The sequence below is a fragment of the Varroa jacobsoni genome, unplaced genomic scaffold (genome assembly GCF_002532875.2).
Source record: "Varroa jacobsoni isolate VJ856 unplaced genomic scaffold, vjacob_1.0 scaffold_530, whole genome shotgun sequence".
In the NCBI taxonomy this organism is placed as follows: Eukaryota; Metazoa; Arthropoda; class Arachnida; order Mesostigmata; family Varroidae; genus Varroa; species Varroa jacobsoni.
In genome coordinates this window covers 1172-73260 of record NW_019213432.1, presented here as the reverse complement: position 1 = coordinate 73260, position 72089 = coordinate 1172, and the positions used below count along the sequence as shown (strand labels likewise).

General features: G+C 40.7%; 3 protein-coding genes and 2 long non-coding RNA genes across 12 annotated transcripts in view; 3 read left to right on the top strand and 2 right to left on the bottom strand.

Annotated features, from left to right (window-relative positions):
* Positions 1–10907, top strand: part of LOC111261186 (uncharacterized) — a 43723-nt gene extending 32816 nt beyond the window's left edge. For all 3 annotated transcript variants that reach the window (XM_022834484.2, XM_022834485.2, XM_086968598.1), the window contains 11 exons: positions 1–191; positions 1668–1835; positions 2796–3004; positions 3188–3731; positions 3999–4225; positions 6550–6825; positions 7502–7609; positions 7838–8053; positions 8468–8692; positions 8939–9530; positions 10171–10907. The exon at positions 1–191 is cut by the window's left edge and continues 61 nt beyond it. In XM_022834484.2, coding sequence (XP_022690219.1) covers positions 1–191; positions 1668–1835; positions 2796–3004; positions 3188–3731; positions 3999–4225; positions 6550–6825; positions 7502–7609; positions 7838–8053; positions 8468–8692; positions 8939–9530; positions 10171–10241 — 2827 coding nt within the window. In that variant the 3' untranslated portion in view covers positions 10242–10907. The remainder of the gene's footprint in view (positions 192–1667; positions 1836–2795; positions 3005–3187; positions 3732–3998; positions 4226–6549; positions 6826–7501; positions 7610–7837; positions 8054–8467; positions 8693–8938; positions 9531–10170) is intronic.
* A 4279-nt stretch (positions 10908–15186) lies between these two features.
* Positions 15187–18000, bottom strand: LOC147753377 (uncharacterized). Its single transcript, XR_015311391.1, has 2 exons — positions 17898–18000; positions 15187–17616 (listed from the first exon to the last, which is right to left on the bottom strand). It is a non-coding gene; the product is annotated as an uncharacterized LOC147753377 (long non-coding RNA).
* On the top strand, positions 17623–19803 carry LOC147753376 (uncharacterized). The gene is made up of 2 exons (XR_015311390.1): positions 17623–18557; positions 19193–19803. It is a non-coding gene; the product is annotated as an uncharacterized LOC147753376 (long non-coding RNA).
* Positions 19804–20781: 978 nt separating this feature from the next.
* Positions 20782–60054, bottom strand: LOC111261187 (uncharacterized). Of its 6 annotated transcripts, XR_015311388.1 has the most exons (37): positions 58242–60053; positions 49436–49719; positions 46905–46999; positions 46482–46621; positions 45891–46010; positions 45242–45367; positions 44644–45087; positions 44264–44503; positions 43782–43980; positions 43436–43575; positions 43049–43258; positions 42576–42788; positions 41814–42340; positions 41305–41490; positions 40661–40844; positions 38891–39037; positions 38637–38786; positions 38183–38274; positions 37284–37779; positions 36834–36968; positions 36535–36677; positions 35911–36106; positions 35573–35814; positions 35050–35229; positions 34640–34756; positions 34216–34453; positions 33751–33976; positions 33288–33537; positions 32949–33147; positions 32538–32652; positions 32224–32351; positions 31743–31930; positions 31256–31488; positions 25438–25530; positions 24422–24525; positions 22481–22568; positions 20782–21171 (listed from the first exon to the last, which is right to left on the bottom strand). XR_015311388.1 is itself a non-coding variant. In XM_086968599.1 (33 exons), exons 2-33 carry the CDS (start codon positions 49708–49710, stop codon positions 31389–31391), a joined length of 6372 nt encoding a protein of 2123 aa, XP_086824725.1. In that variant the 5' UTR covers positions 49711–49719; positions 58242–60054; the 3' UTR covers positions 27486–31388. The 6 variants fall into 6 exon arrangements, 3 of the variants coding, with proteins under 3 accessions (XP_086824725.1, XP_022690224.1, XP_022690225.1); XR_015311386.1 differs by having other exon boundaries at positions 20782–22568; XR_015311387.1 differs by lacking the exon at positions 25438–25530 and having other exon boundaries at positions 20782–22568.
* A 2028-nt stretch (positions 60055–62082) lies between these two features.
* mRpL50 (mitochondrial ribosomal protein L50) lies at positions 62083–64272 on the top strand. Its single transcript, XM_022834483.2, has 4 exons — positions 62083–62207; positions 62812–62933; positions 63409–63517; positions 63763–64272. The coding sequence occupies exons 1-4, from the start codon at positions 62109–62111 to the stop codon at positions 64159–64161; spliced, it is 729 nt and encodes a 242-aa protein (XP_022690218.1). The 5' UTR covers positions 62083–62108; the 3' UTR covers positions 64162–64272.
* The last annotated feature ends 7817 nt before the right edge of the window (positions 64273–72089 follow it).

The following is a 72089-nucleotide window of genomic DNA, read 5'->3' as shown; positions in this document are numbered from 1 at the left end:
TTATTTAGCACGCTATAGCTACGATCCATTGAAACAGTCACCAAATGAAAATCCGGAAGCAGAACTAGCGCTCTCTGCTGGCGAGTATGTGCTCATATTTGGCGAAATCGATGAGGATGGCTTCTATAACGGAGAGCTTCTCGATGGCCAGAGGGGCCTCGTGCCGTCTAATTTCATCGAAAAACTTACAGGTGAAGTAATGCTTTCTTCTTATTGTATAACAAAATTCAAGTAATTTGTCTCATTATCAGTGAATGCTGAAACGGTACAATTCCATCTCGACAACATGATTGTATAGAGCCAATCTGTGAGCTTATATCGTATAGTGGATGTTTCACTCGGTCCTCTTGTCTCAGTTTTGGTTAGCTTTGATGGTACACTTAGCAGATCTTCGCCGTGAGCCACACCCGCGTATTTCACCACCTATTTTCATGATAGCCATCTGATTATGGCAAGCGAGAGTAAGTAGATCAGTAAACTGGTGCTGAAGCCGTTTTCGGGGATACGATGTCGCCCCCCGATAATGTGACCCACGTCGCAAAGTTGGACTTGACAATGTTCACTGCTGAAGGAAGAACAAAATTACTTAAGATTAAGACGAATCGGCTGTTTTTAAGATTTCGACAATAAATTTAAAATATAGGGAACGTACACTGAACCCGAACACCTGTCAATAAGCTTAAGAATAGACCGCTTGTCGTTTGGGGGCAAAATAAAATGCGTCGATTCCAAAAATATGTTAGACAGAGCAACTATATGACGAAAATGGTTTGTACTGAATTACGTTATGTAAGGGAAGACTGTTTTGAGGGGAAGCTGCTCGACCCTAAAGCCTTTTCCGGAAAAATATAGGATATACCTACATCGTCAAGTATTTCAAGTGACCGCACATGTCTCAAAAAATGACATAGGCAAAAGGCAAATTTTGTATTTGACGCTGTGTTCTAGTACATTTGCTAAGGATATATGCAATCATAAGGATTTATAGGGACTCGAAAAGGTCCAGCGTTTACATACAATACATTATCTTGGGAAAAAAAATTGCCATAGCAACACCCCAAGCATTGGGGCCAAAGTGGAAAATATCACGCCATTTGTGAGCGTGATATTTTCGTGAATAGGCGTTAGTTGACAACAAAGCTCAATGACATTTTCTGGCATCTCGTTCTACACCGGTGGTAGTAAATGGAGTAGGTATAAAATGACGTTATCTAGATACAACAAACAAATAAGCTGGTCGATCTTTTCAATACGGTATTTTCGGCATATTCGGAGTAATCGAGTTCTAGACGCAGACATCAAGTAGGGCTAATGCGAGTAGGCTTTAGCCTAGAGCGAAATAAAGTATACATGTGGTACATAATGCACAAGTGACGAGCAAACAATTAGCAGCTCTATATATATATATATATATATATGTATATATATATATATATATATATATATATATATGACAGATATAGTGAACTATCAATTGAACGACAGAAAAAAAAACGGCAACTCGACCAGTGGCTGATATTATGGAACTAACATATTATGGAACTTCTTATTTAATTTGAATCCAATTCGAAGTGATGATGATGATGATGAATGATTTTTTTGTTCGATTGATAAAAATGGTAGCTTTTATAAATGCATTCATCTAATACAAGTCGTTTTTCTCATAGGGGAAGACCTGTTCCAGTTTCAGACTACAGTTTTGTATTGTTATCGCGACTCAGACGAAAGTAGCGTGGCCGGAACCACGTATATGACCCCAGATGAGGGACAATACGTTGTCGATCCTCCAGTTAGGATCGCACCAGAAGATTACCACCGAATGAATGGTTACATCGGTAATATAATAAATGTTCAATTCTCAAAAGTCATTATATAACAATAGAGTTATATTAATTAACTAAATATGTCTATTTTTACAACTTCAGTCCTCCTGAAAATTAATTATTTTCCTTTATTACGTTAGTTTCGGTATTCTATTGCAACTGTACGGTTAATTAAATTCGATTCACGTAAATCCGTCCGTCTACTCGGGGATTATTCGACCCTTTCGTTAAAATATTGTTTTAGTTTAGCGCAAGTTACCTTTTTGCAGTTAAAGTATTCCCCCCCGGTTATATATCGCCATAGTAAACCAATCATAGAAATCACTATTTACCTCTCGATTGCAAAAAATGTTAAGATTTTTATTTTGAAAACCTACAAACGTTTCAGATATTCTCAGCGGCTACTGAACAAATCGCTCGCAATGATGATAAATTAGCTCCTGAACAAAATTTTCAGTTAATCGCCTATTTTGAATGTGTAGAAGCCCTTCGAATAAAACTCTACGAGACCTGATTCAGGACAGAAGGACTGTGCCTACGTGTCATTAGATATTAAGTAGATAATGGCAGAGAATCGTAAACCGCACGCAAATATTGGTTCAACACGATTTCGATCCTCTTCTTATTACAACAAATTATTGTCATTAATATAGAATAGCTAAAACACGTAAAGCGTATTGTTGGAAGCCGAATTTCAGTGGCCAAAGTTAACAAAAATTAATCTTGCCGTCTAGATGCTCTGATGTGGCGTATATACAAACCTTTCTCCTACGCATCAGGACATCGAAATGGCAAGATGAATTTTGGTTAATTCTAACCACTGAAATTTGTCTTCAAGCAAACGCTTCACTGAAATACTTTTGCCTCGAAAGACCCTATATGAATATACATAAATTTTCATTATTTTCTCGGTGGTCGAAAATTGTCGCGTATTTCTTCGTTTTTACAGCCCAAATTTGTTGCTTTTTGTAGACATGGAGGAAGACGACGAGCCTGGCGGTGATGAGGAAAGTTTTACAGAAATGGACGGAGCGCTGCCACACTACCCGAGCGGTAGGCTCAAACCCCAATTTGTAGTGCCGGCGCCGCAGCGCCTCGTGTTGGAACGCCAGCTGAACAAGAGCATCCTGATTGGCTGGCTACCCCCGGACGTGGTGCTCGGCTCCTTAGAGAGCTATCAGGTAAGTAGAAAATTAGCTGATCTGAAGTGCCAGAACCTTCATCAAACGACTGTGTGTATTGCACTTAAGCGGAACGAGTTTTTAAAACATACCGTACTTCGTCGGTTAGTGTGCGTGCAGTTTTCATGTCGCGCATCTCAATCCGCTTTCTTTTTCATCCGTTCTATTCCAACTGTTCGATAGGTGTACGTAGATGGCGAGCTGCGCGCGGTCATCCGTGCTGGCGAACGCACTCGTGCCCTCGTAGAGAGCGTAGACTCCTCTATACCGCACCGTGTGTCGGTGCGATCCGTGCTGGTCAGTGGACATCACTCCAGGGACGCGGCATGCACAATTGTTATTGGCAAGAACATCCCGCTGGCGCCGAGCTTCGTCAAGGCCGCTAGCATAACCTCTACATCGGCCTTAATTCGCTGGATACCGTCGAACTCGAATTTCCAGCACGTCGTTGCCGTCAACAACGTCGACCTCAAACTGGTGAAACCGGGAGTGTACCGTTATTCAATTACAGGTTTATCGCCGAATACCGTCTATCGGGTATCGGTACGGGCGCGGCCGGGTAAACTGCTTGTGCAGAACACCAAGAAATCCTCGCTGGTTTGTTCGGTTGAATTTCGCACATTGGCCAAAGGCATACCCGACCCCCCAGTGGATATACGTGTCGAGCCCGGGCCGCAAGACGGTACGATCCTCGTAACCTGGTTACCGGTTCAGCAAACCAATAATCGTATGTATTATGATCATCATCCATATATATATACATATTGCATATTGTGTTATGCCTCAAGTGAGAAAGTCATATCAAATATGCTATATGTTTTTAGTTAGAGTTGCAATGATGATAACAATAATAATAATACTAAAATGATAACACACATTCGACCTTCGCTCTGTACTGCTATCTAGATGCTTTCTTTTGTATTTGTATTCCATGTATGGTATAAGAATCTTTTTGCTAATATATGTTTGTCGTTACACGATTCCCATCAACTAGCGGACCAACCTGGGTTGCCTGTAAGCGGCTATGCAGTTTTCGCATCTGGCCGTATGGTGACCCAGATTGACAGCCCTTCAGGTGATCACGCTTTATTATCCCTTACCCATCTGCTCAATTCGCGCACGATCACTGTGCGTACGAAGGCTGATACACTGTTGTCGGCTGACTCGCTTCCGTGTCATATACCTGAGCACGTCCTTAAGGGCAAGCGGCTCCCGCCTAGAGTAAGTACTATGCAATATTGCTTACAATGCTTGTATGTAGAACAGAGAAGGCTAGCTCGTCATATCGTCTACTTCAATAGAGACCTTTGTGCCTTGTATGCAGTAAGTAGCCTATTCTTGTTTTTGTCCTTAATGTTAGGTAGCAATAACGTTGTTATAAAAATAGTTGTTGTCCAACTCCGAGCAGTACATTGGACTATACTCAGATCCATGAATTTTCGAAATGTTTGCTATCTGGTGGTTCAGTACCTTTTTAGAAACTAGGGAAACAAAAAGTCATAGAAAATTCGATAGAGGGGTGTATTTTGTTCCCCAGACAATCCTATAAAAAGACCTTAAATTACGCCAACTGAAAAATGTTTTCTTTTTTTCTCTTTCATTTGTTGCTCGATCCTGACTTATGATTTATAGCAAAAATAGATCAAACTCGTAAAGGAAACGCAAAATATCGTCATAGAATTATATAGTTATTACTGCGTACCGTTAGTAGAGGAAGAGCATTTTCGCTTGAAAATTCTTCAGAGGACTACTCCTGGATAGCGGATCCAGTACTGCAATAAATCAATTGCATTTTAATACGCCCTAGCGCACATAGCGTCCTAAAGATAAATGCGGCAAACACATTGCTTTGACTATACGAAAAAAAGTGGCGCAAATCCAGTTGGGCTTCTTTGAAGTAGGCCCTAATCATCATTTTTGCTCGCAGTGATCCAAATTTTAGATAATGGCATCGGGTTGAAGAAATTCTGATTTGAAGTACGTTGTGCACTGCAATTTATAGCATATTACAAATGATCCTCATCAAGATCGACTTTTATTATTACTTAGCCATTATCAATTCTTTTTGGGAATTCTGCAAACTTCGAATCAATTCCTCCTGTGCAGTCTCTAGGATGTTGTCGAAAAGACCATTATCGGGCTCCAACAGCAGTGGCCACACCAACAGCATCCGGACGAGCTGTGCCCCTGCGGAGAGCCGACTGTAGAACTTCATTCGATCCATACCTCGACTCAGAGACAGAACTCGCAGCGCTGCTTTGTCAGGTGTCTTTGAAGGAACTGGGTCGAGTGATCGAAGTTTCTCAAAGAGCTCACAATACGGTTTGCCATTTAGCATCGGTGTTAGTAGCACTCCCTTTATGCTTGTTTGTCCTTACGTGCATAATGTATTCACATGGGTTAACATTTATTGAAACTTATCTAAGGTTAAAATTTATTGTAACACGAATTTGGCTGTTGGAATGTCGTAAGTAAGTCTGATAACCTTCCAAGGGGGAAACTCATAAAGGGCCCGCAAGTATCAAGGGTAGGTTCTAAACACGACATGCCAAGAACTAATGCGCACGACAAATTTCTTTATCAGTTATTTTTTGTTTGTGATGTTGGATTATACCGAGTTTATTCAAGAAGGTTTCAACCGTCATACGCTATAGAACTAAATGTAAGACCTATCAGGACGTTTATTAATCGAATCACTCACAAATCAATGTCGAGAATTTTTTGGGGAGAAGTTAGTCACTCGTGCTTCAAGAGTATAGCAAAGAAACTAACTTTAATTTCAAACTTAAGAAAAAGCGGACGTTCTGTGAATGGCTCTAGGTCCAGATATCTTGTCAGCCTTCACCGACGCTTGCGTCCGTCCATGGCTTTGTATTGACCTTGAGTGAATTTGTTTACGATGTTGAATCAAGCTTATGCACGTAAGCGTCACTTGTGGCGTCAAAAATATATCTATATCAATTGTAGTACGAAATGTGCTAGCGTGTTTGATGGCATAGAAGAGTCAAGTGACTATATATAGTAGACTTTGAATGAATTGTAATTTAGTTTTGGATGTATGTTATACTACTCACGCTTAAAATGTGTATATATATCGTTATATATGTCTTGTCCTGCAAGAAGATGTTCCGAAACGCCAAGCCCGTGCGAACACGAAAACCAATGCAAATGTATTACATACATGTTCCATATATTCACATACACAGCGATGATTGACTAGCTCACTCCTGCTGCCGACTGCCGAATTTTTTTTTTGCACTAAACAAAGCAGTACCCACTTTTGTGCGTTTTATGCACGGAAACAAAATAGCGAAGCAACGAGGTTGGACGTAGCATAAATGCTACTCACTTTTTGTAATGTTTTTTTTTCTATGGGCCCGATCATTAAAAGTGGAGTGTTTTAGCCTCAAAAGGAGATCCAGGTAGTTTTAGCGTTCGCCTGCGTGCCACAGTGGAGCTCACGAAACCATAGTATTATTCATACCTTAGACACGCACGCGTGTGAAATACTGTGCAAAGAAGAATCAATATTGACGTCCTTGCAGGAACAGCAGATGTTGCGCATGGACGAATCGTATTCAGAGTCGGACGTGGTGGATGAGTATGGACGCCGCATTAATGGAACAGGACCCGTCGGCGTCGGTGTACCTGGCCGAAGGTTAGTTGGGCCCCAGGGCCGGCTGCAGCAAACAACGGGCTATGGTGCCTCACCCCCGCAAGTGGCCGTGCGGTTAGGGCCGCACGGACCCAAACGGAACTCTGCGGGTCAACTTGTGCTCGAGCCGGAAGAGTGCCTCTCGGACAAAGAAATCTACCCCCAGGTAGAAAAAGATTTCCTTTTATATTTAAGAGCATGCCTATTTCTTATCGATAAGAGTAACCTACTAAACTTAACGTAAGGTTATGAATAACTTATGAACTAACAATCTTCCATATGGAAATGTCCATTTGTATATGGAAGCGCTATTTCCAACGTACATCAGTTTCCAATGTGGACTAAAACAACGTTGGGAAAATCGCAAAAAAACAACTTTAGAGAACGAGGGATTGGGGGGTCGAAGTCACTCGTATTTTTCAATTTCGTTGTCATGTCCTGACTGTCATGCGGAATTTCCAATTTGTTTCAATACCACAGGGGCATTATCAAATTTTTATTCAATTTTTTTTAAGCTTTTAAGCTCACCTTTTAGAGAAATGATGATCCTTAGAGGAAATGATAATAGGTATATTTTCTTTAGCTTTTATACGACTATTATAACTTCAATCCACGTAGATTTCTATTACGACTCAATGCTGTTAGCTAACTTGTTAAAAAAAATTGCCACTCCTTCTGCTCTACCCTCTAAACACCTACCCATATACCCTATAAATTCGGTAAATATGGTTACTTTGTTTGAAGATTCGTACTTTCTAATAAAAAAAAGAAAAGCTGCGATGAAGTTACGCATATACATAATACTCATCCTGCTTTTGTGACATATTGAATGAAATTTGTAGGTTTTGAATCCCGCATTATCGGCTTCTGCGTCTGGAGCGGTCCCGGCGATTGAAGTCACCAAAGATCGCTCCGTCGTAGACAGTTACTCGGAGGAGGAGTTCGACAAGGTACACAAATTTCGTAGTGTTTGCTTGCTCATTACGCAAATATCTGCTAGGCACATCTTTCAATACCGATGTTGTCTGCTGCAACGTATCACTTACGGCAACTACGTCTCCAGCATCATTCGAGATTTGCGAAGCACTTTATATACCGAAAAAAAGGCTAACATTAGTAATCAATTTTATTTCGAGAAAAAAGTCAAACTTTACCAAATCAAGGCTGTTGATTTTCAGCATAACGAGCTCCGGCGACCGATATCGCCGGGGCTCCGGAGGGGCATGGGTCCGCGAGGTCGAGGAGCGGGGATAATGATGGGCCATAGCGGCCCTACGGGTGGACAACGAAGTCGGTGGTTTATGGCGCTATTCGATTACAACCCCCTGACGATGTCGCCCAATCCAGATGCTGCACATGAGGAATTGCCCTTCAAGGAGGGTCAAGTAATTCGGGTAAGTTTTTCATTACATAAAGACGTTGCCGTTCGTATGAGCTTCTAGAAATCATTTCAAGATTTTGCTACAGTTATATTTTTATTTATATAGCCGTGTATCAGTAATATACGCTATGTTACATATATATATATATAAAGTTCTTAAAGGTAAGTGATTTAGGTTATTGCACGCTTAGAAACTGTTCTTATATTTTACACAGTACTACAGTTGAAATCATTCAAAACTCGATATGTGGCACATTACACATCTTCCGTTCGTAGCTAGATTTGTCGTGTATGTTTTGCCCCCAACGTAACTGTGTATTTCCAAGTGACAAAGCGTTCAAAATATCTAAGCTGGAAAATTATTTTATAGAGCTCACTGCACTTTCGATTATCTCAAAATGTCTATTTGTCGTTCACTGCCTCACAGGTTTACGGCGAGAAAGATAACGACGGCTTCTATCGCGGAGAATTAAATGGGCGAATGGGGTTAGTTCCCTGCAATATGGTGTCCGAGGTCCAGGGCCCGTACGCAGGCGGGCAATCAGGTCAAAGCCGGCCGCACTTCCAACAGCTCAGTCAAGCGCACAATCGACCACCTGGAGGCCAAGGACCACGCCGGAGGATGATAGCACTTTACGATTATGACCCATCGGTAAGAAACGTGACTCTGTTTACTCCATCCCCTCCATCGTTTTTTGGGAATTCGCGATTATCTCTTGAAAAAATGGTTTAAAATGCATTATTTCATCGACCTTGTCGGTAAATCTGCTATTTCCAAAAGATGTCTGCTAACCACAATGACACGAGACCCAAATTGAACTTTCATTGCAAGCATCTTTCCCTATATACACATTTTCTTGATTGCAAATTAACGTTGTTTCACTCTCACGCGTGGTAGTTGTCACCAAACGCGGATGCCGAAATGGAGTTGTCATTCAAAACGGGTGATATTCTCGTTGTTCTTGGTGACATGGACGAAGACGGCTTCTACATGGCCGAACTTAGAGGCGTCCGGGGTCTTGTGCCATCGAATTTCCTCGCAGATCCACCACCTAATTACCCTGACCAAAGAGGCGGTATGGGGCCACCAATGCGAGGCCCACCGAGGAGCGGACACATGAGCCATGGCGGGCCTCAATATCACAGTCAACATCCACCATCCGGTCACCCTGAACATGATACGCATGGTCGGCAAGGTGATCCCATGCACGAAGGTGATCTTTATTACGATTCGCGGCGAGGACCCCCACGAGGACCAAGTGATTACCAGGGAGGTGGAGGGCCTTTTCCTCCACGACCCAACCCTGGTGGATCCCAGCAGGTACAAGGTTCTCAAGGTCCACCGGGACAAGCGAGTCAAGGCGGTCAGGGCGGTTACGGGTATAACGCAAACAATACTGGCGGTTCAGTAGCACACCGAGACCCACAAGGCTACAGAGATTCTAGGGATTCCGGAGGACAGAACATGCAAGGACAACGGCCTCAACACGGTCTGTTCCTATGTCTTCTATATTTCACAGATAGGTCATCTTATCAGTTCGTAATTGGATCGATAGCCAGCCTTGACGGGGCAATCTTTATTGGGAATATGTCTATTATAAATATGTGGATAAACACATAGTAAACGACAATCTATAAAAAAAAAAGCTTGTTTTTTTCATATTCACATTGATGCCGTTAGTAATTCGTCAAATAAGTTCGCCGAAATCCGCAACAGGAGCATCAAAAAATTTAAAAAACACAACTTCAGTGTAAGAGGGGCCGACTTTTGGATTATATACGTTGCGAATTTTGCGGCTCCTATTGGAAAGCGCTAAAGCAAATTAAAGAATACGTAAAGCAGATTTGTTGATTTCTCTAACGAAAGCATGTACACCATTCTTTTGAACACAACAAAGTAAATGAAAAGCTTGGTATTGATAAAGTTTTGATTGATAAACGCGATGCGTCGGGTCTCACAATCATCCAGTCAATCACCTTCGATCGGTCGCTGTTCTGTACGATCATCTATGTTGTTTGTTTTTTCCAAAGCACTCCGTATAATGAATACACGATCTTTCTTTAATACGTGAATAGTCAAAAATAACACGAGTGCGTTTTCTCCTGTTGTTTGCATTGGATCGTCTTTAGGTAGAGGCAGTATGGACCCAGAAATGGCCCACCGAGTTGAGTCCCATCCTCAGCCCCAACCGCAATGGTGAGCGCTAATCCCCAGACCACAACGTGCAACTGCCGCTTTGCCTATAAATGTGACGAAGGCGAGCATCGCACCTTCATTTATCTCGACGCCTGCAAAAGTGAAAGCATCCGAAGATAATCTTATGCTTCCAACTGAGGACGATACATCCCTAGGGAATGTTTTGGGTCGCTTGATAGCTCTTTGTGAGGCAACACCAAGAAAAAAGGAGACACTAGGACCGAAAAAAAGTGGCGGCTATTGGAGGTCTTGGTCCGAGAACCTGCTACTACAGGCTTTCCTGACCGATACTAAGCGAGCGAGTTTAAGTGATTTTCTGCACTTTCTGATATGACGACGAAAAAAGTTTAGGAGAAGTAACACAAAACAAAGAAAGAGACAGAGAGAGAGAGAGAGAGAGAGAGCGAGCGAGCGATAGAGAGACAAATACGAAAAGATTTAATGAAATGAAGATAAAAACCGACTGGAACAGTTAATATTAGTACGAAATGGATATGAAAAGACAGATAGAAAAAAATGACGATAAAGTGTTGAGTAACTTATAATTCACGACTGCTGATTGACTGCCTTGTTTAGACGTGACCGCGAGCAAGGAACTTCGGTCGCATGTTTCATGAGGTATTGTTTATTATAATTATTCTTATTAATAACACTACGATGATGATGATGATATCCATTGTTATTATTACGGTAAAACTATTATTACAATTGAAAGTTAGAACTACAATAAACGACGTAGTACACTGTAATAATAGTAACGATTATAGTAATAAGAAGATCAATCACTCTAATCACTGTAGTGATGATAATGATAATATTAGCACATCGTAATTTGTTTATGAAGGCCGTCGTCGACTAACTGATTGAAAACACGAAATTGAGCGGTGGAGGAAAAATAGCAACCGTTCATCGTTCTACACATCCTACACAATAACGGTATATATACATATATACAATGAGGTAAAATATACAATACAACCAGCCAACCTTGTACCCCGTAACATATTTTACCATCCCAAAAATATTTCCGTTAATCTTGAGCGTCAGTGATGGCTACCTCATTACAATTACACCATGACTTAGGAGCCAAAAAGGGTGAAAAAAAAAAAAGCAAGTTAGGGTAAAAAATTACGTTAAGAAAGGGCGGATACAAGGCGTACATTACGTATTTCAGACGAAAAACGTTCTAGGCCGAAATAGCCTCACCTAACAAGATAGCGAAACAACTTGAACATAATGCTTATGCGTTACCTATTATATTGACGACACAGTAAGCTACCAGCCGATAAAGAACCTAAACGCAGCACAATTTGCTATGAATGGCGCAGGTTGACCTATTCTTGGTAGATTTTCAGCCGTGTTTTTGGTTCGCCTTATTCGACACCGACTTTTTTGTTTAATCAACCTGCCGTTGCGCTGAAACTGTGGACTCTAATAGTAACGTTATCAAACTAGAAATAAGAAAAAGTAAACTATATGAAATAATATACAAAGAAATTATTTAATTGAATTTAAACGATCATTATTAAAACTAGTACAATCATGTAATGATTAGAAATTCGCTGCTTCGAGTGTCTTAAAATCCTAGTTTTTATCATTGCGATGAACAGGGGTTTTGGCTGCCCATCAAAAAGGTACCCTGTTGTTGTTTTTAAAAAAAAATTCTAAGAACCATACACCGTTCTAAATTCGAAGGTGTTAATCTATTCATAAGTAATAATAATAAACAGGTAGTATAAAGATCATCGCCCTATCAACGGGGTGTGACAATGAGCTTGGTTAAAGACTATTGAGTCAACAGCTAAATCTATTTAATGGACTTCTTATGATTGCCCATCATTAGTTAACTTTGATTGTTTTGTCTTCCGAGATTTCCTGCAAAACCCGCATTCAGTCAGGCATAGATTGGTATCAATGGCCTTATTGATCTTGCGCCAATAACGCCTGTATGCGTGTCTCAATACTGACGGATTAATTTAGTATATCAACAGATTGCTTCGTAATCATTAAGACTGTAGCCAAAATGTTTCGGTAACCATGTCCCGCTTTCGCTATGCCTAGAAGGCATTCACGCGGTAGCCTTTGGCCGAGCTACTAATTAGGTGTAAACTATCAGATGATCAAGTCAACCCTAATGCCCATGTGTCGACACTACGCTGACGTGGGGGCGTCCGAACTTGCAAACCAAAAGCACCCGATGCACCAACTTTACCTCATATGAACACACAGACTATTCGAATCAGATCATAGGACCTAAAACTACGAAACTTACGTATATACGGATGAGTATTCCTGCGTGATCAACTTCTCATGAAAAATTAATGATATCGGGAGAAAGGGCCGCCTAGGCTATATTTCCTGCTAAGTTTAAGATAATTACGTGACATACGCAAAGCCCGCGAAATCGATAGATGTTTTCAAGGATCTCAGCCATCTCACGTATTGAAATAGAAAGCTGCATAGATAGCTGGTACTGGCACGTATCTTATACGTACACATTGAATTAGGCTAGCCGATGTGGAATCTCTCACAGCTTCAAAAAATCTTGTTTCGAAAAAAACAAGCCGCCATGCTTACTTCTTAGCTTATTTTTAAATTTTCAGAATTAATGCTTTTACCGGCGGCGGAACGATGAATCTCATAGGGCATTTGCATGTGCGTTTTCTTATTGGAGCCATCTCTATATACAATGTGTCATTAGAAATCCTCCCAACCAAGGTTCGATGACTAAACAGAGAATAGAAATAAAGTAATTAGACTACTTTTTCATAAAGTAGTGTATAATATCACACGTATATGTGATGCAAATCACCCACTAGACTATATATAAATTAATATTAAAAAAAATGTAACTTATGTATATATGTAATCTTTAAATTTCGAGTTTTACGTTTATCGCCATCGCCATAAGGCATTCTGCCTTCTAGTGCGAAACGAAATCTGTCTGTCTGTCTATGCCCGAATTTGTCCCTAGGACAACGTGTCCCTAGGATTATCATGCAACTACGCTACCCACTAATCTATGACGGCAATCAAACTTTCTAACATTTATAGTAGCAGTTCAGCCACAAAGGAGTTTTCCCTCGCTAAGCAATGCATAGAAAGCTTGTAAGACTATTATGTTCATATCGAGAAAAACAACTGCATAGCTCACTCATTACCACTTGTTTTTTGGAAGTTGTGCAGTTATAAGGACGCTTGCCTTAGAAAAATCGACAACAGAAATTATCTAAGTACTATATTATACTATAATTATATGCCGTACTTATACGGCATTTGCGCGGTTTTTTGCCAGGGTATTCACACTGATTTTGTTACTATTACGAATAATGAGAGCGATTCGTTCGGCAGCGGTTTGTATAGGAAGCTCCGTTGTGCGCAATTTTCTTATGCTCACGGAATAAGTCGGTGGTTTGGTATACGAGACAAGTTGAGGAAAAGAGTAAGCCGGGCTATTTCTTACATAAATGGAACGGTTTGTGTATACGAAGTCTCTGTTCTACGTGTCTGCGATTGACAAGACACTACTGTATTGAACCTTTGATGTCTGGGGCCCACCACTTCCGTATTCGTGAACATAAGAAATATATAGGGGAGATGGCAAACGGGTACAATGAAATGATTTAGTCTTCAGGAAAACAAGGTTTTACTTTATGAATTTTCTACGTTTTATGTTGTTATTGCCCTGCTGCAACCATATCCTAGCATTGTTGCCATCATCGTCGTCGATGTTGCTACTGTTCAAGTTTGCTTACGCATCGCGCTGTTCATCGGACTGTAAAGTCACCCGAAAAGAAAATTGTTTGGAAAAATCGATGCATAAAGAACGTTTTTCGAACGTCTAATACCGCCTCTGTACAATTACTAACTACCTTCCCCTAATGGAGCCGCCGTGTCCGAAGTGAACAAATCCCGGGATGAATGGGAAATCGATCGAGATCGGGAGAAGAAGAACGTGCAGAAACAGTAAACAATACCGATGAACTGAAACAAACTAACAAAAACTGACGGGAAAAAAGCCAAAGCCGAGCAAATCGTACCCTCATAAGCACATATATTACATGAACATGTGTACACACCGTACCAATTCCCACGAGTCCTAAAACTGAGACCGAATAAGTGTGTCTTTCCCTCCAAATACTGCTATTTCCCGGCACTGTTTTCGACTGAGCCTTCACCATCTAACTGAACTGGACAGAGTCTTATGAACTCGGACACACGAGTATTGCGTATACCACGACCGCCATCAACAACGTTATAAACGAACAACAACAGCAAAACAATGGAAACCAACAAAAACAAATCGTCGATGATTGATTAAATAACTTAGGAAATTAATTGATTATTAAGTTACCTGAGACCTTCTGCTGTAAATATAGGTTGGCTGATGATATATATTCATTGTACACCTAAGCTTTGTTCTTCCACAGGAGCACTTGGTGTTTCTTTGGTTACAGTTTTCTTTCCATCCAAATGCCCCCATTGCAGACGTGGTCCCTTCTAGCGAGATGATAAGCATAAGCAAATGCGTATATATCGATGAGCTAAACCCTATTTGATGGGTTGTACAAGAACAGAAGGATGGACATAAAGAGAAAATATAGTTACGGCGTACGCCTATATGCATCTGTGTTGTTTTTAACTGTGCGTGCTACTGCGATGATGAAACCAGATTAGGGTTTCGCCAAATCCACTAATAACTATAGGAATATTAACGGATGAACTGAAGCTTGAGACGCATCCAACTTTGGACGAGAATCAGATCAATTTATAGTAGAACAACTCGACGAACAGAGAAAAATCTAAAGGACCGTGATTTAAGATGAAATCTAAATGAGAGAAAAATAGCCCAGAAGACGAGACCACAGACATAACTCCCAAAATATCTTACTACGAATAAATTACGCATTTGAACTAACCAAAATTAACATCTAAACAAAAGATCGAACTTTAATTGTGAGTAGCAAAATCTATTACACAGTACAAAAACCACATCAACAACCCAATAATTGATAAAATAATTAATATGATCATAAAAAATGCACAATGTATCAACAGCAAATCACATCACTATGACTTGTCAACACCTCTGAATATTACTCGTGAATAATAATAGAAGATTAAGAAGAAATAGCTGGTTGTGGGTAAACAAACGATACAATAGGTCAATGAGGGGCTAAAAAATAATAACAATGGATAGGTGGAACTACGATAATAACAAAAATATTCATACATAGTTATTACAATGGGTACAATATGAGTGCGTACGTAGTGACGAATGATTAAATGAGCAAAGCATGTAAAATAAACGGATATAATCGACTGACAAATATATAGGTATAAAAATAATATTAATTGACAGATCGGTCAATTGATGCCTGATGCGATGACTGATGGCGATAATCATGCTTACATTACACAAACACACACATACATACAAACAAACACATATACACGAACAAATACTGCTTATTCTTCCGATTCCAACCCCCAGCAACAGCAAACACAAAAATATTAAAACAATAGAAATAGTAGTCATAGTCTTTGTAAAGCAAGCACAGCAGCATCATTCTTAATCCGAGTTTTGCCTAACACTGCCCATCGCAGCCCTTGAAGTTCCCTTCTCCATTACCCGCATTCTACTACGAGTTACTACAACTACTAATGTCTGGAAGAGAGCACATACATAGAATATATGTCCTATAATATTTATTACGTCTCGATGATGGTAATAATAATAGTAATTATATACTTTACCGAAAGCGATTGTTAGCACTAGCGTATACAGGAACACTAGACATATACGCGTTAGCTTCTTTACACCCCTTACACGAGAGACAAACATCAGATCTCTGTGTCAGCCTCCGTCAGTTGCACAAGGAAGCGCCTGTGAATCCCTGCACACAGACGAAAAACGTTTCGTCCGAAATAGCGAGTAGACAACCGATCGAACGACGCCGACTAGCCTGCATCTACGTAGGGAATACGCTCAGGCGGCAAGGTCGATACCGAATAGCTATGTGTCGCGCGTCTGTTCTGCGAAAGTCAACTATGGCATATTATTATGCCTGTAACTACTACACCATAATTATCACTAGAAGTGTCAAAGCCATTTCCCACGTTACATTACACTCTCGTATCAGAATCTGTAGAAAAACTACTGAGTTGTGCGTCTCTTTTTTGCATCCCGTTTGGTTTCCTAGCGCCTCTGTGTACGTATCGTTTGTATCGAGCAGTATGTATGCATAACAATAATAATCCTAACTGCAACATCGCCACAAAGGAGACCATCGACCATCGTATCATGTATCTGAAGACGATGACCATATATATATATATATATATATATATATATATATAACAAGTAGCTATTAATGGTATACTTATTATTATGATAGAATAATAATGAATGATGAAACAAATGGTAACAACAAGCTTACAACACAACACCTTGAACATGAGGCCCTAACATGCCTTTCCATTTCCTGGAACATTCTTCACCTGAAAGCAAGACCTGATGGCCTGCACTCTCTATAATACAGCGCATGTTGATGTTGTTTCCGGTTCCACCATGGTGCATTAGCTAAAGCTATACCGAAATATCATACGCATTCAATTCGCCAAAGCGTCCCATGCGATAATAATCCGTGCAACTAAGAGGGTTTCGTGCAGAGAGAAAGATAAACCTGAGAGTGCTTTTACTGGCAGACTACAGACAAAAGAAAAGCACTGCTAACGTCCACATACTTCGGGAATAGCTTGCATTGAGGATTTTATAGCAATCGTTTTTTTTTACTGCTTTTTGAAAAGCGAATACTCCTTGGATGATACACGAATTGCCTACGACAAAGAAAGCTGCTGAATGGAAAGCAGAATCTACCAAAATTGCATTTTCAATTAACATTAATATGGATACTTATTGCCTAGGGGTAAGTTTATATATCTATATGATCACACATGTTTGTTAAAGTTTCTAAGCATTTGCTACGTGGACTCCCTGCAGAAGGGCTGATAGTTTCTTGCTAGGTAAAATGATCGCCAAGGCATAGAACAGTATCGAAAAAATCGATTCTTTACTTCATACATCATTACCCTAAAAGGTAAAAGGCTGTCGCTCGCAGGTTGGTGATGGATGTGTAATCCCTGGGACGCAGTCAACGTTGATCTTTTGTTTCTTAGTATATTCGTATGGCTCGTGTTTCCGAAGCGCTCTTCAGCTTCCGGTGGAACATAAGTCGTATCTCCATAACCATATCTCATTCAGCTGACAGCTAAAACACTGTTGTTATCGCCCGCCCTTCCGTAACGTCGTAGCAGCAGCAAACTCCCGGATAGTAAATACTTATTCTCTGAGCGCATTGACACACCTTTAATGCACACTGCCATTCAAGCGAGTCAATAAGTAATGAAACCTCTGGGCAGATGTCGTTATAGGTTTCTTCCATGTTAGACACTATGACGATAATAGTTACCATTATTGTTGCTACTGATATTATGATGATAATTATCACCAAGAATAAACTTGGATATCGAAGTAACAACAACGGCAACAATAATAATAATACGACTAGTGAGGCGGTAAAAGTTGTTGGTAGTATCAAAACGATACGTTGTAATTATAGTCTAATAAGAATATAAAATCTTATAGGTACTTCATTACCAATTATATCACGAAGCCATCTGTCCGAGAATGCTTACTATAATGGTAATTTTATTATATGATTTTAACGAAAATGTTAATGTAGGTCGTTTGGGTTGTGGGTGAGCATCTGGGAAGTATAATGCTCCAGGAAGAAATGACACTTGCGTACACAGTGACATCAAACAGTTTTCTGCCTTGCGCTACTATACGATATCCTCTGCAACTGTTGCTTATGCGTTTCTGCTCCGCTAGATTGGCTGGGAGGCGCAGCCGGACTATTTCATTCTTTTCTAGACGAAACTTAAATGCAGGGACCTAATATTCGACGCGGACACCCTCGGCACGCTGTCTTCGAATTGAGTGTGTACAATATTTAGCCATTATATTCGATACCGAATGCTTCACTTATAACGATTTCTCTTGGTCGATCGGCTAGCTTGATGTTTTTTCTTTATTTGCAGGAACAAATTCAAATTAAGCCGCGTCTTCCTATTTGCCAGACGACAACACTATTATAGCCATAAAAATAAACAAATGGATATCATAGATGATGGTGTAACACATGCCGTTTCCGTATTTCCTCGACGAGAATATAGAAAACAATTCGATAAAATATCACACGTCATATAACGCTCTCACATTCATTACGTATTTCTATAATTGTCACCTTCGAGCCGGGCAAGTAAAATAATAACAATTTAAACGATAGCAGTTGTTACTGCGATAGCAGCAGTTGATGACATTTCCATAATTCGATGATCTTCGTTAGTTCGTTAGCAAATTTGCTTACTAAACTACTGAAAATTTGATTGATTAAAGTATGCTATTGGCGTAAAGGGATTCCGATTAAATTCGGTTCATTTGTTTTTCATTTATCAATATTCTCATATTTACCCACCAAACGGCGTCTATTGTTTACATTGAACATTCTCCACAACAAAGTTAATCACAAGATTAATCTTGTGGTGCATTTATTTTTCGATGAGTTTACTAATTCCGTATCATCACTGGAGTGCCTACAAGATAAAGAAGAATTTGCTTTTTTCATTTATAGACCTATGTGCGCCTCGAATATTAATTTTTAGCACTCTTCAGCCGAGCATCAAACGATTTCTATTCCATTAAAACTCTCCACTCGTTCTTTCAAAGAGGGGATCCTGTTTATTTTTTAGGCCTCGCTTTTTCTATTTGTCTCCTTTATTGATAATGGCCATCCAAGCGTAAGGGCACTAATGTTGCGTTATTGTACTGGCTGAAGCGGATATCAAAAAATCGGCTGCGGTTCTTTTCTGACGGTCTCTTCAACTCACCAGGTTCCTGTCAAGCTGACCAAGCGGTAACAGAGAAGTGAGAACCTCGCATAGGAGATTCATGGCCATCTGCATTTTCCGAACGAAGATTACATTTATTGCACAAACGGCTGTAAGGTTAGTTTCGAATGGATACTGTCGCCTACAACAGAAGACAAACTAACAGTAATAATTTAGTCTAAATATATATAAAAAATATAAAGCATTCGAATGTCTAACGTACGGGTGGGGGGTTGACGCAATGAAGACGTAGAATATCAGAGCGTGGTTGGCCAGTTCCATACAACAGCTCTAATACAAGCGGTCGTTAACAATAATATAGAGATCATATAATGATAGCGACAATGAGGTGAAAACGGAGTTTTGGTGATGAAAAATGATGATTACATTGACGATAGCCGATTCTATAAAGAGTGATGAGAGAAGACGACGAAGGAAGCTTCTTGGTGGTTGTTTTTGTATAATCCTCACACACAGCTGACCATATAGCTGTCTCCCTGCTTACCGCAGTAACCATAACAAATAACTCATGTAGCAATTAAGGCTTATCTTACTTAAAATCATAATAATAATGATAATAATGAAGATAATAAATTAACGGTGAACAACGAGAATATCGCCTGTTTTTAGTTGTATCATGCGAGGCTAGGCATAAAGCACACTAATTGAATAATTGCAAAAATAGATTAGGTTGGATAGGGTAATTGCAACGAAATAATTCGTGTATATGAAGTACTAACCTAGGCTAGGTGTGACAATAAATTAAGTTAGTTGAATCAACTTGGAAATAGGCGCTCAACGAAGCCCACGGATAATTCTACGAGTAGCAGCATAACAATTTATGTTAACCGGCTGAGTGTAATACGGACTAAATAGTAGAATCGGCAGATTTGATCACTGTAGCCTGGCAGCAGGACTGCTGAAATGATGAGGAAATATACACAGTGCATCAACTTCAACTAGGGTCTTATGCAGCAATTAATTCAGTTGTCTACAGTTAAAGGGCAGCGGTCCTATCTCAGACTGAGATTCAGTAACGTAATCCAAAACGCGATGACGCCGGTAAGTTCCTTTAGTGCCTCCTATTCTGTCAATCTCTATTTATTCAGTTGATTTGAATCGAGCTCCGCGTCTTTCTACTGGACAATCGTTACCCTTCTCCAGCATGTGACAACCGAATATACTGCGCTTGCAACAGAATCGGCTCGATACATCTATAAATGCATTTTGTTACCCCTATTGGTTCGACTTTACGTCACAACCACCGTTATATAAATAAAGGCAAGCGCATGTGGGAAAATTACGCTCAATTGAGCCGAACAATTCGGTTGAGTGCTGTGTATCATGGTACGAAGGCATAGCATGAGTAAGATGTAGTAAGAGTTGAACGTAGATAAAGACTATTAGAAGCTACCAAAAAAAAAATTCGAAAAGCAAGGAAAGTTTGTTCTGATAGACTATGTTTAGATTCACAGAATATCATAATGAAAACAACCGGGACCTAATTGAGCCATCTGCTAAATGGTTTGTCATAAGCTATTGTCAAGTCTATGTTTTTTTTGTGACATTTCATGTTTTTAATTCACTAAAAGGATGCCAGCCAAGAGCTTAGACGTTTAGCTGTACAAAAGCGCCGTCATTACCCCACGCCACCGCGGGCGAACTCACTCTCCAGAAAGAAGAGCAAAGGCCCGTACAGAGGCCACAGCTCAGCAAACTGTCGTGCAGTATCGTCTACTGAAGCAACAAGCAATGGATTCATGTCTGCAATTAGTTCAGGAACATCTTAAGCCTCTAGCTAGATTTCACATCAGATCAACTGTGGCGAAAATAACGATCGTAGCTTTTCTTTACAACGGTCTCCATCCAAAACGAGCGATGTTTACGACTAGCCCCTCGAATGGCAACAGCTGTTTCTACTTTAGCCAAATCAGGCCCGTATCAGTCAACACGGCCTACTTCGATTGAAACTCTTGAAGATCCTTAAAGCAACATTTTAGAAAGAAGAAAAGAGAAAAAAGCATTTCTTAAAATCGGAATCGAACAAATACCGCTATCTAAGTTACGTCAAGTGAAAATTTACCTTAGATAGAAGAGTACAAAGCAGAAACAAATTCAATTTACCTTAAATAACGATTATAAGTCCTTAGAGTTGAGTTAAGCTTCCAACAATCATCTTGAAGCGTATGAATTGACTTGTGAATGTTTCTTCATCGAAATTAAGCGTGTAAGACGACTATATTTTAGATTACCTTTTTCGTGATGGCATTAAGTTTGGGCGCATTTCGAGGTAGTGTTCATTGAAACCCTCACTATAACGGCACTAGAACGTATCTATAAGGCTTAGTGTCACGGGTTGCATTCGCTGAGAAGCTTTTATTGCAATAGCGAGTTTAAAACGGCGAATTTATCTTCTTTGAGTGGTTAGATAGCCATCTTTGACGATCAAACGCGGAAAACGTCGAGCGTTAATTCAGGAGTAGGCAACAGTTTTGGACAAATCGCTTTGTACGATAAACCAATAAACCAGTATAATGAAACACCTTCAAGGCAGTCATCGAATGTGCCGATTTGGCATGAAATGTACCATATACGGGCTTATCTAAGCCCATATATGGTCCATTCCATACCAAATTAACATATCCGATGACTACCCTCGAAGCGCCTCATGTTATCAGATTTATGGAAAATAAATTCTAGGAAATAATTTTATGTAACATATATCTTTTGACATGCCATGAAATTCTTCTCTAGAATTTTTTGAGCCTATTAAACCATTGTTTGTTCATTTTGAATTTTTTTCTCAACCACTGGCAATCCACACTCGGACATTATATACGTTCACCGATAACACTAATCGACGAAGTCAACTTGGCTAACAACGTTTAGTTACTAAGACTTCAGATGAGTTCACGGTACAAATATAAAATTTTATTCTTTAAATAGCTGATTTGTATGATATACCTATGTCAACTAGAGGTCAGTTCATCAGGGTGAGAATAAGCTCCTCTATGGCCTACAAGCGTACTAGCATAAACTTGTTTTTCGATAGTAATTATCGATCATGGAATCATAAACGACTGACGGTAGCCTAATGCATTCTAATAAAAATATTGAAAAATAGTATCTAAAGTTGATATTGGTGCATGCACTGTCCTTCTTCGTGATGATTCAGCCAAGAATTATACCTAGGTTTTTGCACTACTACGGTTTGGAACATTCCCGAAATCTTTTTTTTTATTCAAAAAAGTCTTATTCAAAACCTACATACGAAACAAACAAAGAATTCACCTTAAATATGGGCAAACAACGTTAGCGTTATAACGTTGTTCCATTCGAGAGCCGGTCCAAAGCTTTTCACGCAGTTCACAAGCTGAAGCTACGCACCCAGTTGAACATTGCCCATTTATAACGGCGTAGGAAAGAGGAAGTTGGATATTATTATTATTACTATTATTAGGCGTTCGCGCTACATCCAGCTTAACAACGAGCCCGGAAATTCTAAACTGCCACAACACGGAAAAATGGTAAAAGTAGGTTTATAGTAAGCAACGCAATAGTTTTCAAGAGGGAAATAGCGAAAAAGTAGGTGGCTCCTCGTTTCCAACCGTAAATTAAGCAGGTAGTAGCTAGCAGTTTGCTAAGAAGAAAAGCACACGGAAACTATTTCAAAATACGCACAACGTGTTGTGCGTAACGAACAGGCACACGCCCAGCTACATAATGGTTGCCCGAAACCGTCATTGATCGCCTTGTCATCGTACGAAATTTTTGTTCAGTCTCGAAAGTCGATGTATTGTAAATTTAATAGAAGACAGGCTATATAAAAGAAGAGATAGTTGATTTGCATCTACACTGGTAGCACTTGATTAGTTATAATCAAGATACAGGCGAGAAATGCATGCACGTTTTGTAAAAACAGTCAAACTTTGTCAAGAAAGTCATTGTAACTCCCTGGCGATCCAGTAGTTACAAATAATCTCTGTGGAAATCAGTTTTCAGAACAGGCTTTCGGACTTCGACAAAATTAGAGACCTGCTCTATTGTTGTAGTTATGTATACCTGGCGCTCTAGGTAGAAAACTTAGGTACTTATGTAGAATAAAGGTCAGCTCAAAAACCTACCTTTTTAGTTTAGAAAAAGAGGCTTATATAGCTGCTTCTTAAAATACACATGCCCCCTTATATTTTCTAAGTAAATTCGTCCTAATAATGATTTCTAAGGACCACAGAAGTTTTAAAGGCCCCAGCTGCTTAGGACAAGTCTCAATGTGAAAAATGCTGAGCTATTTCGTTTCTGAAAATTTTCATCTTGTTACTATATTGAAGTGTAAACAACTTTTCGAATTTTCTCGACAGGCTAATCAAAGCCAAACGCTGCTGTAAAAGTCTCGAAGAGAATCTAAGGTGGCTCAAAAGACAACTTGACAGAGATTGACAGTCTGTCTATTGCAAACATATCGAGGCTTTGAAAAGATTTCATCGTTGGTGATAACCGAGACCTAACGTGTAATGTGAGAGTAAAATGAAGCTAGCATCTCTACGTCTGTTTTTCATCCTCGTTCAGTTCAATATTAATTTGGCCAAGTTCATCAAATACAGTGTCTTTACATACATCAAATTTAAATGTCAATGTCCATATACTCTGAGATAAGTCGGCTTTCGTCGCAGTTCTTGACACTTTGTAATACACATTTCCGGCAACTACTCCACACGAATTTTTCCATAAGACAATCTTTCGAACTCGAATGGGAATTGTCCTTTCCGAAGCCAACGGCTCATGGTATCTCTAGTAATGAGACCCTCACCGATTATGAGGTTTATGTAACGAGCTTCCTTTGCCGTTGTAGTTCCAAGATGAATTCCACATTCGTAAACCACTTGAATTTTCTGATCTTTCTTGGCCCACTACAGCTGACTAGCCAAAGGCCTAAAACATACTGTTTTCCATGTTCCACATTGCAAAAAACGTGGGTACGTTCAAATGGAAAAAGTGGCACAAAATGTCGCATAATTATAGAAACTAGTGTTTGTTGGAAAAGGCTAGTATACCTAGAAGTAGTCCTAACGACCTAGTACAGAGCCATATGGTTACTAAAAATGCTAGTGATATATATTTTCCCGCCGAAACTCACGAATTGAATGAAGATAATTTAGGAAAGAATCTTGAAATCCATGTATATTAGCAGTTTTTACACTGATGCGACATTAGTATTGTGCTAGAAATACTTACAGCTTTCAGCTCCTCATGATCGTCTGAGTCACTAATAGCGGCGTATTTTCGGAATCGTACTATATTTCACTAGGATCGACCGTTAATATCCTCCAATTTTTCAACTGAAAATAGGCTCAGAGCAACACGAACCGCCATTAAAAGGTGAAGTGTATAAGGCAAGTCGGGCTGAAAACTAAACACATGACTGAAAACATACCCATACGCATGGATTTTTATTTCAAGCCAAAATCGATGCCTATTCGAAATCATCCTTATGGTTTATCTGCCACAAGAGATGGCTATATCTTACCGATAAATTTCATCTACATATCTGAAGTTATGAACGTTTTGTAAGTATCTTATGCCTGAATACTCCGTGTAGCCTAAGTATGTAGTTGCCATTGAGACTATAGTTTTTTCATAGGAATCGCGCATATTTAAGGTATGACATTTATGTAAACCTTTTGTTAAATGTGTTAGTTATGCTTCGATCCGTAATCAGATTTCTACCGAATTCATCTAAAAAACTCTTCCAACACAGTTTATCTAAGCCAAGATACTGCAGCTTCTCGACCACCGTTGAAGGTCCATGCCACATTTTGGAAGCACGAAATGGAATCTCTATCCCAAGTTAAATAATTTCTTTCACTAAACGACAAGCTTAACAAGCAGATGGCTCACCTATTTGCACTTTCATCACTGTATTTTTAGCATAGAAGTTTACCTACGTGCAAACCATAAGTGATTTCCGTACAAGGCTTACCTATTGTGGAGCTACGTCTACCCCTTTAACTGAACCTGTATTATGATTCGAAAACGGCGCACTGATATTTAGAATGCTCTAATCCATAAGGAACTAATGCTTGCAAAAGAAAAAGGCTTCATTCACTTTTCAACATTTTTAAAGTAAATTTTGTTTAAATCCGATTATGAACCAAAGAACCATTGTAGTTTCTGTTAAAATGTCTCTCCGAATCCCTAATTGCTAATTCAAAAATGGCAACGTGTCGTTCTTATTATAATAATCAACGTACTTTAGTTATACTGAAGTAGGCGAGGACGGCCGAAAGAGCGAGGAGCCCGACAAGGACGATGATGGCGCAGACAAGTACGCTCACGGTAAATATCTGCGACGAACAAATGAGAACGTTTATGGTGCGAAATCGATACACATCTCGCCTATTGGTGGTCTTGCTGTAGAGACGCCTCAAGATTTCAAAGGAGAACTCGGCTAGATATACATGTCTGTTATGATCCACATTTGAATCACTACAAAACATGAACATGGTTCTGTCTTCGAAGACGACTCACGGGGTGCACCTACGAGGTGAATAAGCCAGGGTTCACTGGTTCAATCTCCGCCGACGGCCTTTTTTTCGTATTATACATAGTTTTATCGTATAGATACAATAAAAAAAATGATTTTTTATTTCAGATCTTGTAAGGACTTCGTTTTCTACAGAAGTACATTACGGATTACCTTAATGGTTACGGCCCAACAGTAATCCAAGCACATCTTAAAATCTTTCTGGTAAAGAAACTGCATCTATGAAAGGTCCTTTCTAAAGGACGCTTTTAAAGGACCTGATGTCGCTGGTGTTCTAAAGCACTTCTGGCTAAGAAGTAATTTTTTGTCGTTCACCTCTAATCACTACTCAATAAGATGAGTAATCCTATTGGAAAACTCAACAATGTTTACATTATTAGGTGATTCTGGAAAAAGTTTGCAGTCTTTAACCTTCGTTGTGATGCTTGGCGTATCGATGAGATTTGCTTGAACTTGATTTCGTTTGTCGGTCTTGACTTTAGTGAAGGTTAGTTTGTCCATCGATACTATATGCCTGATTGTGGTCGGGGTCCCTATTGAGAGAGTAATTTGTCGCTAAAGATTTTTTTAATATGGCATGCGCCTAAAATGAAAACTTCGAATTTCTAGATAGAGCATCGCACTGCAAGAATTCGCCGCGTGTACCACTAATAATAGTGGAATATCTTCAAAACAGGCAGGATCGTATGTAGAAGAAAAACTAATGTCTATAGACAGAACCGAAAATTGTGAACGCAATTTCCACTTTGTTGTTGCCATGTAATGAAGCCTGTAGCTGTCATAGAAGCAAATCTAACTTTTACGAACAATGCTTAGGAGCCCACTTGGCAGGCCTGATTGCCGCGGAGCGGCCCTGACGTTTTGCTGTCTGACTTAATTCAAATACGTGAAACTTACAACCTATCTATTTTTTTTCGTGAGGGGAATATTTTTCTCGTTACTAGCCGCTGGTAAGTTATATTGAATGAACTCGAAGTGCGAGTCAAACCATGAGGGAATGACTGAGAATGGAAACAGTCCAGCTCTTTTGGAGCCCCAGAATTTGTAGTGAACCTCTTAATTCATATATTTTAACACATGCGGATAGATTAGAACTACTGAATAATAACTGCATTCCTCTCTGAGATCTCTAGGTATTTAAGGTTCCTCTTTACTACGTGCTTATATGTAGAAAAAATGGTATTGGTAGGGGTATAACAAATCCTGCAAGTTTTTAATTAAATATTGTTCATTTTGAGTTAATTATCTGGAGAGTTTCTTCTTTGTTATTCTAAGGTTCGGTGTACTGTTCGAACATGTATTAATGAAACGAAGAGAAAAATAGCGAGTTTTATATTGTGAGTTAAAGCAACGATGCACAGCTTTTAGATTTTAAGTATTTGAAGACAGTGCGATGTTTTACCATTAGTCAGGAGCAATTTTCATACCAATTTTACCCATATTTAAAAAGTGTACCTTAAGAAGCAAGAATTCGTCAAACGACGAATTCTTTTTTGTTTATTGGAGTCCTCAGCTAAACATTGAGAATAATCGCTAATCGGTAAAATTCCTATCAATATTAGATCTAGAAGTAGGATTGTTTTAGCCCTCAGTACTTTCAATGTCTTTGACATTAGTTGGCTAAAACATCACTCAGCTCACAGCTCAAGGATACAGTATTTTAGCTCCACCTACTGCTTAACAAAAACCATAGAAAAAACAATCATTGCATCCTTTCTAATTCGTGGGATTGTTAGTTTAAATGAATAAACCTGCTTAATAAATAGTGTTCAGTACGAAGTTTATTTAGATTCATATACTCGTTTTCGTCTATCATGTTCGTCCTGATATTTTGTTGTCATCATCGTGAATTCTATTGTTTTTTTTTTGTGTGTGATTATCGTCCATTTGAGATATAACTATACTCCCTCTGACGCGTAGTCGTTGTGCACTTTAATAAAATGTCGTCGTTGCCACTGTATGCTAATTCCTATTTCCAGAACGGAGAATAATACTTTTTTTTTTTTTGTTTTTCGATTTGCTTTTCGCGTGTTGACGGCTGTTCTTTACGAAACATTCACGCATCAAAACCTGATGGGAGCAAGTGGCATTTACGTTTTATGCTCATTGCCTATCGATCTCGGCCCCTATAGCCTAAGGCTCCACTATAAATAGAAACTTCGTATCTTCGCATATTCGTCTCGAAGGGTAAAATCGTTCGATTTATTTATCCCTAACATCGCTAATTCAGCTTAAGCATATATTATAGTTACTACCAGCCTGCATGATCTGTCCGTTGCAGTTTATACGTTATTTTGTTGTTCTTGCGGCAATTCGTATGTCGTCTGTAAAGCCATGCACTATATTTCCAAGTTTAATTCTACCACTTCCGTGTCTGTAATTTCCAATGTAACTTCCGACTATTAAAGTAGACTACTTACTGCGCCATTGTTACGCCAATACGTGCGTTCGTTCAAGTCAAGTGTCAGACTACAAACAATCTTCAGCCATTGATAAATATACATTCAATTAAAATGTTTTAGGATATGATACAACCGGCTATTCGATGCTAATTGACCAAAACGGCATTTCTTCAAAAAGTGCGTATACCGTTGATTGGCCAAACTGTCCATATTCGTAACATCGTCTCGACTTCGTCAACTGTATAGGGACTGTAGTCAGTTTTTTTGTCTTCCGATGGTACATAGGGCGCTAGGTGGGTCACTACGCCCGATAGACCCACTATGGTGGCAAAAGTCATCACTTCCCGTTTCATTTATACACTAATGGTAATGTGCCATTTTTCCCAAAATAATCACTGGCAGCTGCTCGCTTTGAATGTCGAAAAACAGAAACGCTGATCCTGTGTAAGCCTGAATATCTTCTGTAACTTGCATTATATATCAAGGTACATAAACTTGAGTCGATTTGAAAGTTAAAACCTTGCATAGTATCCACGGAAATAAGGCTAAGTTTTCCTCAAATTGACATTGCTATTACTTTGGGTCCGTGGCCGTCTCCCTCATCATCCACAGAGTTCAGCCAGTCTACTTAACCCGGATAGCTCTTGCGTAGGATTCCATACGAGCCTTTTCACGTACATACAATAGCATTACACGTACTTTTCCATCGAGTTCGTTCGCTGCGTAGGGTCAACTATTGGCCATGTCTACTACCGACTAAGCGCGCACTTGGGAGATTTAGACCAAAAAACGGTTTGTACAGAACGTATTACTTTACCGTTGCTTTTGTTTATTTCACTCTACAATATGCCGTTCAAGTGTCATGAAGTCGTCATAAAAAATCCTCTACTACCTCCAAATTGTTTTTCTTGTTTGTGACGCCCCTGGGATTTGTTAATTGACTCGAGCTTGCTAATTAGCATCGTCGCTTCACATGTTTCCTTAGGAACTTGCCCCTGTTAATTGATTACAAATGAAATACTCGAATAAATTCTAGTGCCAAGCCTGATGATGTAAGGTCCGACCTGCCTGTGACATATGCCCCAACGAAACGAAAAACGTCCCCTTGTGTCCCATACCCTAATAGCCTGTGCATTGTTCAAAGATGCCGAAACAACGTAATCATCGCTATTCAAGTTCACGGTTACATACGCTTGCATTGGCTGGGCAACAACAATAAACAGTTCCACAGTAAACAATTAACTGAACTTTAACCCCTCATTAAGCTTCTTGTGGCCGGATAGCAATTGCCGGGAACTACTCTCACGTACACGTTTGCCAAGCTGGGAGATTATCTAGCCATCATCGTTATCGAAACGGAAATAACTAAGCTTCCCACTCATATCAAACGTTACTTCCTGCTGGCTCCGTTTCCCGACTCTGTTTTCGATCAATAAACACAATTACTTCGTTCGACGAATTTTCAACCTTTCTCCCTACCGTTACACTTTGGTTGATTTCTTTCAACGTGAAGCTGACATTTTTCTATCGTTTACGTACGGAGAAAGATGCATTGACGCCTTCTAATACTTACTGCCACAGAAGTGAGCTAACAGCGTACAGTTTATTTTCATTGTTCTGTCTACATGTTCGTAACTGCAACGTTGCACACCAGACGATCCTCGCTTCCATTAGAAATGTGTTACTCTTAGGTATTCTGTGAGAGGACGTAACTGTACTTGTTTAATTTCGTTACTCGACATCAGAAAAACCGAATTCACCTATGTCCATTGAAATATACCCATGCCGTACACTTGAACATTTTACTAATGGATATATGTTGCCTGTGTCCTGATCTACCCGCTTGATCGTGTACGGAACAGAGACCTCCCGTGTGTATTTACATAATAGTAGAATAAAAATGACAGGGCTACTCACGATGAAACACAACTATCTGTTGAACAGGCAAGGTACAGTCGAATAAAAGCTAGTTAGCATGGCATTCAAGTGCAAGCATTATTTCAGGCCCTGTGCACGACTGCTCCCAAGGAAATCCCTCTGAAATGAGCTGTCGTAGCTTTGTGGTTCGGGCGTGTATCATTGTAGCTTCATCCGGTCATCACACTGAGGATTAGCTGTTAACGTACTGCCGTAATGAACTTTACGGAATGTATTCTCCCGTGAGCCATAAGTTACAATGCAGTGTGCAGCAACCCAGTTACATATCTACCGCTCATGTATTGTACTATATAAATTATGCCGAAATAATGCGACAAGTGTACGTATGCCATATGTCACGGTTGCATGCATGAATGTTAGAACTCTTGTCTTTTGGTTTTTAGTTCATCTTCTCGCGATTATGTATTTCCAGTCACCTCCCCTCTTCACGTTACGTCAGTGGGGCGTATATGTATATACATGTGTACGTCTTATGCCTTGATCTTTTTTACGGAAGTCAAAACGGAAAAATCTTCATGATATTAATATCATTTAGTCTAATAGACGCTGATATATGCCCTATCAATGGTGTATACGTAGACCCATATCTACTGAAAACATGACATAAATCAAGTGTCGATTCTGTGACATGCAGTAATTATGTTTCGCCCACCCTAATATTGATTCACGACTGATATTCCGAACTATCTAACCGTCCGTAAACTGCTTCGCAATGGGCCACACACGTTTCGTCCCCCAAATAGGTGAGAAATATTTGCGTTTATCTACAGATGATCACGAGCGTATACAATCCGTCGCTGCCTTTTTTTTTTATCAAACGTATCACGATACCGAATAGTAATGGAAAGCGTTCGTAAGCGATTGAACTGCATGGCGCTGATGGTAGACATTATTTATATTCATTTTTCTAGTGTTTTCAGTATTCACAGTTCCTTTCGTGTTATTTTTCCAGGCGCTACGTTTAGTTTGCAAAGGCACATCTAGTAATTTTTACATATTGAAGGGCGATGGCTTCACATTTCTATCGAGAAAGTTCATCAAAATATGCCCTGCGCGGTATAATTGTGATCAGTTGGTCTAAAAAAATAGGAACAAACTTCAAGTAGCAAGTTTGGCATCATCTCAATGGAAATGGTACTTAATAAATACAATCTACTATAGCAAAAACTAGATTAGGTTCCCTACGTATGCCGAAGATCGACTCGATCATCGCCAGGCCGTCGAACTAGGCAGCGTCCCAGAAACGCGTTCGGAGCATGTAGAACACTGAACGGTGCCAGTTCGCCCTCCGCTGGCCGACGGGTGTGATTCGATATGATCAAAGGTTGTCCTGCAAGTTGTCGCAGTCGTATCGTTCGAGATTTTCTTCTAGAGAAGAGGTAAATGAAAACTCAGCACTGGCGCCCGCAGATAAATCGCTGCAAATCGACAGAGAAGCGCACGAGGTCTTCAATCAGTAACTAATTCAAGCACTTTAATTTAAATTCAACGCGTCGCACCTTGATTAATAAAACGGATTAATTATTTAACGACAATCTTGATTATTGTCGCCATTATCTCGGCAGCTTCGTTGTTATCCAGTAATTAGGGTTCCGTCGGACGGCAGGCGTTTGATGACCACAGCAGTTAGTGACAAATAGTATAGAAAAAAAAATAAAAATAACCCACTTACCTAGACGACGAGCTGTTGTCAACAGGGAATGCAAATATCTTTGAGATACATCGAATGTTCTTCCATGTCCATGATACGTAGATGGCGTCGCCGGCGCGAGCACGTCCCAACAAACGGATACCTCGTGCATGTAGAGTTTCTACTAGACGAAGGTCGTTATGTTGACCGGCAGGCGTCACCATACAGACCTGAGGAAAAGGTGAGTCATATCAGAACGGTGCAAAACCAAATGCCTTCTATCACTTGCGGGCGCCTAATACTCTTCCAACAGCTATTGCGTCCCTGGCCCATTCCCTCACGTCCCTCGTAGTCACGAAGTGAATGGTTCGAATATCTGCCAGAAACTACGTCTCAGCTTTTGCTAACGTGCTAACTTTTGCCTTCTCGGCGCAGTTGGTCCATTTAAGGTTAAGCAAGGTACGAAGATTTAGATTATAGGGACTCGGGCTATCGTCTACTAACAGCCAGTTATATGACCTACCTGTATATGGTCATCGTCACAAAGGAAGAGCGAGCGTTGGCATATCTCGAGACTAAGAATCGAACCGTTGATGCTGATATCCCCAGGGCGACTGCGCCTGCCTGCTGCGTTGACGAAGAAGCCCATTTCTAAAATATATAATTCACTGGTAGTGATTATTTTGTCAGCTTTTCAAAATATTTTTTACTGGTATAGAATGTGTACATGCAATTTTGCTTTCTGAGCTCACTCTTTTTGGGTGGTGTAAATGTTTTGCTCTGCCTAGGCTATTGTTGTTTTGGTACTTATAGTAATAATCGATGAACAGCGCTGACCTTTGCATGCGATAACGTATTCGGTGTGAGGCTCAACTTCAAGAATATAATAGGGTCCCTTAAAGTTTGCGAACAATGCCAGAGACTCATCGGTGACGTCAAGAAATTCACGGACCTGTATACAGCATCAAAACAAATAATTACGTGTATTCCAGCCAGCACAGTAAAGGTGCTGCACTTACGAGTGCCGGCGTAACGGGCACGTGGTAACTTAGCAAAATGTATAGACGTCAATTATATGGTATAACGTCAATTTGAGCTGAAGCTACACGAGAAGATACTAAACGAAACTATAATACCGAGTGTCTCAATTTTATTGTCAAAATTTAGCTTAGAAAATGGCATTACATATTGATGTTGCATATGTTGATAACACGCCATATATAGAAGCCACGTTTACTTTCTATATACCTGATGGTTGCGTAGATTTAAAGCGTAAATTTTATCACTGCTGAATAGCACATTTGACGGCGTAATTTGAATCGATGAACAGAGATTCTCGGTCTCTAAACGACGTTCCACGTCATATTGAAGGGTCTCAGTTTGGTAACGAAGTACAACTAGCGCTTCTGTCGTGCTCACAACCAACACACAACCGTCCTTGCTCACTCTATGGACGAAGAAAAGACACGTTATTCTGCCCTGACAAACAACGTGACGAAGCAGATATATGGTATAGCAAACTATGGTCCTGATACTAAATACCGTTTATTTTAGCATTTCAAATGAAGATTTGCGCGACCGACTTACTTGAACACAGAGCAATTTTCAATGCTTCCATGCTGGGCGAGGCTGTTGGAAGTCTTGCCGACGGCAGAGTGTCGATTGGTCCCAACCCGGCTGTCGTGGTGTCCCTTGGCATCTTGGCGACAGGCAGCAGTGGCAAGGCCAGCGCGAACACGAAGGAGGTTTACCGGCGGGAGATCAACATCGCCTTCGCAATGCATCCAGTCACGGAGATCCGACACTCGACACCAGACCAAGCCACGTTTGCGGGAATCTGTAAATCATCGAATTCACAGGATACCAAACATGAAATGGTCAGGTATGCCATAAGAGTGAACTAATTATGTATGTATGCTGCAGTCTATTCTAGGCGTATAGTACAGGCTCCAAACGAAGACTTACCGATAGCTCTGATCATGAACGAAAACGATAGACTGACAAAGTGTGATTGATATATTCGGTTCATACGGTTGAACGCAGTACGCACCTACAATCATTACGGCGATGTTGAAGATCTCAACGAGATGTATCTGAAAAACGGGAGGAACCCCTGCCACAGCACGCCGCAGAGTTCGAGCCCGTCCGTCCACAACCATCAGGCCGTCGGCCCCTCCAGCCAGTAGAAGATCGCCGTCGGAATCAACCTCCCATATGCAATACATAGGTCCGTAATTATCGGCAAGATCGGCTATACGACGAGTTATACTCTTACTCTGTAGACGAACCGACAAGGTATTAATACATTTCTTTATTCCTTTGCTTATTCACGACAAAAAAAAATATTTCTAAGATACTATTCAAATTCGAACGTGATATCTCGAATCGTAAAGGCTTATGGAACTTGTGCTGAGCTCTTTTCTTGTTGGTATGGATTTAAGATTTTTAGATAAATTCCGACCAATATTAGATACCTTCTGTTTTTGTCTGCCACTAAATCGGTGCGCGCCCTTACCCCTTTTGAGAAGCGTTCGATTGTATTTTGGATCACGTCATGCCAAAGCCGTTTGTCGGCGACTCCTTGGAAAAGCATGTAAAGAGGTCGACGAGGCTCCTGATCTCGGCTTCGTACAACGAGTTTAAGTACTAGTTCGGTGTTGACACCTTCTCGCAGTTCGGATCGAAGAACGTCCCGATCGAGATACATATGAGTCTGGCCATCACCCACGAGATTGTACCTTGAATATGTTTTACTGCCCACATGTTATCTTGATACGCATATCGCCCGTACTATAACGGTAATTAGTTATCTAGGGAAAAAGCCTCCAGTGTTTTAAGCTTTGAGTGTGGTATTCTGAAAAATATTGCTAGGAAGGGTGTAAAATAAAGTGAAAAGTGGTCATTAGTTCTACAGGATGTCTGCAAATTGTAATATTTACTTATCAATAGCCTCAATCTGGTCACCTCCTGGTATAAAGCTCTTGTCAAAGATGTACAGGACGCCATCATCCAATACCAGGTAGGCTTTCTCCCACCCGAGTTTTGGGCACCCGTTTCTATAGAAATGAAGGAAAATAAAATGAAGACAGCGTCAGTAATTAGTGTACATAATTGTTATAACACGATTGCTTTATCTTCTCTAACCTAGCACTCAACTCAAAATTCGAGCTTTTCTTAATGTCAAGTGATTCTCTCTAGATTGGCTAATGCAACTAGCTTTTCAGAGACGGAACCCTCATCCTAATCTGCAACAGAGATAAACTTCACTACTAAAAAGGGATTGTGTTTAGAAACTATGTGCACTAAAATCTGAATTGTACTGGTTTTTGCCTTTACCGGACGCACTTACTTCGGTATCTTTACGTAACCCTCAGGATGCTCAGGGTTAAATGACGCATTTTTCACGTCACCTGCAAATCGTACAGCCTTGACAACCTCGTATTCCCGCAGCAGTTCCCGCGGAAGGCCGCAAACCGGTGGGGCCTTCTGAGAACAGGTCACATGGAACGAGTGCTCACACTCCTGGCAACTGGATACGGGAAAAATTCGTAGACACGGAAAAGACAAAACGATATAGATAACTACGTACTTGCTTCTATCTATCTATCTAGAATTATTAGATTAAAAAATTCAGAGAATTTTGTTCAGATCTCAATTACGGGAGGTAATTTCAATGAAGAATTCTACTATTAGAAACATGAATATAAATGAAAAAAAAAAATAGTGATATCAGGAGTCGTTACTTGTAAATACTTAGTGAGTAGATTTCTCTTAGTAATCGATAGATACCGAGCCTTTGAAAACGTTCTTTAATGCATGACAGAAGCGATACATAGGAACTCACTGCAAAGGGGTTTGGAGATCACACTTACACTGCAACTTTGGTGCCTACAGTCAGTGATCGTGAGCAAAGATCGCATTTTCTATTAGTATAGGCAAGAGAATGGCTGAATTTGTGCGGGATATTATGCGATACGCGATTAGTAGGAACGCCTTCCGTGGCTCGAGATACGGCTCCTGTAGGCACAGCAGCCATCATAAGCGCCTGATTGGACATTGGTGATTTGGCCAGTTCTTCAGCGGCGCGCAGCTGATTCGGAGAACACAGGTTCACCTAAGAAAAGCGCAGGGTTTCGTGTTGATATAAGATCGAAAATTGCATTTGTCAAAGCTAAATTTAGTATGGGTCCAAAATGGGGCAGATACTCACGGAATTCGATGATGACGGTGATCCCGAATGCCCCCCGTGCGGTCCGCTATTTGTGTTCGTGTCATTTTGGCTGCAATCGCTGAGACTGGAACTCGCACTATCGAGTCCGTGTGACTGTGGAAACGGTGCTAACACGCTGCTGCCAGCACTGCCACTGCCGCTTACCGTGCTACCAAACGAGGCCGACTCTTGAAAGCTATCGATCAGTAGGGGATTTGAGGTTCGTTAGATAGAAAAGGTTCGTTAGATAATGGATTCAGAATTAGAGGGAAATTTATTAGATAACAGGCAAGGAACAATGCGAAGGCGACAAGGTACAGGTAGTCTGATATAAAACGAGCTGAAGATATTATGTTTAGGTTATTTGGTTATGATTTTGTTATCTATCAATAATGTGAAACCAATAAACGTGATGTTTAGGAATGCTCGTAACGTATGACTTATGGGCGCAAAATTTTACATCTATTAATTTGTAGGGGGGCTTCCATCTAATGAGAAGTATTGATTTTAAGACATTACTCCTATTTTAGTTATGTAATATTTATATACGTATCTTTTTGAACTTTCATGAAAACACCCGTCAATGAGTTCGTTTAGGTAATGAGTTATATGTTACCTAGTTACCTGTTAGTGTTATTGTCGCGAGTGCCTCGACGAGCTCGATAGGCTTTGTTTTTCTCCTCCTCAATAGTAAGTCGCTCACGAAGCATCATGACTTCCTGACGGCTTTCATCGAGGTCATGTTGAAGCTTACGGATCTTTGATTGCTGTATAAAAAGAACGATATGCACAAGCCATCATGTGCGATAGGTTGCCGTGTGAATTTACTCAGGTAAACAATGACGAAACATGCATTAATCATTTCACAGATGTGAAAACTAGCTTAATCATTTGTTTAATATAATCAAAGAACCTAAACTCGCCTGTTGATTACTTCCAACGTTTCCATCTTTACCGGAACCCGCCTTATCTTCACGATTTTTGCCGACAAATCCAAACAGTCCACCGGTCTTCTTAGCACTCGCTTTCTCGAGCTGCTCCTTAAGCAGATCAACAACCTACAATAGACCAACGACGGATGTGCCGCTAATATCGGTAGTCAAAACGAGATGTTTCGAGTGCCAAACTAAAGCGTTACTTCAAGCAAATGCTGGTAGCTTCGTACAACAATTTGCCAAGTGCAACAATTTAGACCCAGGATATTTTAGGCTATTAACGAAGACATATTAACAGAAATTGTAAGAAAAAAGCATTATTTCCATCGCTAATAAATACGGTACTACAATGTAACGGCATAGTTCGTGTTTGTCATCAAAATTCGAGGTGCGGTAACGTGTTTAGTTTTATAGTTAAATTGTCTTCTATATTCTCACCTTAGCATACTGTTGGAGCTGACCAGTAATTCGCACGACAACCAATTGGTGTTCCATCGTCTTTCGATCCATTTCTGCCAACAAGCTACGATGGCATTCGTCTTGGTCCTGTACACGAATGTTGACGTCTTCAAGCTGTTCATTCAATTGGACCATATTTCGGTTAAGATTGTTTATCGTTGTTATATACTTCGTTGTCTCCCGTTTCAGGGTCACGATCTCGTCTTCAAGACTGTTGATCGAGCGGGCTTTGACCTTGAGCTCGGCCTGGACCAGTGTTAGCTGTTGGGCGAGCTGCTCTCGCTGTGCGGCTTCACGACGGTGCGCCTCTTCAGACTCGCGGAGTGCGCCTTGTAAGGAGTCCCGCATATCCATGGATACCGATTCCCTTTCGGCCATTTCCGCTCGAAGGCTTTCGACCAATTCCGGAAGAGGCTCAAGGGAGGCTTTTTCACGACGTAGTTTCGATACCTGATCACGTAGTGATACGATCTCACTGCAATGAAGATCGGAACAACATTATTAAGCGGAGTTAAATATTATGACTGGTGACGGAAGTGGATCACCAGACAAAAGGAGTACCGTCTTGGAAACGAAAAACGTGAATAAAGTTACGACGATCCTATTAAGAGAGACTTTCACAATACTATTCCGTTCTAGCCTCATTCGTTTCGTTAAATTATTTACGGATAGTCCATCACATAGCATTGAGCCAGCTGGATGCAATATTGCAAACACTAGACGTCGCGGAAGTAGAACTCGGCCTACACGACTTCAACTTTCACAGCCCGAGGCTACGGCTATTCCACTGTGGCCTCAATGGCCATGTAAACCTATAAAGGATAAAAGACGATTCTTTGTTATCGACTGATAGTAATAGTAATGAAAGGGTGACCTACGTTTTGTTTTGCTCAGCCTCATCGTTAAGTCCATTCATGAGATCTCCTAGCGATGAGAACTCACGCTTCCAATTCTCATTCTGCATTTGTTCCTAGAATTGGTAAGAATGTATTAAGTGCGTTGTGCTATCTACGGCCCAGTCGATTGCGTGCATCTTCCTGAATTAGTAGAGGATTATATTTTACGTACCTATTTAGTGCAATTACGAAGAACAGAACACGAGAACGGAAAAACCAAGAAGATATTTTCTATTACAATTAATATGGGTTTACTGTATGTTAAGAGTGAATAATTAACAGGAGTTCAGCAACCTGTAAACGACGCTTAACCGTTCAAAAGTATGCACATTATAAAAACTGGAAGTATTTTTCATCTAGTAAAGCTATTTCGCCAATCTCTTAACCAGTTTCAACCAATATAATAACCACTCATACTAAAAGGTTTGAGCCTAACCTGCTTAAGGCTCTTGCGCGTCTGTTCGAGCTGCTTCAAAGCGTCTTCCTTTCGACGATTAGCCATTTCTGCGTCCTTCTCAAGCATCTTGCAACGAAGCGTCAGTTGACCAATTTGATCAGAGACAGTGGCAAGTTGCTCCTTAAGATCCTGTCCAAACCAACCAGACGAATTAAATGATCCCCGTACGACATAAAATAATTATATCTAGATAAATGAAGACACTCAAAATGTAAATGAATGCGACGACTCACATTTTGTGTGCTTGTGGTGTCGGTGAGCACCCTAAGGCGCTCCTCGAGTCTGGCTCGTTCACTATCAGCAGCTAAGGCGTCTTGTGCTGCGGAGTCCGCAGCTACAGTTGCCGCTTCTCGTGCTTCGTTTAGTTGCGTTTTCAATGTCTTAAACAAAGTTACATAAGCAAAAGGTAATTTAAAAGCTGAATCGGTCTTTAACAAAGTAAAGATATAGCCACAGAACGTGTTTTTCTTCAGTGCACCAATAACAAACAAAATGCATGTATTGATTTACGCCTAATTTATGCACACACTGAAGAATAAAAGAGGCCACCGTCTTACAGCTGAAGAGGGTTTTCTTGTTTGGCGTCCACTTTTGTGGGTTCTACTACGTTTTAGGTAACAACGATTAGGTTACTGATGTTTCAGGCATTGCTATAGTACGTTAGATTCACGAGAAAAATTGTGCACTGACTAAGTATTTAGGATTAGTATTCAAAGCGCAACAGACCAACATCTGGGTGCCCCGAATGAACAATATTGCACCTTTCGATAAACTTCTTGTACATACATGAATATTTAGCCTTTCAACCTCTATGTCAATAGAGTATCATGTAAACGACGTTGAAATTAGTTGTTCAGCGTACACTGCGAAAGCTCTGTTACTCAGTCAGCAGACTTGCAAACTTTCATTGATGACCAAAAAGGTTGGACCTAAGGTTGTCTATTAAGACACGTTCATACACGATAATGAAAAACAAAAATACTCTATAAGACAGGTAGACCTTGAGTGGCAAAAGTTCATAAAAGCTTTGGAAGCAATTACTTCCACAGGCCCAAAAAATGCGGAGCATAAAGCTGATGCAACACTTACGAAGCTAGTCGTGACCCCATTAGATCTTTCGTACTTCTATTATCAGAGATTCACACTTCCATAAGAAATATATATATAGCTAACCTAAGCTATATATATATATATAGCTTAGGTATCAAAGCTGTGTTAATGTATACAAGGCCAGTATGAAATTTCGGCCTGAACAAGAATAGTTTCTAGTCAGTCGTGAGACGTTCTATAGACCGAACTTCATAAAGAGTCATCGTAACACACACGTACCCAAAAGCTTCAGCTTCTAAACATCGCCACGTTCAATCAAATGCACAGAGCCCACAATAGCATGAATCCTAAAATGATCCGATTGATATTAACTCAATCCAAGCGCAACATTTTACTAGTATGTACAGTTAAGAGCAATTTATAAATCTATTTTTATATATAAAATTTATAAATAAAAATATAGGAAGCTTCAGGTGTGCTTAAACAATGATTCTCATGCCATGCTACATTTGTACTTTTTGAATAAAGTGTTTGAATAATGACAACAATCATTTTCTTAGTGAAATGTAAATATAACCTTGCACGTTTGAAAGCTTTCTTTAATTCATAGGTTTTAGTTTTTCACACAATTGGTGTACACGGGTATTTTCTGTACATTATTTCCTTTAAACACAGCATACTTTTGTTGTACTTATTTACATTCGGATCAGCACTAACTTTAAAGAAAGTGGAAACATGTTGAATGGCAGGTTCACCATACTTGACTTCAGAACAGTTTATAGTTACTTTTTCGGTTCCGTCCTTTTCTTACAAAATACATCGCTGGTTGTATTGCAAGCTTTTTTGTATCGCAATTTCATTTATTACAAATAAGATATCTGTAAACGAATAGAGGAATTGCCAGGTGTTAGTCGGCTGACAGCTTGGGCACGGCGTATTCGTGGCCTTCTCACCTCTTCCGCTCGAACACGTTCGTCTAGGAGACATCGAAGTTCCTCGACCTGTTGCCGAAGTTGCTCACTCTGATCGGCCGCACCTTTTAGTGCTTTCGCCTCACGAGTGGCTATACGAAGGTCTAATTGCAGCTCTTTCAGTTCCTCGTTCCGCTTACGTAGATCGACCGACGTGTCTAACCATCTGTTCAATCCGAAATGAAATATAAGTCGGCGTAACAACAAAGCATGAACCAACATGCAATAATATAGCTATTTAAACAGCATGTTATGTTTTTTTGTTTTGTTTGAAGTATATTTGAAGCATGCTTCAACAAAACCATGAAACATCCCGTTAATATCCTGTTCAAGACGCCCGTACAGCAAATTGCCGCGTATTCCGCGCGTAAGGTCAATTAATTTACCTATTCAACAGTTTTTTAAAAAGTTTGAGGAAAACCTCTACGACCGGCATCGTCTGAGCATCCTTGTATTGTGTGGGTCGACTGAAGCGCTCTAAGGCGTTTGGATAAAAAAAATAGATTCGTCTAGCCCAAGTGTGAATCTAGTTGAGCAGAGTTAGCTGTGAGCACCCCATTCGAATGAATGGATTTGTGTCTGCTCAGTCCGCGTCGCTTAGAGCTTTTGCCGGAACTACTGCGTACCTGCGTTTGTTGATTTCTTGATCTTCTTTGGCCTGACTAAGCTGTTGTCTAAGAAGTTTGTTTTCCTCGACACAGTTGCATATACAACTGGCAACCGTATGAAACGAGTTGTTCGTCGAGGCGCGCGAGGAGACCATTGAGAGGCGCTGCTTTTTTTCATCGTCCGTAAGTACCACGGCTGAGACACTGTTGTGGTTTTCAACAGAAACAAAATGTAGACGAAAAATGTATTTGAGGTAATCCCCGGTAAACTGTGCGGGCTTTTTTAGGAATAATGATTGTAACTATTATTACTATTAAATATTATTATTATTATTGCTTTAGTTTCTCGAATTAGCCCACTAAAACACTAGGATTCTTGTTTTCTAAACGGGTCCCGGTCATAATCGCCTTAATTATTTTGTTTCCTGTATAGCCAACGTTGAGGACGAGCCATACAGCCATTAAGTATATCAACTGTCGAGGTAGAGAAACTTGCGTTCCTAGCTATAGTCCCCAAGAGCTTTTACCTGTTTCTGTTTGCGTCTAGTGCACACGGGTCCTCAGTCGCATTGTCAAGGTTGATCGTATAGTCAGCCAGATCACTAAATCGAACTGATCTTCGTGGTTCCACATCATCCCGCTCACCTCCAGCGGTCATCTTTTCGTCACCTTTACTTTGCTCCGAGGTACTTACGGCACTCTGTCGTTGTTCTTCGAGTTGTCGTTTAAAAGCTGCTAACTGCAGTTCAAGTGAACTGCAGGTAGAACATGGCTGTTGAAGTTTCTTTTCATCGAGTTCCTCCGTCGGTCTTGGGTCTTGCAGCTGCACTACCTGGCAAGTAAGTTCGACAACTTGCATTTCAAGACGAGCGTTCGTCTCTTGAGCCTTTTGTAGCTTGGCGCGCAGCTGACCGCACTCAATAACCAGCTGCTGGCTAGCTGAATGAGTTTCACACAAGTCCTCACCATTCTCTAGCTGACTTGTGCCATCGTTAACGACACTGCTTCGGAGTTCGGTTTCTAGCTCGGACACCCGGACCTCCAACGTTTTAACCTAAGAGGGTTATCAATAATAAAAATTTAATATCCGTTATATACATCCCTAAACGAAAGTCATACAATTTTTGAAAAAATGAATAGCTTTACAGGCACAATGAGAATGTAAGGTTTCTTGAAGGACTGCTGTATACGAATTTGCTATGTGTATAATAGTGAAACACGCGAGTATTTTAGCCACGAAAGAATAACATCGGATGGCCTAATTTGTTGTCATAAGAAGCTAATATTACCTTAATTTTTAGCTCTCTGTTACTATCCTGCAATTCCTTGAGACGACCCACGTATTCTTCACAGAGTTGTTTCGCGTTGGCAAGGTTGTTCTCAACGACCCGACGTTGATTGACAGCTTCACTTAAATCCTTCTTGAGACCTTCAACGTATGCCAAATTCCCACTCTGAATTTCTTGCAGCCGTTCAACACACTTTTCGCTGTCCGATACGATCTACAGCAAACCAACATATAACTCGATAAATATCCACAAGGCTCCTAAAAACCTCGTAGTTAAAATTAGACTAAGTTATCACGGTAAAACACCGCATAGTATTTCTGATCCGTATCGTGTACATATTTAGATTTCGCTTACACCTAATAGGGCGGAAAATAAGATAATATGCAACATACAAAATATCTTTGAAACAAGTGTTTCTTACCTGTGATTTAAATGTAACTCTACAAAAACGATGTCAACTCGGGAAGTCTTACCGAATGAAATTTGTCTTTATAGTCGCGGGCGATGGTTCGTGTTTTTTGCAGTTCACTGGTCAACTGCTCAATTATCTCCTGTTGGCTGAGAATCTGCTGAGGCAGTTCATGCAGTAACCGGGATTGATTTCGCTCACTGAGGGGGCTATCAGGCGCTGTCAGGCTCCACTTAATTAGTTCATCCGAACGTTTGTACTGTCGTTGATACCCCTATTGCCAAGAGAAAATGTGACTGATAGGCATCACTTGACATTATCAATAATTTTTCAGCATTCAGAAAGCAATGGTGTTACTATTAAAAATAATTATATCTCAATTTGTTATATTATTGTTTCATTATACTGTTGGCTATCTTGGTATGACCGAAATATCAAGTTCGACAATTACCTTAACGATTTCCACAGCTTTCTGCTCGCTCCTCTTACGCAGTGCTGTTTCATGTTGGCACTGCTCTTCAAGCTTCTTTAGTTTTGCATCCTTTTCTATTATTTGGCGTTCTAGTGTACCCAGTTCACTTTCAAATTTAGCTGAAATGGAAAAAGAACCCAAAGAAACCCTATTGAATAGTTCCGAAGTATACAGTGTTTTAGAAACATCGTTAAGAACTCTATGAATTAGTTAATTAGCAGCTCTAGAAACACGAACGAATCAATTTGTTTATTCACTAGCCAAAGTGACTCTCGGACTAATTTTTTTTCTTTTTACCTAGATTACAAGTATGAGAAAATCCTACCAGTCCGGGCTTCAGACTCCTTGAGACGTGTTTTTAAACCTTCATTAGCATCACGCAGTTGATTTTCCATGGCTTGAGCCAAGGCAAGTTTCTCCTGCAGCTCCTTACGACGGCTCTCGTCTTTACGACTCAGTGTTCCCGTCGCTGCTGCTAACGCTGCCTGATGACCCACTGGTGCGACTAGCGAACTGTCATGCATCTGGAGGCAAACGGGAACCGACGATATAACTGTGTTCGAGTAGGATATGAGTATGAAAGTACAAAATACCCCCACTCTTCTACCAAAGTTGGAAAATTCTCGAGGTATGTAATGCGTTTCATGCATCACAATCTTGCATAAAGCTTCGTTGGTAATTTCTATAATACAGCTTCTGTGACAGTCTAACATTATTTATGTTAAGTACCTTAAATGTAATACGAAAACTTAGAATATTTATGAAAAATTCGAAATTCACGTGAAAAAATCAATTATCGATTCATACCGAATGTTGACCAGCCTGCGTGGTATGTGTGAACCCGACAAAAGGGAGATTCGCGGTTTCAAACGTTTTTTTGGCAAGCGATCGCAGATAAGCCCTCTGGTTTGACGCACGTGAGTCATCCTCAAAATCGTCGAAATTCGATGTGTCATCCAGGCCAGTGAGTTGAGGTACGAATGGTGGTACAAGTTGACGTATATTTGTCCAGAAGGTACCTTCAAAGAACTTATGCTCGATCAAACCCTGTTTAGAGAAACGACAAATATATCAATAAATTCGAATAAAATTGCTTGATTTAAAAAATAGAAGTTTTTTTTCAGTACCGCCTAAGATTGGATTAGTTGTAAATTCTAGAGAGTCGTACTAGGACGACTGTAATTCACCTTATAGTCCAGACGCTTGTCTGCCTGTTCTAGTAGAGCGGTAATCAACGCGATCGCCTGTGGACTGACGACGAACTCTGCGGGAAACACAAGCGTCTTTTTGAAATTCATAATATTTGAATACGTCTTCATAACACGTTCATCACTGAACGGGGTTTGCCCATACAGCATTTCATAGGCGACAATGCCCAAAGACCACCAGTCACAACATGTGCCATAAGTCTGTCCTTTACTGGGACCTCTTTCATTCATCGCTTGGAGTACTTCAGGCGCAATATAGTCGGGTGTGCCAACCGGCATCTTCGAAGTAACGTCCTTTTTTGACGAGAGCCGCGCTGCCGAACCGAAATCCGCCAACTTGATATGTCCACTGCGATCAATAAGTATGTTGTCCGGCTTGATATCTCTGTGCACGTAACCCATCGAGTGCAGTGTGTGAATAGCCTGTAAATGGGTATTATTATAAATACTATTACATTTTTACGATCGTTATCACCCTGAATAGTGCTAATATTATTAGACGGTCCAATTACTCCAAAGCAACGTTTTCATCAGAAAAATTATTTGCGCAGTCAAGTTAAACAAGACAAGCACTTGCCTGAACAAGTTCAGCCAGGTAAAACTTCGCGTGTTCTTCACTGAGGATGTTATCGTTGCGGTCTAGCAAAGAAAGCAAATCTCCACCAGGCAGAAATTCCATGACGAGGTACAAGTTGTCCGTATCCTGTTATTTTATAATAGCAAAAATTGAGAGTAAGCGCAGAACTATTATGCATCTGTTATACGTAATAAAAAAACATACGTCTACGAGAAAGATAGCAAATTTTGTGCGGTCTTTACTATGGGTAACGTTATTAGTAAATCGACAAGCTTTCCCGCGTATTATAAAAATGATATAGGAAAAGGCACAGATAAGACTAAGTCATAAGCAATGGAGTAATATTTACATCACAACAAGCCACCTGTACGGACCAGACAGAGTCTCTAACATTCTTAATGCAAGGTTCCTCAAGCTTTGCCTCAAGTGAAATTTCATACGTGCGTTTCTAACGCTTACTCAGCACTGAATATAGCTTTTACCTAAACTGTCGATGAACAACTACAATATTGTCAAGTCAACCTCTTTTGTTTGGGCTACCTTTCTTAAAAACAACAAAAAATATCCTTAACATTATACGAGCCGCGCGAGTGGCGAAACGAAGCTCATGTTATCGCAAGCATCAGTCATACACTTCGGCTATCAGTACCTGAAAGGCGTAGTGCAGTTGGGTAATCCATTTGGTATCTTGCGCGTCAGCCATAATATCACGTTCCTCTTCATAGAATGCCACCGCTTGTTGAGAGAGCGTGTCGCACTTACGCAGAGTCTACGCAGAGACACCAGCAGCGCCATCCGCCATCAGCAAAATCAATGATCAAGACACCGCAAAGAGACAACGGGACAAGCAAACTATATGAAGTTTCTAATTGGAACAACTTACGGATTGTTCCGCTACGCGTCCATTGGTATATGGTTAAACAAACACGTTTCGAATTACATGTGTCCCTACAGAAAAAGCGCCTTGTCACGTAAAATACCAAGATATCAATATGAATGACTGACTGGAAAAGGTAGACACTGTTTATCTAGTCGGTAGATAGTACACCTATCATTTGAGAAATGTATAACAGTTTTTTTTAGGTCAAGGAAAACGGTTTTTTTGTGTTATTTTTTGAAGTAATAACAAGACTATTCATTGCATGAGCGCACATTACGCAAACTCGAGTGACGATCATGGTCCCAACAATTTCTCATTCGGAAAATAATCTGATCAAGATGAGTGTTACTAACGCATTACCTTCATAGCGAAAACTTCGCCGGTGGCCTTTTCTTTGACGACCTTTACTTCTCCGAAATGTCCTCGCCCAATAATCTTCTTCACTTCAAAGTCACTGATCGAGACTCGTAGAGCTCTAAGGTCCATCATTGGGCCTCGGACTGTAGCATCGAAACAAGCCAAAGATTCGCTTTATGTAGCACACGCTTGATCGTGACAAAACTAAGCCTTTGGAACTCCATTACCATAACATGATTACATGCTGTCTCTCAAAACCTATTTGGCTAAGAGTCGGTCTTTCTGTTCGGTTTTTCAAAGAACTCCAGCGTACGGTCAGCATGAATTATAACTAAAAATGCCCGGTTGAAACAATGAGATATCGAGCTCTGTCGCAAAACTTCTAATAATAATGGCGATAATGGTTGTTTTGTGACATAACCTTACATTTTTCAAGGAACTGTAACACGTTTCGATCTTTCCTCATGGAGTCATTATTCAGTTCCTCATAGAGAACAAAAAGGGCATCCAGCAACGAATCTCTGAAAGAATTAAAACGACATAAATAATCATCCTACTGTTAACGGAAATAGCACCATCAGCTGTTTTCTGTCTCGGCTCGTGTCGCTAGAACAGATCTCCTCTAAAGCATGAAGTATGTATCGGAGATAAAAATAGCCGATTTCTAAAACGCGACAGGCATAGTTTATGAGAGTGCTGAAACGAGATAGGTTAACGACTTTTATCACAGCATAGAACCATTAATGTAGAATAACAAAATTATAGCGAAAATGAAATGATTGCCTATCTTTCCAAAGAATGGGAAAGCTACACTCTACAACAACGCAGAAGGTCTTATTATTTGACAAACGAATATATAATTAAATATATATATATAATAAAAATATAATTCTATATACAAGATCCTTTCAAATAAATAAGTAGCGTACGAGAATCTCCTGCGAAAGGGCAACTCTTAAGCGGCCCAGTGGTTTCCAGTTCAGTGCAACATGACAGATAGATAACCAAAACAAAACACTATGTTTATTAGCTCTAGTGCAAACAAGATATCGCCAAATGGAAAACAAGTCACTCAAACCTAAAGAAAATTACGCTACAATAACATGACATTAGAAGAACCTACTTATGTTTAGCTTTAATGAATCATTCAGTTAGTTTAAGCCAACTCATCGAAGTGTCTTCACGAGCTATTAGTAAGTAGTGCACAACAGAACGAATTCTACGTCGGATCATCTCCAACCCGTAGAAACAAAACATGTTCCTTTAGCTTTCACTGAGAAATATACAGTATTTGGCATGCGTATCCCATGGAGCATCGACAACTGTCTTCTGTACGCTACGCTGATTTTCTTTACGACGTAAAAAACGTCACGACAAATTGCTTCGAAAAAACGAACTTAGAGAAACAGCGGAAAAATGTTATTGGGTCGGTCTGAAAAGTACAAATAGGTGATGCGGTCAAAAATTACCATGTTAAGGAATCCAGCATTTGATGGATACCAATCTAGGGATATACAGGGATAAAAACTATTTAAGAAAATCTTGACAAACATTCACATCTCGATAGTACAGAAGGACGCTCTTTTAACGATCCAAAAGTATCAAAAAAAAAGTTCTTTCCATACGTTCAGGTAAAGCTCTAGACTGGATGCCTCGACTGGCTAGGTACTAATTATAAATAATGCCTCGTTATAATCAGTCAACGACGATACGATAAAAAATCCAGCCGCCAGTACGCTTTCAACGCCAACGAAAATTAGTGTGCGGTTCTTCACGTTGTGAAGATCTCAACATAGGGAAAGTATATCACCTAAATGAGTTTTATGTCCAGTATTTATGGGGTTAGGCATTGCTGCATACGACCTACTTCCAGCGCGAGACGAAGTATGCCTATGTTCAGATGCGAACCCAGGCCACCACGTGTCCTTAAGTTTAGATGGTAAACACCTTGTCAATTTTAATGACGAAGACCATGTCAGCCTCATAAAAAACTATATTATATATATCCTTTAGGCGCAAGAAAAACAAAACTTACTTCGTCAACTATTCGCATGCGAAAGGCGTAGAAAAGTATTCTCGTAGTGTACAAAGGTTGGATTAACTGTTCTATATCGTTGATTCGAGATCCCTTGTTTTCCATTATCGGTATTCCGTTGGCTGCATTTAGCCTACATTGCTCATATTCTCATTAATTAGTCATAGAGACACACTGCACTAGACTTTTCCGCATCTTTTTCACGTTTGGGATACTTTTCAGAGAGATAAACGGTACGCTCGAGATAAAATTTAGCCTTATAGCAAAAACGAACTTTTTCTAACATGGTAATGGGCATAACCTTTTTGAAATCGATCTAAAGTACATAGAAATGACGCGGGAATGCTTTCTTTAATCAAACAGGAGCGATTTTTTTAAAAAGATTAAGGAAAATTGGTCAGGTATACGGACAAAAAGCAATTTGAATGTGTTGAAAATAGCATTTTTTTTGGCGGTACATCCAGTCATACATTACTGTGCACCTTATGTTAAAATGGTGTCAATACGCCGTTGAAGGTCATATTACTAACATCTCATTTCTGCTTCATTCTTCTTCAATAAGTCGCGAACCTCCTACTCATAATGGGGGGGGGGGGGGTGAGTACGACTATATAGTGCAATTTTCTTAAAGCAAAGGTATTTTTCATTCAGTGGAACGAAAAACGTCTGCTGTATTTAACATAATCTTCAATTACAAAAAGTTAGCAGAGGCTCTCGTCCTAGCTCTGTCAGAAAACTCTGAAATTTCTGGAAAAAAAATTCGCTTCTTGTCCAGAATCGCTTTATCTGTTTTGAGAACAATGCTTTTCAAGAGACTGTGACAAAATCTAGAAATTTCAAATAATTTTTTGTTGCTGTGCTAAAAACACCGTTCCACAAACATCAGAAAATTATAACACTTGCTCAGTCGCAATCTTTTTACCGATTAATAAGATTTTTGGCCTGTGTAGCGTTATCGGGTCCCTCAGGTGTCACTGAGGATGGTGTATTGGTCGGCATCAAAGACTGTTGACTCCGTAACGAGCTGTTCACGCCGAGTACACAGTGATTGATTCTGGCGGAGCGCACGGCAATCGGCTCCCGTTTGCTAGGAGAGTAGCTGATCGCTGGAGGGCTATGGGGTGTGCCAGCAGACCCAGCGCTCCCTCCAGGGCCTGGGTCAGAGGGTCCTCCACTGTGCATTGCTTCACTCGCCATCTCTGAAATCTGAAAAAAAGTACAGTATATGCTAATAGAATAAAATCGGGATAAGGTTGAATCCTCTGGGAGGGTATTGAGGCAGCTGTGACCTATAAGCAATTCCACTAATCTACTCACATACGAAAGGCATATGCCTAACGGTCTCTTAGGTTGTATTTACCCCAAAGAAGGTCTAAGTAAACTGAGTGTTACATATCGTTCAGGCGAAGTGGTCATACGACCTCATGAGGCGTGGGTCGAAACCCGCAAGCCTAGTCCGTTGTTTTCAGAAATTGTTATTGTACAATCTAAGAGTCGATTAAAATGTATTTTCGATTCCTTCTGCTATAGTGAAGCGGGCACGTTTTGTTTTCCTGTTTAGATAAGCCATATGTTTTCTCTGCAAGGAGCCACATCTTTCAATATCAATGGCAACAAATTCAATGCACAAAATATATAGCATGTTTTTACATTCAAATTAAATTACTCATTCTGTTAATATTGAATAAAATTAAATATTTAGTTTATATATAGGGTATCTATCTATCTATCTATCTATACAGTGATATGAGTTCTAGTCACACACGTCGGCCAAACGATAACCCAGGTACAGCCGCGTTGGGTCGGTGTGAGAAACCAGTTTCCCGGTCTCTCCTCTTCTTTCAAGAACATCGCTACGCAATTACGCTGGACTGTATCACCCACGTTGTGCCACAGCTACCAATCAACGCGGAAAGTGGATAGGCGTACTTTCCGAAAACGCCTTTTTAGATTACTATGCATCTAGCCCGCAATGAAATGGACCAATTCATATCTCGAGTCCATAGTTATCCATATGAATGCGTTATAACATGTAAACACTTCCATAGTCTATTAAAGAATAGTGATCGCACTAGGCCATGTTGAGTTCGCAATAAAAATCATAGTTGTGGTGCTAATTGCAAACCAGCATTTCATTGGGGTTGAAACTGCCAGTGTGTTATGTCTAGAGGTCATGATTCCTGACGAGTATCACATCTAATCGCCAATGATCTGGTCAATCGTGAAGCTCACTGAAAATCTGTGCCAAACACTTAATCATTTACGACGCTAGCAGAGCCTAGATATCGAACCGTACAATTAATGACTAACAGGCTTGCGCACCGATCCCCGCTGCGAAGTCAATCTATCATCCCCTTACACCGAAAATTTCTTTCTAAACCCCTCACCGTCTCGTATCTTCGTATAAAAATCGCCAGCGTGCCAATTGCCCGTTACGACTAAAAGCAGACGACGGTACCAGCCATATGCTATAGGCGCTGTATAGCAGTTCATCCAAATGATCTACATATTAATTAGATTGATTTCTCTCCGACTGTTTCGACACTTTTACGAGACTCTTGAACAATGCCTACAAGGCTAGCTGGCTGGCTGGCTGGCATTGCATCAAATACGAGCATTTTGCTACTTAATTCATTCCAAACGGTGTCACTCTGACTGCCGTATTTGACTCTTATAGATAGTTAATTTTGTGAATGGCTGAATAACACGTCGAGATCGCGATAGACAAAGAGTACAAAACGCCATATCCGTATAATTACATAGCAAAGAGACCATACCAACAAAATGGGCATACGCGCGACGGCAAGCGGATAGCGATTGTCGGCCAGAACACCCTAAACTCTTCACGAGCAAAGGAAAAGGCGAAACGAGCTAATCATGCCACATTATTATCAGCACTGTCACACCTCCATGATCACGGTCATCATGGTCTCGGCTGAAGTAGCCCTTATTTAGTTAAAACGACGAACGATATATAGAAAGACGGTGAGCGTGGAGACTATCAAAGCAGAGTATATGAACAGCAGCACTCGGTAGCCGCTTACTAACGTAACAATAACCAAACGAACGTGTGACATTGAACGTACGCACGAGCCATCACGAACGCCCTAATGCGCAGCTCCGTTTAGTTCGTATCTAGCGGCCTCAAAATAGATCGAGAACTGTCATTTGTCCAGGTATCGTTCGAGAATGTTTGGGTTTGGCATTAGCTACTAGGTAAAGATGTTTATTTTTCGAGCAAACTTTGTAATCAATTTTGACGACGGAGGATTATAACGGTTTTCAAGATACTGATGAAGTTAAAAAATAATATTTGGAGTACTTACAAATAATGAGTCCCCAGTGAGATCAAACCACAAGTGGCCAAATATATGCACCGAAATTGTAGCTTGCTAATCGTCATACCAAGTTAAATTGCATGTCTGCTTCAGTTTGAGCCTCAATATTAGCTCAATAGCTCAGCAGTAACAAATTTGTTAGTAACTATCGTTCGTAAAGTCTAGTTTATGTAACCCTTCAGGTTCAGCAAAGATGCACAGTAGGAAGCTCTCAGTACTTTTCCTATCAACAGCCTTTCATTTTCGATATCGCAACGGACGATCGTGTTAAGACCCTGTGTTTTCTTCCAGATTTGGTTTGCCAGACTTACTGTTTATTTTTTCTTTCGATTATTCATAGTGTTAATGGTTTCGGTAACGGCTCGGGAAACTATAATCCTGTATTTAGTCTATCGTACTATACCCTTGCCCATTTTATTCGTCCCAGACATTTCATTTGGCTGGTTACGTTTCACGCTAGAAAGAAAAACATCACTTAAGTTTGTCGTAGCAGAAGTGCTGTACCTTCACGCTATTATTCCTGTTTTAGAAAAGCTGACAGCTTCCACTGTATCTGAGAGAAACTCGGCTGGATTCACTGCTTTTAACACCCAGCCACTTTGCTCGAACTTCTGACAGTATCACGTGCACGTATCCCAATAGTACAGCTCTAGGGTTGCCATTAATTTAAAATCTTTCCTTATTTATTTCAAACTTAAATGATCGGTTGAGTTTGATTTCCTCATTCTTCATCTTCACTGAGCCATCAAATCGAGGCAATAAAGTGTCGTCCATTAGCGCAAAAGGAGGAATATTGAGGAAAAACACATGGTGTTCTCCAAACAATCAATTGAAACAATCATATCTAAATGGTAATGATCTATCTTAGTAAATACAAAAAATTACCATACGGCCGCCTCACCTCAACTTCGACACCTGTGCAGAGGTTTGCCCATGTCTAAATAGTTTCGAATGCATTCTTCAAAGTGGTGATAATACGATTCATCTGTCACCACTTTGAAACCTATACCGTCGCGGTCGTCGAAGCCACAAGCATTAGCAGCAGTCTATAGTCCGCGCAAACCGAGACGAATAATATTTCGTTCGACGGGTAAGCGCACCGGAAGACAAAGAGCGAGTCATAACAGCGGCCGGAACAGCGGTTGATCAGCTCGAATCAGATCGGCAATGTAAGCCATCTGTAGACAGCTAAGGTAGTATCTTCTGACATCTGATCGTCCAACACACCTACACCATTACAAATAGGTTAACCTCCGCAAAGGCTGTAATGCTTCGCTACAATGGAGATAAAAGTAATGCTTAAGTAATTCTAGAGGAAAAAAAACGCAACATTCAGGCTTTGTTGGTGTTCATTCTGTCGAAAAAGTGCGATATTTGGCCTCACTATCTGAGACTGAATCGCGACAGAGGGGCGTTACTGCTGTCGCTAAATACTGTGAGGATATTGTCACTCCCTATGCACGAAAAAACACTGCTTTAGAGTCGTGAGCCGATATGGATTAATACTGAACAAAGTACATGCGTAATATTCTGCATAAACAATGCATCAAGCATGGAACTTGGCGATAGCTTACAAACTTAGGAAAAACAAAACTGTATAGTCCACGGTCGTCTAATACCTCGAATAGCTAACCCTACTATACCGATTAGAGAAATGTTCACCATACGGCTGTTATGGAAATTCGCGGTTAAAATACTGACTACAAGACTTCTTTTAACGCTTGCTTCAAGGGAATGAGTGTTAAAACAACTTGTGCCACACGAAATCCCCACTTCATAACGGACAGCCAACACAATTAGCGAGTATTGTCGTTTTCGAGTAATTATAGCCACATGAGTCTGGAAGGTACCGATTCAAACGTCCATAGACTTGACATGCGCATACCTCTTTGTAACCCTATTCGTGTAGGTTTACTTCGGCTTTTCAAGAAAATTCTCTTATTAGTGATCGTCTGACATTTTGGTTTGAGTACATTCTAATAAACAATGTGTATTTTGTCATTAGATCTATTTGTTTTAGCTTTTCTGCATATCTTGCTAGATTTTCGGGCCTAGGACGTAGGAAGTTTGCAGATCATAACCTGAGTACAAAACTGGAGAGGCGTTGCCGTGTCGGGGTTACAAAGTGCAACACGACTAGTCGTCTAGGGTCGTGTGACCCTTTCAAGCGAACAGATCAGAAGTCACGTATCTCGCATAAACAGTCATATAGGCATACGTAAGTAATAGTCAAATGCCACCTCAGTCGTACTAACAGTCACGGGGGTCCGTAAGTCCAATACAAGATTGCGAGCTGTGCTACGTTCTTGAAGCTGCCCGAGTCAACTGAACCCATCTAGAGGTGAACCAGATATTTCTCACTGAGAGAGTTCTTCTGTGCAGCTCTCACTGACTCATTTGATATGAAGAACCGCAATATCGGTTTCGACCAGAGTAGCCTAGGTTGCCGCGACATTGGATCCTACTGATATTAGAATACTGATACTGGAACTGTTCCCAAAGATCTTTCATCTATCAAATATTCCTCATGTTTGTCATGCTTACTTAAGCTGGTATAGTAAGCCAGCCCGACAAGCATCAATTGTCGACTTATTACTGAGTAATTACAACCTTATTTTGAATAGCTCTGCTAGGCCGAGCGCCGCCGGTTTGCGATATACATAGCTGCTAATCATATTGGACGTAGCATTACTACCAAACGGAACACGGAGGTGTCAGGGTGACGTGCGGACAAAATCCAGAACAACGCGTTCATTTGCTAGCCTTCCGGCAGAGATTGAGCTATTAACAAACGTAGAAAAATCACACACTTGAATGATGAAACTAATTATCTTAGCAATACAAATCGGCCAAATGATGTGACAAATCAGTCTTGCAAAATCAAGCGCTGTTTACCGCTACTATCGCTAACATAAATTCTACTGTATGACCCACTGGTACACGTGAATCAATGCCGAGGTTGAAGACATATTTTCACAGTGTAACAAGTGATATCCGAATAATAGGGGATTAACAATGTAGATCACGGACATCTTGTGATCGAGTCACTTCTTCGTTCTGGCTAGTCGAATCCGCGTCAAGATTTAGAAATCATGAAATTACACGGAACTCGATTTAAATAGTGTGCAAGTAATTTTGTGGATACAGACATCCGTTCAAAAAGGACATCCCGACGTCAGGATCTTAGTGGGAGATACATACACAAAATGTTTGCAAAACGAGGTGTTCTTGGAAATAACGTCTTGCCATCCATACGGGTCCCATGCAATTCAATACGAACGATGTAATAAATTAAAGCCATTGCACCCAGTAGTTACATAATACTAAACGATTTATTGAAGTTCAGTACTCTAGTAATGGGCCCGTGACATGTAACACGAAGTTTATCATACGGTGTCACTATCCACTGCCTTCAGGAAATGATAGTAGTCATATTCTATTTTTGCGTTAGTTACTATAATATATGGTTATCGTGGTGTTTCATAGGTTTGTTGGAGGGACCCCCACATGGATCAAGTATGACTCACCCCGGCTAGAGTTTCCGATGGGCGTCGGTCCTCGACGCAGTGATATTTTCAAATGAAGATAAGCAATATTGAACTTGGACCTCGGCGCATCGTGTAACTGTCTTTTCACAATGGCAATGATAATAAAAATAGTAAAAAGCAGTATAATCACAATTTTGCATAGCAGTGTAAGCAGGCATCTTCAGTAATGCTATTGTGCTATATCGAATCTGTGTCTTATTATATTTAAGCGTCCGATGAAATGAAATCCGTTGGCAAATTGCAATTATCGGTGAGAATATTAGCAAGAAGTAGATTCATATATTTTTCCGTTTCTTGCACACTTTTTTGTAATTAATGTTGAAAAACCGCATTTCTTCATGAAGACACTTGAGAACAATCATGGGTATGTACAACCTTTAAGTGTGCTAACGAAGAACTATGTAGCACTAGCGTAATGGCTCCTCAACAAATCGGCAGTAGTTTTATAGAGGAAACTGAACAAGCGAGCATCGTATCCGGTAGCTGCCGGCGACGACGGCACCACCATCTACGAAACTGAAGGTACAGTATAGTCTTCTTAGTCTTTTCCCTCGTTTGCGATTCTTACTATCGTAGCAATGCATATCTAATTTCCAATATCTGGTGCCGAAATCATAGCGATTTATCTATTTTCAGAAAATTGAAACAACCAGAAACACTATACAGTTGTTGCGTATACGGGCAGCTCACGCCTGTCGTTCAAGACGGATTATAATTTAACCTGTACAATCTATAGAAGACCTTACAGGCGTCACATATTCTTGTATAATCATCTAGACAGCATTTATAAGCTATTGTCAAAGTGACAGCCGTTCCGTTGGCAAATTGAACAGAAATAGCCATTGTTGCGCTACGAATGGTCGAAAGATCGAAAAAAAATAAAAAAAGTACTCGATAGGCTATAATTAAACTGTTTTGAGTTATTACCTTCTTTGAAATATATTTTTTTGTTTTCTTGTGCATCGTAATGGGGCTGCGTACGGGATATGACGTGCGATGATAGCTGAACCAATAGCAAACATCACGAATATTCTATGTCGTTTGTTGGAAAAAATCGATTTCTTAAGTTATTCCGCCCTTTTTCTTTTGACCCCGACTTCCGAGGTTTAACCGCGAGCCAGGCTAATAATCGATACGGCACGCAACAAACATTGTGATCAAAAGGGATCAACTGCCCACTGACGAGCTATAAATGCCGTCCAAGTCAGGTCCGACAGGCCTATTACAGATTAGGTTCTAACGAACCCTCAGCCCACTTGTGGTTAGTGGCCAGATGCTGTCCTGCGTGCCTGGTCGCTACAGATGCACATGGATCGACAAATCATTAAGCTCTGCAACTTCGAGGCGCGATACTACTTTTGCAATCGGCGGCGGCACATTTAGTGCGCATTCTAACGACGACACACTCTGCAGAGATCGCTTGGGCAGCGCACACTGTAAGTGTCCATTGGGTAGCGACACAGTCCAGAAAACGTAGACGACGCCTGGGAAAAGCCCATCAGGGTTCCCACCGCTACGGAAAATACAGCAGATTCGGCGGTACTGATAACTGCAGCCATTTCAACATTTAAAATGAATCGAAACACATTATGCCAATTACATACAAACACAGAATTTTTCTGATGTGCTTGCAGAATATTCAAAATAGACCTCAGGCAACTTATTCCCTCTCCGCGAAAATTCACACGTATACTGCTACGACTCCGGAATAAACCAAACATTGGGCATCCATTCCTAGACATAATCCACCTGTTGAATGCAACCAGGACAATAACTTCGAAAACGGTAAATTCGACTACGTGTCTTCACTTGTGGCACAGGTTTTGGTACTTCTGCCAGGTCATCCAAATGATCGAAGCCTTGAATCCCTCACCAGTTCAAATCCAAGTTACTGTCTTACCTGCAATCACACTATCTGTAATGTATCAGGAGTGGACATTACTATTATTGTTATTATTGGTAAAATCAACTCCACAAAATTTCCAGTTGCCAATAACCATTACCAATGAACGCTGCCACAGTACATCAATTGCCACTTCTGACACTTTGCCCATTATTCTAAGGCCATAAAACCATGACTAATGAACTATGACCAATACTTAGTACATGTTTCTACCTGCCGTTTCCGTGTAGTACCTCACTCTACCTCCGTGTATGATCGGTGTATGAATGTCGCTCTACAAGTGAAAGCAACATTTGGCATTATCCAATGTTGTTACCACAAAAGATAACGCACAAGAGAAATGTGTCCCGTACACACAAACGAGTCTTGTTGTGTTTGTTCGTCTCCATGACTATATCGTTAGGTATTAATGCTTCCTTTCGCGACCACGGCAGCAGCAGGTAGGCCAATGTCGGCGACGTCCGCGACAACTGGAACGGTACCGTTCCACACGGTGCTCCAGGAATCCGTTGCGAGGCCGTCAGCTATCAATAAATACCATCCAGATCAGGCTTATTTGTCAAACGGCGGTCGGTTGGCTTGGCCCCACTACTGGCCTTTGATGGTTGTTGCCACCTCGTTACATATGGACCCTTTTGTCACCATGCACGCCTCGTTGGCTTAGCGGCCTCGCCAAAATCTTGACAGGGTTTTATTGATACTGTCGCCAGCCTTTGTTGGGTTTGTTTGTGTACGTCTCCGCTTACTGCCTTCTGATTATTCCCATATATAGAGTTATTTGAATCTCCCGTTGTCGGCGAGCCTAGACTGCGACAACGATAACAACCGACCGTTCGGAATCGTCATAGCGAAATTGGCATAGTCATATCCGTGGTCATTTAGCCACAGACTACAATTATGAACTGCGGGATCGTTGTTAATAGCATCTATGAAACCTACCTTACTAATCGTGGTTACATTTGCAGTAGGGAATCACCATAGGGAACCATTGATTCCGCTTAATTGAAACGCACACAGTCACTTTTTTCACTGAATTTACAAAATACTATGCGGAGGCTGTTTGTTTGGATAGCTAATCGGCTATAACTGTTTTTAAGTGTTATCTCTAGTCGGGATTTTGATCGTGGAAGCTGGGTCTCAGGTTTTGTAGATCCGTTGGTGGGTTGGCCGCGTTCAATATCCGTTTGCTGGTGAGGCTCAAGTGAACACCAGTAAAGGGTGACACTACCCGAAACATTAAACGGAGCACTTTTAACGATATTGTGCGAATCTGGCGGACAAATTGGCTACGTAGCATTCGTTATGGTTGGTTGGCTTTTATTTGTTCTTCTACTTCGGAACGCTTCCTCGAAGCTAAAATCGCGAATATTTCTTATCGTTAATGTACTGCAACTTCGTCGATGTCTGCTGAAACTTGCGTTCGTACTTCTGTGTTGGAAGTTGTCGGGGAATCTCGTACTGCTAGATACTACTCAATGTTTCGCCCGTCATTTGAGAGCCAGTTTGAGCGTTCTGGCTACAACATAATTTCGTACACAATGACGTTTTCCGTTGTTGAGAGAGGATCAGCACTGTGCATCTTGATTGAAGTTCGTCCGCTGGACAAATGGCCATGGAAGCCGACACATCAAGTAGAACTCAAAAGTTCATCAAACTAATCCAGACTTTCCCTTTTTTGCACATAGAGCTTTCAGAAAGCACGTTAATATCGAATACTATTGATTACACGACACATTCGATCGACACCGCCGCTTTGAACTACTGGCTCCCACGTCAGTTCCTTTCTTCGGTACAAGCCTATGTAAACGCTATCAATCGAACAGTAACGCAACACTTATATGATCGAAGGTTTTCCCTATGAAGGCTCACAGACACACGCACCCGTACAAACGGTGAGTGGCCCGTCCTAACACAGTCTGATCCATGAGCTCCACTATTTTTTATCTCTTTCACAGCCCTTCCAGAGGCAGCCTACTTCTAGCCCCGCAGTAGCCGAACAGTTGAGCGCTTTTTTTTACCAAAGAAGTTCCCCGAATGTTCATCGTCGGCCTCCAATTCCAACCTGTCTCGTTCAGCCTCGTCACTGGCGCATCGCAGCGTACAAATTGCGACGGCCAAGATAACGCACTCCTCAAGAAAAGCACCACATCATACCACTACTACTGGCACTATAACTACTACGATTCATACAAACGAGCGTCCAAGCGCTCTCTGACGACAATGCTCTATACGTCTGCAGCACAGAAAACAACAGTCCGAGCAGGCGAAGAGGCGGACGACTGGCCGAAACCTACGGATGGCGGGCCGAACAGCCGCTGCTGGGTCTGGCCGGCACCGTGTGACGCCTGCCGAAGCAGACCTGCCTGCGACGAACTGTGCTACCGATTGGAACTACTGCTGCTGTTATTCGTGCAGCCGCAGCCCCCGTTTCTTCCGCCGACCGTTGATATCGCAAAAACAACAAAAGTGCGGCCGCAGATCCTCTCTCTGGTCGTCAGTCAGTCAGTCCCAATAGCAGTAACGCCAGCCAGCCAGCCACCACCACTGCGACGGGTATGATCTACACGGCAAAGCTAGCAGAAGACACTTTTCGTGGCAGCGACGGCGACGTCAGGCAACGCCGATGCGGCGAGAAAACGACAACGAACGCCGGAACGGCGGTTGCCAACAGCACAGATAAAACGCAGACGGCTCCAGCAGTTTGGCTCTGTCGCTCGCTAGCGCTGCCGGCGCTCTGCCCGACTCTGCCTGTGTCCTGCTGATCAGCGACCATCGCCAGGCCGCCGCCGGCCGCCTGTTGCTTGCCGCAAGGGGTCAGCATCGTCGTAGCTGGCGCTGCTGCTCTAGCGCTGCTGCTCTAGCGCGCTAGAAGAACAGCAGGTCACTCTTTCCCGTTCTGGTCTGCTGCTGCTGCCAGCGCTGGAGCGGCCGCCTGGGGGCCGATTCTGAACTGGCGGCGCGCATTCTGCAAAGCAGAAGTGCCAGCGGTTAACGACTGATAGCGGCAACAGTACGTCAGCGACGGTTGCGAAGAGCCGATGCCCTGGCAACATCGTTTTCTCTTTCTAGGTGACCAGAAGAACGGCGGATCAGCAGTTTTTGCCTTCTTTGTTGTTTCTGCACGTCGACTGGCTGCTACTCGTACTCCATTCTGTGATTACAAGTGTGTGTAGAGCAGAGTGCGCTCAACGCTACTTGTTTGCTGTCGTATGTTCTCTCCTCTATCGCCGCCGCAGCGCGACCCGCCAAAGCTGCTGCTTCGGCTGTTTTGTCTATTTGTACCCTAAAAATTGATCGAGCAGCGCATGCAGTTGCGGTAGCGACATTGAGCAGCAACCGACCCATAGTTATTCTCCACGTTGTTGCCGAACGATTCTTTCGTTGCCGTTCACCCAAAGTTCGGGTGCTGCTGTTACTGCTGCCGCTGCCGGGCGCCCTTGGAGCCTATCACAACAGCACAGATTTTGGTAAAACGTACAAAACCTGTTGCTGTTCCACTGATGTCGTTGGTTTTGTGGGGTTTTGGCAGAGGCGCTGTTAGCACTGCCCCATCGACTGATTACTGCTGACTTGAATCCCGACTACGCTTTGCGTTTACTGTTATGTCTGGGGATAGAAGACAACTGTTGCGGCTATGATTGCCCACCCTCAGCGTTGTTTCGTAAAAAGCCTCGGTAGTATGGTACGCTGCTGAATAGGACTGAACGACAATGGTAGTGGGCAATTAATTAACCAGAGGGGGCAGAGGCTCGGCGACCCGCGCCAACGAAAACAATATGCGCTACCGCTATAGCAGCTGGGTCAATTGAGCTCCGATTCGTCGTTGCCTATTGAGCTGTTCAGTGTTAAGAGTACTGTCTTCTGCTACTATTTATATTGCTCTTTTCATTACTTACTCTACGAGTACAATTGCAGTCGCCGGCTATGAATATAATGCTATCGATGCGGCAGTGAAGTTGATATGGAGAAGAAAAGGCTGAGCGTAAAGGAAGTTTTCAAATTAGATGATCTTGCCTGCCGCTGTCATGGCTGGATCCGTTCACACTTCGCGGGCTTTAGATGGTTAAGGGTAGTGAGTGATATTAAATCATTCCTACTGTAGTGGATTTGCTGGAGTCGGGTAGAGAATTTCGTTAGTTGATCCAAGAATTTCTCATAACAACGTACGGATAACGGCTATACAACAGTATTACGTCGCCGTTTAACTGATTCGAAATATCTAAAAAATCTAAAATAAATCCTGAATAACAACAAAATAACAATTAAGGAGATACGGTTAGAACCGAGTGTTACCAATTGTATTCAAAGTCTGTTGTTGGTAACGTCGGTTTAAGCGAACTGATGGACGTTTTAACATTGAAACGGAGAACTGTCGATGAATCAATTACGTTTTCCTACCACCAAATACGACTGTGCAATGCCAGCATAATAGATAAAACAGACGCTGCACAGTGATAATGCCTTGATAATCAATAGGTTTTTTTTTTTTTTTTTGATGATAGGCACGAGAAGCCCCCGGAGCGGCCTTGCTGGCCAAATGGCTTTGTTTACAATTGTTTTTGATTTTCTGATAATTTTAAACAGTTTCTGTCCTTGTCCGGTTACCCAGCCGAAAGTAGAAATGAAGCACTACTTGTACCATCACGATTGAAGATAGTCTAATTTTCATTGAAGTTAAATGGACTCATCCACTAGGAATGTCCATAATCTCGTCACAACCATCCATCTAACTACCAGCAATGATGATAACTACAGTACCGTCACATGGTACCGTTTACACAGTTACAACAATTCGTTCATGCGAATATGGCCGCCTCCATAATCAGGTGGAAGATGGTCTGCGCAGGCATTGCCCGGGTTGTGAGATGGACCAATTTTAGGACTAATGTAGCTTTTTTGGGTCAGGTAAGCTCGAAGTGGGTAGAACTAGAAAGCTAGATGATGCCACAGCTAAGCCTGATGTGTAAGCTCATTTTTGCTCGGACATCATTCCAATCTCAATTGAGTATTTCTATTAGTGCGGTCATTTTCTGCGGAGAAATAATAACGACCTGTATCGAAATCCTTAATACTGCGAGATTGTGGATAAGCTATACCGCCGGATCATACTCAAACTAAGTTCCGACGAAACACGATCAAGTAACAACGTTGTTACATAGGCATGAAGCTTAGAAGAAAGCTGTCGAATAAACATTGTCTTAGTCTTCAACTAAACACGCACACCCCGACGCATTCAGTTGTGTACTGGCGGCCTATTATGCTAAAAATGAACTCGACTACATTACGTTACAGGTTTACCGCTACAACAAATGGACCCAATTTTGAGCGATACATTCAGCTGCAATCTGTACTGTACGCTTTAAGGCGCTATTAAACTAAACGTTTTGTCGTGCCACATAGACAAAACACTTTGGGTGCTAATGACAATCATTTTCGCTATTACTATTGGTGTCGGTACTCTTGCTTTGTTCTCAAGTTCAGTGCTCGTTACATTAAATGTTTGGCGCAGGTTTCGACGCGAACGGGAGTGAGTTATGTAAAGCTTGTCAAAAAAAAAGTATATTACGATGGCGACCGAATCCCCGACAGTACATTCGCCCAGGGATCCCTCGACGCGTTAGCTGCTAGGGGGTATGGTCATTTTTCTCGAAAACATTTTACTTGGGTAGGATATGAAGTATTTCCTAAGTCAATTTTGTTCGGTGGCATAGCTAAAACTAATATAAAGATATAGTAATTGACAGATTATGGCGACCAGAAATAATCTGGGAGCTGCATCTTCGTTTACAAATCAAAGCGGTTCACGTGTATTTCCATATTCGTAGAAATTGTTATCCGATAATATATGCCGTGATCAGATTTATTCAGGTTAAATTCCGAACTGAGGGATTGGTATGGAAAGGCGCAATCATATATTATCTAGATAACAAATTATACGAATATCTGATCACAGCATACTGTTGGTCAATGTTATCAGCTAATAAAAATGTCGGACATATCAGAATACGATCTATTTGCCTGACGTAAAATTCTCGAGGAATACCTATCTTACCGGAGGGAGTCATTATAAGAGTCAATTATTTTAATTTCCCTGTAATATTTATAGGTTCTGTCGAACCCGAAAAGCTTACGATCCGCCGGCTGATATCGAAAATCGTCTGCGCGAAGTCGTCGGTCGTCTTCTTCCATCTGCTGTAAATCAAGACTGGTCGAAGGTACTATGGCGCGCCGCTTTTCACCTAGATCGATTATATTTTACGATCTGGTACATAGATGAGCCCTAATACTCGCCGCACAAACACTAACGTCGTATGTTTCATTTTCTGGAGAAACTACCTCCAGTGTGGCGTCCCAAATCGTATCCTAGATTTGACCCCCTTATGACTAATCCCTTTACCTACCGAAACATGTCAGAGCACTTCAGAAATTATTCGCCTTTTTCGAACAACGCATATTTCAGGTGCCGGTGTCTGGCAAAGAGAAGATGGCACTGCTAGCCGAGTGCACGCGGGCATTCTCTCACTCAGTCCCCAATCCTGAACTCAGGGACATTCGCAGTGTTGGTGATGTCGCTAAGTTCTTCCGGACGCCTGTCGACGCACTGAACCCGTACGATCTGCTAATTCATGCCAAACCTGGCGAATTGCCAAGTAATCTGTGTGTGATCCCTGATGGCATTCGTTTCAAGCCAGGCTCGGTCGGACCAGAATCGCTTGGACCGGGAGGTTTGTTTAAGGGTATTCCTGCGTATCCTGGTTCGAGTACCACCATGTCAGGTTTACGCGCCCGCAAGAAATACGGCCCCGGTTTTAAGATCGATCGAGAGTGGCCATACGAAGTCACACTTGACAAGATATAGTTGAGACATGTATCTAAGGCTGACGTGCTCATCATGTTGTATTAATTAATAAGACGGGTTGTATAAATGAAGACGCAGCGCGTAGAATAAAATAACTTTTAGATATTCCTACGTACTGCGTGTTTACTAATAGGTCACAGACAAACAGTGATCGTGTGAATAGTTTCGGCTTTGTATATCTATTCAGTTCCTTGTTGCACGGAACGAGCCTATGCATGAGGCTAAGGAGTGTGGCGGCGTGCATCTGATTTGCAATCGTCGACCTTGTTAACGCTGACAGTAACATATAAGGCCATGTGACTTGGTATAGATGTGACTGGACGTGTTCGTTCACTGCAGGTGCTAACAGTTGATCATCAAGTTCTGTCCAACTTGCTTGCGACATTGCAGAAAACGTTGCTAGGAATTAGTAGATTCTCATTTTTTTTTAAATGATTTTTTGGGGATTTCCATATGTCTTGGATATTTTCCAGTAACATTATCATGGCATCATCTGTTAAAGGCAAATGAGACAATCTATAACGGCGTTCATATATTAATGCACGTATTTTCATTGTTTTAGTTGTGTCACGCGTAGGGGTCATAAAATACAATACGCTTCTCGTCTCACGTCTAATGATGGTAAGGCCAGATTGAAATGTACGTTTTAAATAACAGTAACAATAACTCTTAGATATTGGATTAGCTAGCCTAATTATGCCCAATATAATCATCAAAGGAAGCGTATTTTTGTTGTGCTCAGACGTATCCCGCAAGTCCCTCAAGATGAACTCAGCTGTCGGCATACGACTTCGTGAAATTTAGCACTGTTTCGCCATCGCGACGCAAACATTCACCTTTGTTCAGGCAATTTAGTTTCCTAGGCTATCAGCGGCCTAAGTAATCTGCAGAGTTCGGCTGGGAACATCTTTCTGAAACCTGGCAATCTAGTGAACATAGCAATTGTAAAAGAACGGATCATATAAGTACGGATCCTACGGTTTATTTTACGATAAGGGAGAAGATTGCTACGTTTCAACAAAATTAGGTATTATTTGAAGGCTTGCGTGCAAGTTTTACCTTTTGAATCATCGAGTGAGGTCGAGAATTTCTGCAGCGTACACACAGGTGCTACCAATCCCAAGGCTTTATTGTACCATTTCTAGTATTTTAGACATACGATATCAGTATAATACATACGTGCATGTCTAGCGAGTAGCTTATGAGGTTAACATAGAGCTGCTCAATGCCCTCTCGCCATGGCGTTGAACTTCGTGTCTTTATGATACGCTATGTTAAGGTGGTGTAGACCATGTGCGGCCATCAAGCAGAAACTTCTTTGTATATATGCTGCGTTAGATATTCGCCAGAGCGCTTTTTACTTGACAAGTCAACCCAATTAGCTTGTAGTGCTATTGGTTGAGCGGTCGGTTCGGATCAGCTTACCACTTAGAGACAATCGGGTCTGCGAATACAATTTTCACGTCTTTATTACTATCGACGCTTTTTCTAATGCAGCCGGCCTCAAGCTACGCTTTCAGATCTGCGGGACACCATCACGCTAAACAGTGGGACGCCCACCTCATTTTTACGCTGGCGCAATTTCTGTCCGTAGCTTTAATTGAACATCGATAATTCTCCTAAAGTAGGGGTGGATGCACTTAGAATGACTAGAAGGTTCCTCTATTCGTAGATGAGCATCGCATCGCAAAATACACATGGCGACATAAGGGCATTTTTCTACAACTTAATCTGTAAACGCTAATTTAATTCAAGGACACCTTGTAAATATAACACCTTTTATACACCCAGTCTACATATAAAATCAAATCCAATGGACGTGCTAGCTTAGTTATAATATTGTTAAAAGTTTTAAAAAAATTCTTTAAAAAAGTAAATGTTGAGTACAGTATCTTTCGATGCAGTAAAAGTTCATTTAACCTGTAGTTATCCTATTTTGATTAGATTGTATAGGTGTGACGTCTTTACAGTGCCCAACCTAGGTGCATGACGAGTTTCAAGGGCATACAGGTGTTTCCGTTATCGAAAAGTTTTTTTTCTAGGGAACAATATCTATTTTTTGTTTTGTGGAGGGTCTGTATTTCTAGGTGATGTGATTTGCGGCCTCTTGACTGTGAACTGTACACACATATTGCTCTATGGAAACAGCCTCCAGTGTTTTCGTCTAACCTGCAACACGACGTAGAAGGCTTGTCGTAATCCTTTTCCAAGAAAAACCAGCGTGTGCATAAAATCATGAGGTGTCTGCCCTGCTCGGTGTTGCCGTCTTCTTTTGTTATAATACAGTATATTTATAAGATATGCTTATTTTTGCTTCTACTTTTCGCTTTTACTAATTGTAGCGAGGAGCTGTTCGACGATTTATGTTGAAGCATGCTTCAAGCATCTTCACAAACCGTTTTTAATAGGTAGGGGTATTAGGACAACTATCAATTAATATAATAGTAAACCATCTCCTTCTAACAAAAAGCTCGAGAATGTAAAATATCCAAGTTTTAACTAAACGAGTAATTAAATTATCCAGTTTATTGAGAAAGTGTTAGAACCCAGGTCACGAACAAACGTTGACATCTGCCTGTAGATTGTCGTATTACTGAATGCTATCTAAAGTTTGCTCACATTTAGTGTAATTATATATAAAATAAAAAGGCTGAGATAAGACAGGTTCGGATTGGTGCACAGGATAATGGGTGAATAGTTTTAGTATGCCCACTGGGAACTTCATAATATCTCGGAGTAGGACGCAGTTGAAATTATAGGGCTGGTTTTCCAAATTTACCCGAATGCATTTTTTTCTATTCGCAACAAATAGTTTTTTTTCTTGTTTACTTATGGTTCGGTACTACATCGTGCTTTGCGTGTATTTAAATCAATGTTAGCTGAATGGCATCTAGTTCGTGTAGTTTACGGCAGTGTGCACAGTCTGACTCATCTAGTTCATATTTTTGTAACGTGAAGTATGACGTTCGGGTAAGTTAAGACATTCATGGCCGGGCACTTCGGGCAAGCCTTTTAGCCCGTACTCTACTTCTGTGCATCACAATCACCACTATAGTCGCCCTACATGTTGCACATTTGGCGCGCCCTGTGCTATGATGAACTCAACGTTTCAAACTATAAGACATAATCGTCTTTTTCTCAGAGGCTAGACCTGACTTTAACAATCAAATAACAGACCCATCGAACAACTTTGTCAGCCGTTTCAGCTAGTTTTACTTTCTATCGTAAAGTTGACTGAATTTCGCACCGTCAGAAGTCGAGTAAAAACCTACTCACTTTTTCAGAACTTACAACGAAAGTTAATTCATTTCACACTGTTACGCACCACTGTAGGCTTTCTGGATGCTATTTTAGAATGTTAAAATGCGGAAAGTCCTAAGTCTTGGATAACAATTTGCTTCGAAAAAAAAGTGGGCAGAGCTTGTCTCATCTATCCATGTGCAGTATCTGAATCACTAGCTACTGGCTTCGTAAAGTTAAACCTCTGATGTCCGGCTCACTTAAATAGTTGCAATAGATAATTTTATAATAAATGCATCGTATAATATCACAATGAGAGCTGACGTTGTACAATTCAACCTTGGTAGTGCGGTTCCAAATCCGACAATTCACAAAAAGTCTACTGTAACTGACTCGGTGCAACGATATATACGGGTAAAGTCGTGGTAAATAGATATGGGTGATTTCCCTGCTCAATTTTCAATGTCCAATTTCCATTTATATATCTATTCATATACAATTACCATATAAACGTTTTGACGTCGTCCTCTTGTCGATAATGTAGTACAATCAATAGTTCTTTTAATCACCCAAACTAGAACAGAAATGGGCTTCACTGCCCTTTCTGTTCTAATTTGGTGCTTCATCACTATGAGAAACCATCCTACCGTCGGAAAAGTGTAGCACGATTTGGGGTGAACGAAGTTCCTTATGTGACTGTCGCTGATGAAGTAAATAGCCCTAATTAGGTGTGCGCTGTACAGGATTGCGTAAATGATCCATATTGTCCTTATATATTTTAACTATTCATATTTTATTCATTCACTACTATTCATATCAGTATTTTAGTTCAGCAATTTTTCTTTAAACGAACGCAGTATTCACTCGTTCTCATAGTATCTAAATTACGACTAGTTATGTTGCATAACACAGGCTTCGGAGCCACGGCTGTCTTTCACGGAGTATAACATGGCGTTGTCTCGGCAACGCCACATTCTCATACATTCGTGGTTGTTTTTATCTAAGTAGGCTGTCTGAAGCAGCGCGAGCAGTCATTAACACGCAGTGTCGTTATCGGAAACACCTTGCGCAGAACTGATCTACCATATCGCGAAAGGTTTCCCAGCTAACTTATCAAATAAGAAAGTAATAAGGGAAATTGAAGTTACGTAAAATATGAGTAAGCTTGTTTTATCGTATCTAAGGGAAAGCTTTTTTAAGGAAGGAAGCATACTTTTTTAGTTATGCTAAAAGCCTCGTGGAGGTTACCATCAAAAAGACCCTGCAAAAGGCAAGAATATCGACTAGACCCCAAGGTCCTTGCACGTTTGTGTAGAATAGAGGGCCCGATGCCCTCATCATCTTGTAGTGGCTTAACATTTCTTAGTGCCATGTACAGCCGGGATAGGGGGAAAACCACGTGGAATATGAGCAATACACTATTTCGTGCCAGTTATTTTAGAAATACTTTGTCTTGTTGGTGAAAAGACAGTTTGTCTAATAAAATCCTCACTAAGAGCGATGAATATATTACTGGAAACCGGCAGTTTCTGCAACGATACATTGGTAAGTTTAAAAGCAATCAACGTTTTTCAAATTTTTCCGTGCAGGCTAACTGTATATGCTGTTCCAGTTCAAAGGCTTGCCTTTGAATTTCTACTGTCGCGTGTTTGCCTAAATATTTAGTGTGAATAGAAATTTATTACGGATTTTTACGGATTTACGGATTATTAGTGGCTATCTTATGATTAAAATAGGTAGCTGCTTAGAGCTAGAACGTTATGTCAGGACTAAGGGTAACGTCCATGTAACTGAACGAACCCATTAAATACAGCCCTGGAGGCATAATTTTGTAGTATTTTGTCACCAAACTTTCAGCGTGACAGATGTCAGCGAAAAGCGAAAGTGACTATGTCTGCATCGAAGTTGAAGATTGTACCAATAAATTTTACTCTGTGCAATTAGATGCGGTAAGATAAATTTGACACCAAGAAAAGGTATGTAGTACGGCTTCTTCTACATCGAACGTTCGATATTTTTTTTTAATAGACTATTATTATTACCCTTAACTATTTTTACTAGAACACTATATTTATACAAGTAGCATCCTTAAAAAATAAGGAATCAGTTTACAATTTGTAAACAAGCAGGAGCAGTCCAAGGGTAGACAAAAACTCATCGCAACGGCTTTGAAATATAAAGTTGCCCGACCGATATGCTATTCGACGGATGTTTGAAAGCGAACTTCTCAGAGCCTTTGAAAATTGGATTTTTATTGTATCAAATTGGAGCATTTTCTTTTCAGCGAAGTAATCACAGAGCTTGTACAAGGAAATCGAAATGTCATTTAGGTCCCACAAACTGTAGCACATACGATGCATCATCGTCTGGGTGAGCGTAGATCGATTAGTTAAAAACATTACTAATATATAGCCGTTGATGCTTACTTAGTTTGATCTTTCAAGCAAAGGTTTATCAATGGCGATTATTGAAGATTTACCCCTAATCAATACCTTGCATGAGATTAAGCTTTTTCTGTAAACTAATTGTACAGTGAATTAGTTATTGCTATTCCGGTCTGATTCATCGTTAAGATAAACTGTCTAAGTAATAATACTCGTTCGTTTAATTGATAATATACAAAAAATCATTTACGCGATTTTGTCTCCGTCAGCGTGACCGCCCATAGGGCGTCGGGATCGAAAAGCTTTCCATCGACTTTATATTACCGCTGTACAGAATCGTTAAGGAGAAAATGCTAGAAGTAATCGCGCATTAATAATTACAAGAAGAAATAAGGTAATTATCCTCTTACTAGGTTGACAGTGGGAACTATAACGCACGTGCCCTAACGATTTCGAGGAAGTCATTCAATCCTGTGAACAGATGTTGAAAGCCTTCAGGCACAATAACGACCTCTGTCTTAGACAACAGCTAGCTATCTATGGCAGCAACGTAAAAAGAATACAATAAATATATACATTTCTACACCTATGTACACATATATACATAGGGCTTGTTTCTGTGGGATAGCCCCGTTCGACAAGTAGGCCACATACATATCTTTGTTCACTGTTTTGTTTTCTTCAAATGTTTACCAGTTTACAAAATTGCTAAAATAGCGCCAAACACAAATCATGCTCGTCCTAAGCTGTAATGGTTTAACTTTAAGCTTAAAATATTATTCGGGTATCACCAGTTAAAATTTGACCGCCATCTGGTATCTGTCGAAGTATCATCTGTAGTCTGTTTTTCACCTGACAGAATCTCACGTTCTGTCTTTTTGCCAGCCAGCACCGCCGCTTAGTTTCGAATCCCCCCCGATCGCACGAAAAGGAGCTATAACCCTTCCTTTTTTCTTCCCTTACCTCCCAAAGCTTACATACAAAACTCGTGTTTGAACTAGAAATAGGCTATTTTGCAGCGAAAATAGGAGTGAAATAATAAAAATGGCCATTTGGATTATTTACGTGACTGATAAGCCGTGACGTCTAGTAGAAAATATTATATATACCTACTAATATTAACAGTTAAGATTTTTTCCTCCTCCGCTTTAGCTGAAAGTTTACTTTTTTCAGACCTACTTTTGCTCGTTTCTGTATATCTGTGTAAGATATTGTGGGAATGTGCCAAGGAAATACTATCAGTCATATTCTAATTTTTTATTTGAATGTGACGCGGATCAGTACAAAAGGACTGCTTGATTTATAGAGTAAAAATATACAGCAAAAGCATCGTCATTTAATAACTAAAATGAACCGCTGTTGATAGCGATTACGCACGATCTTGCCGAAGACTCCATATCTCGTAGCTCCCAAGAAAGATATGGTCTGTGTCATTGTATTAAGTTATTCATCCCAGTTACCTCACTTGAAATCTAGATCTAAAAGATGTACTTATTTTACGAAAGATATTATATATAGCCGAGGTATTAAAGCTCGGAGGCATTATTGTTGAGTTGAATGTCTCGAACAAACACTATACTGTAATCATCGAGCTTAACGATCGTCTTCATTGATGAGCATTTCGGATAGCTCTTCGATCCTTGCAAGTGGAATATGTCAAACGTTATATATATTTAAAAACAGTTATAGAATGCTCAGTCACAAACATTTCTCCTCTCTCTCTCTCTCTCTCTCTCTCTCTCTCTATATATATATATATATATATATATATATATATATAATCTCTCTCAATAAACTGTAGTTTGTCTACCCGCTTTCATAAAAGGCTTCGCTGGCGTTAATGTTTGTTCTAGCAAACAAAGAATTTGCTGTGATTTACCGGTCAGATGATCCGCAATAACGGAGGCGGTTAGTACTCACCGTTCCATTCCGTCTGCCATCATCTCATCAAGGCAGTATATGCCGCAAGGCCACAGGCCACGGATTGAAACACAGGGCTGAGCTATAATTTTTAATGGAAATGTTAATATCGCTCTACTTATTCATTACTAAGTTGTGATGTCGATTGACCCAGAAAACCTCAAAATGGCAGGTTTGTAGGATTTATCCTCTACCAAAGGACGCCATAATTTCAATCATAAAAATTACATATCTTAAACATCGGAATTTAAATTGAGGCCAAACTTTCTGATCTGTTCTGAATCGGTTTTTAGTCAACTTATCATGACTTAAAGATGTCGAAATCAAAAGCAAACAGTGCGTAGATCCTGTTAAGATCCCAGACATAGCTAAAGTCGAGGGCTC

Bases quoted from the DNA above. Each gene is read 5' to 3' on its own strand.
- mRpL50 (XM_022834483.2), top strand. From the start codon at position 62,109: ATGGCCGCCTCCATAATCAGGTGGAAGATGGTCTGCGCAGGCATTGCC. The intron at 62,208-62,811 runs GTAAGCTCGAAG...TGTTTGGCGCAG, and splicing joins ATGTAGCTTTTTTGGGTCAG to GTTTCGACGCGAACGGGAGT. The intron at 63,518-63,762 runs GTACTATGGCGC...CGCATATTTCAG, and splicing joins TAAATCAAGACTGGTCGAAG to GTGCCGGTGTCTGGCAAAGA.
- LOC111261187 (XM_022834489.2), bottom strand. From the start codon at position 49,710: ATGGCGAGTGAAGCAATGCACAGTGGAGGACCCTCTGACCCAGGCCCT. The intron at 40,845-41,304 runs GTACGCAGTAGT...CGGATTGAACAG, and splicing joins CAAGAAATCAACAAACGCAG to ATGGTTAGACACGTCGGTCG. The intron at 33,148-33,287 runs GTAAGTCGGTCG...CTTCGTCCATAG, and splicing joins GAAAATTGCTCTGTGTTCAA to AGTGAGCAAGGACGGTTGTG.